General features: G+C 35.9%; 1 protein-coding gene across 1 annotated transcript; it reads right to left on the bottom strand.

Annotated features, from left to right (window-relative positions):
* Positions 1 to 16555: 16555 nt before the first annotated feature.
* Positions 16556 to 66814, bottom strand: EIF3E (eukaryotic translation initiation factor 3 subunit E). Its single transcript, XM_007188775.3, has 13 exons — positions 66671 to 66814; positions 62449 to 62563; positions 60709 to 60826; positions 56239 to 56281; positions 55064 to 55168; positions 49704 to 49829; positions 48904 to 49028; positions 35759 to 35885; positions 34828 to 34929; positions 33411 to 33520; positions 18271 to 18373; positions 17844 to 17978; positions 16556 to 16748 (listed from the first exon to the last, which is right to left on the bottom strand). Exons 1-13 carry the CDS (start codon positions 66758 to 66760, stop codon positions 16710 to 16712), a joined length of 1338 nt encoding a protein of 445 aa, XP_007188837.2. The 5' UTR covers positions 66761 to 66814; the 3' UTR covers positions 16556 to 16709.
* Between the last annotated feature and the right edge of the window lie 5275 nt (positions 66815 to 72089).

The raw sequence follows: 72089 nt of genomic DNA, 5'->3' as shown, positions 1-72089 counted from the left end.
AAGTGAAAGGCAAATATCTGTAAAATATATAACCAATAAAGGATCACATACAAATAAAATATAAAGAATATTATGCTTCAGTTTTAGAAAGATAATTTAATAGGAAAAAGGGAAAAAATAAATTTCACAGCAGAAACAAAATTACACATATAATAAAAGATATTTGATCTAATTGATAAATCAGGGAAATGCAAATGAAAACCACAGTGAGATGACATTTATACTAGATTGTATCCACAAATTTAAATGTCTGGCAATATCAAGTGCTAATGAGAATGCAGAACAAAAAGAACTTTCATCCACCGCTATTAGAATTAAAAACTGATACAATCACTTAGGAAAAATTTTGGTGTTATCCAGTAAATGAGAATACACACAAAGACTATAACCTACCAGATGCCCTACTAGGTATACCCTAAGGGTGTCTCTTGCACATGTGCACCAGAAGACATGTATAAAAATATTTATAGTGCCATTTTACATAATAGTAAAAACCTGAAAATAAAAGTCCATCAGTGATGGAATGGATAAATAAGTTATGGGATCACACAACAGATCACGACACAGAGTGATATGAGTAAGCTATAGCTATGTGCATCCATGTGGACAAATCTCAAAAATATTGTGTTGAGCAAAAGGAAACAGCCATAGAAAAATACATACAATATTGATTCATTTACATAAATTTCACAGACAGGCACAACCTCATAATGTATTCTTTAGTGGTGCATATGTTGGTGGTAAAAACTTTAAAGAAAAGCAAGGGGATGGTTGACACAAATGTCAGAATGGGGAGAGGTACAAACGGCAGGAACATGGAAAGACAATGGTCTAATACTTGACCTGAGTAATGAGTACATAGAAATCTGTTATTATTTTTAAACTGCACATATACACTTTTATATTCTTCTTCTTGCTTGGATATGTGCTATATTTTACAAACACACACCAAGAAACCCTTCTTTTTTCTAAAAAGCAAAAACCCTGAATAAACTAATGTATCCAGTAGGGCTCTTAGTTGCAAGCAAAAGAATCCACTTGAAAGAGCTCAAACAAAACATCAATTTTGTAAAGCATATTATGTGGCCACTGAATTTCTATTAAAATCAGCTATTCCAACATGGAAACCATACAGACATAAATGATGCCCAAGTTACTCTGCTGGATGGTCCCTGTGGAACTGCCACTTCAGTAGTTTCAAGGTACATACTGCAGCTGCACACACTGGGCAGTGGGCATTGTCGCTAGATTCTCTGTCTCTGGAAGTTTCATGGCCCTGCTCTCATCAGCACTGGAATTGATTTCTGAGATACCTGCTTCTTTGTGACAGTAGTTTCAAAATGTTGGAAAATAATGGGCCCAAGTCATATGATAAAGAAGTTGAACACAGCAAAACTGTGAAGAATCATTCTCAATGGAGTTTATGTGAATACCATCTCCTTAAGCTGTGCAGTATAATCATAGGAGTTTTCAGAAGCCCCAGCATCTGCTTGAAAAATGAGTTTCTGGATTCTAGCTTCTAAAGTGTAGACTACTGAAGTGGGAAACTCCCCAAATACAGTGAAGGTCTTAGAAATTGTTAGGTGGCTCTTATGGACTGAATTGTGCTTCCCCCAAAATTCTTATGTTGAAGACTTAGCCCCCAGCAGACTGTATTTAGAGATAAGGCCTTTAAATGTGATTAAGTTAAGATAAGGACCTTAGGATGGGCCCTAATCCAATCTGATTTATGTCCTCATAAGAGGAAATTTGGACATACCAAGAGACACCAGGGATGTGCACTCACAGAGGAAAGACCATGTGAAGACACAGTAAGAAGGAGAACATCTGCAAATCAAGGAGACAAATCTCAGCAGAAACCAAACATACTGACGCCTTGAATTTTCATGTCTAGCCTCCAGAACTGTGAGAAAATTAATTTCTGTTGGTTAAGCAACCTAGTCTGTGTTATTTTGTTAGAGCAGCTTTAGCAAACTAATACAGTGGTGAAGGAGGAGGGCATGTGTTCACTGAAACTACTCACATGAGAAAAAAATGGGAATAAAAAGTATTTTCAAGTCAGAATAGTAATTAGCTTTGTAGGAATTTTGACTAGGGTGTTGGAAATGATTTATATCTGGATTTAGGTGGTGGTTACAGAGGTGTGTGTCTGTGTGTGTGTGTGTGTGTATCTATCTGTATCTAAAATTTTATTAGGCTTGTGCACTCTACCATATGTATGTTTTACCTCAAATAAAAAGTTAATTTTTAAGAACTACCACAAAAATGCCTGGTACCAGTTTTACTGGCAAGGTCTTTCATATTTTCAAAAACCGAGCTGCCACACAGTTTGGAAGTAAAGCTACTGAGTTAATTTTATGAAATTAGCATAACTTGGAAACTGAGACCAGATAAAGAACTGAATCAATTTCACTTAGAAATACTGATTTTAGGGGCTTCCCTGGTGGCGCAGTGGTTGAGAATCTGCCTGCCAATGCAGGGGACACGGGCTCGAGCCCTGGTCTGGGAAGATCCCACATGCCACGGAGCAACTGGGCCCGTGAGCCACAATTACTGAGCTTGCGCGTCTGGAGCCTGTGCTCCGCAAGAAGAGAGGCCGCGATAGTGAGAGGCCCGCGCACCGCGATGAAGAGTGGCCCGCGCACCGCGATGAAGAGTGGCCCCCGCTTGCCGCAACTAGAGAAAGCCCTCGCACAGAAACGAAGACCCAACACAGCCATAAATTAATTAATTTAAAAAAAAATTAAAAAAAAAAAAGAAATACTGATTTTAAAAAATAAATTATTAGCAACACATTTCAAAAGTACATTAAAAAGTAAATCTTTCACCAGCACAATGCAGGATTTATTCCAGGGATGCAGATAGTCCACTTTTGAGAAATTTATTAATGTATTCTACCCCATATGCCAGTAGATGTCAAATGGCATTCCACAGAGATTCCTGATTTTAGAAATGAACAAACAAGCAAAAATAGAAGTAGCTGTTCAAGGTTTTTAAAATATCTGGTAAAATCAGGAAACTGAATGGATACCCACTATCATCACTATTGGTTAACACTGCACCTATTAGTAATTCCAGAACAATGAGATGATAGTTAGAAAGAAGGATTAATGCTATTGTTTGTAGATAATACAATTACATGCTTAGAAAACTAGTGAAAATCAACTTAACAAAGCTCTAAAATTAACAGGTTTTCAGCAAAGTAGCACAATAGAAAAGTAATAGCTAAAATAGCTTTCTTTTCAAGTAGCTAAAAGTAATTGGAAAGAATTCCATTTGCTCTTAAAACAAGAAACATAAAATAACTGTAACAGAAATTATGTAGGGTTCATATGACCAAATTATGGCACTTTCCTTAAATAGAATCATACCATGGTCCTGAATGGACAGGTTAATTGTGCAGATATCATTTCTTTCCAAGTTAATTTAATAAAACTAGAAAAAATGTAGGTGTGGGATGCTTTGTCATGTGTCAACTCTCTTTTGTTACCTTCTATTTCTCGTAAGAGTGAACGAGAGAGATTTTTATGGGAGATTTGGAGTGGGAACAAGGCAGCAGGTATTTTGTACCTTGTACACATTGTCACTGATCTGCAGTTTCATCTCTTGGTGTGATGTAGCAGCCAGGCCTACACACAATCCTCTGCCTTCCCCTAGATCCTCTTTCAGTTGCTCTAACTCCTGGACTAGGTGTGTATTTGGACCCATGACCAAAGGCAGATACCCATGCCATAACACCAAGGGCAGAGGCAACAAGAACAGGCACTGGTGTCACTCCATCCCTGTGGGGAACAGCTCATGCTTGTGGTTCCACCTTGTCCTTGCTCTTCCCACTTTACCTCCATCTTTCCTTCCCAATTGTTTGCCCTTTGAACTTCAAGCTACAGCATCAAAGACAAGCAACCTTGCAGAACTGCTTAACCAGTTCCTATAATTGTTTAAGAACAAACCTCTGTGTACAGTGTGTGTGTGTGTGTGTGTGTGTGTGTGTGTCTATATCCTAGTGGTTCTGCTTCTCTGAACTGTTACTGACACAAGGTGTCTAACTTGGAAGGACTGATGTAAAGGACTTTTAAAAGCATAATAGCAATGGAAGAAATCACAAATACTGAGAAGTATGATCACATACAAATTAAAACTTCTGAGTGTTAAAAAAACATAAATACATTCAAGACAAAACAAAAAACATGATAAAGTTTTAATGTCTTTGATATATAAAGTGTTCCTATGAATAAATTCTTAAAATACTTACAGCTGAAAAATGGGGGAAAATATGAATAATTATGCTAAAGAAAAATTGTAATTGGCCATTAGTCATATGAAATCAATATGGATTATTAATTTTATTTCAAGAAATACAAATTAATTAAAATTGCCTGAATAATCTACAACTGTAATTTAATAAAAGTTTATTTTAAAAAGTCTAATATAACTTACTGATAGTGAGAAAGTAAACTGATACATGGTTTTCAGAGGTCAGTTTGGTCAGAAATATCAAGAACCTTGGAGGAATTATTAATTCCTCTCCTAGAAATCTAACTTAAGAGCACAATTAGCATTTGGATAATTAATAATATACAAAGATGTTCATTGCAACATCACTATGCTAACAAACCACTGCATACATAATTATTTGTGATCGGAAACTGGTTAAATATATCACAGTACATTCATAAGATAGAGCCATAAGTCTCCATTAACAATTACGTACTTGAAATATTAAAAAAATGAGGCAATGTCCATAAGGCTATGTGAAAAGAATGTCCTACAAAACTTTGTAAAGCGTCTCATTAAAAATTATAATTTAAATTTAATATAAAAATAGCAAAATAAAGGACTAGAAGAAAAATAAATCAAAATATAAGTGGTGATTATGTAGATTATGGAATTGTTTTTACTATTTTCCTGTATTTGTATTTTTCTTTATTTTTTCTGTATTTAAATTTTCTACGATATTCATTTTACAATCACAAAAAAAGATGCTAATAATATACCAAATTATTATCCCTAGATGTGGGATTAGGGGCAGGTTTCTGGTTTTATGAAATTCCAATTTTTTAACTTAATTAACTTTAACTTTATAATTTGTTAATTAACTTGTTAATTTGTTTATAATTTGTTAACTTTACTATTAACTTTATAATTTGACTTTTTATGAAAATCATCTTTTTCACAATATTAGCCTCATCTCAAGAGGCCAAGTGAGCACACTTTAAGGTCTCTGAGGGTCCTTGCAAAAAATGAACTGCCTTTCCTTTTCCTGAAAGTGTGAGCTAGAAAATGAGTAGAAATAAACCGTGATTGGTAAAGGTCTTATCACTATATTTCAGAATTGGATTTTCAATGGTGCAATAGCTCTAATTGTTAGAAAGCTCTCATCTAATTGCTTCCAACAAATGGTTCTAATTCTATCCTCTTGGGCCACACAGAGTATGTCTAATCTTTCCTTCACATGCAAGCCCTTCAAATATTTGAAAAGTTTTCATCCCCCCTGGGTCTTCCCAAGGCTAAATATCTCCAGATTCTTCAACTATTTCTCATAGGTCATGATTTTGTCTCTTCAACACAGATGCCATCCTTCAGACATATTCCCTTTTTTCAGACAATTAGTGAATGAGAAAACCTTATTGACTAGCCATGAAAAATATGAAAAGTCAACAGTAAGGTTTATTTTCAGATTTCTCTTTCAGTTTTATTAGAAAATAATGTTTTTCCTTTTAAAAGTTAATTTCCAGGAAGTGTTCTTCATTATAACTCAAGTACTCAGAAAATACTAGGCTAAGGATGCACTTTATTAAATTATTTAATTATTTCTGGAAGCAGGGGGGCAGTATAGACTAATGTTTAGGGGCATAGGCTCTGGAATCAGAGCATCTGGGTTCAAATCCTTCTATACCATTTATAGCTGTATGACCCTGAGAATGACTCTGTGTTTATTTCCTTCCCTGTAAAATGGATGACAATAATACTAAACGTCTCACGGGTTACTGAGAATTAAATAGGATAATGTATGTAAAGCACTTAAATCACAGTGCTTGGCACATGGTAAAGTGTTTTTAAGTAAAACTTTATACATGTTCTCAAAGTAATTTAAAAATCCTCAGAATAAGTCTATATGAAGATAGCAATTGTATGGAGCATCTACATGAAGATAGAATACGATCAGAAAGCAAAAGCGTTAAGTTATTAACAGTGGATTTTGCAATATTTCATGGCCCTGATTTTATCTCACATGATTTTATTTAAAAACTGAATTTTAGAAGTTTAAATCAATGGATACAGAACTTTATTGTGAAGGACATAAATAAATAGGGCATGTAGACCAATTAACTAAATTCAGTGTTCCAGAAGAGAAATAATGAGGGCTTGATTCTTGGAGAGGAGAAGGTAGTTTCGTAACAATGAAAACTACCACTTCATTGAGTAGTTACCCTGTGCCAAGCATTCACTCAAATTGGAGGAGGAAGAGGACGAAGGGCAGGGAGGGAGAAGGATAAAGGAGGGTGAGGAGAGCAGGTGAGGGAAGCAAGGAGGGGGAGGGCAAACGGGGAAATAGTGAGTGCTTGCTAACAGCTACTGAGGGCAGGCATTGTGTTAACTGCTGTGCATGAATTGCTTCATTTAACCTCATAACCCTACAAAATAGGTATTGGAAAAAGTCTTTAGAGAAGTTAAGTAACTTGCCCAAGGCCAAGTTATAACAATTTATGTCTGGTAAAGAAGAACTCAAACCTAGTTCTTAGTCACTAAGTTATTAGGGGAAAACTGTTTCGATAGGAAGAGAAAAAGGACCTGGAAGAAAGGATGAAGGTCTGGTATCTAAACAACAGAATCAGTAGTGATAAGAAGTGTGGATTTGAGTGGGGTGGGAGGTGGAATAAAAAGAATAATTTTTTGGTTTTTGCATTTCTGACAGCACTATCCAAGACACTCTAACTAAAAAAAAAAACAACAGGATTACACTATATCAATTTTGCATTACAAAGGAATTGAACACTGAAGGTCAAGAGTTAAAAGACTAGGTAACATTCTCAATCCTCTTATTTAATTCTAATTTCTGGGAACTTAAAATGAAACATGGAAGATAAAAACACTTTTCTTTCTCTTTTCGGTAAAGGTGATTTTTAAATTTGGTAACTTTAGAAAGGTCCATGTTTGCCTCAATTTGGTAAAATAAAGCTTAGCAATGTTTTCTTAAATTCATACACCAAAGGAAACCTTTCAGGACCCAGCAGGCTGTTTTAGTCATGGCATGTTCACTTTCAGAGAGATGCAGTCTGGAGGGTGATATAGCCATGCCAGTGCTTTCTTCTTCTCGATACACACCTGATTAAAGGCTACAGGATCAAAGAGCAAACCACTTACAGCAAAGGGCTGCAGACCCAAAAGCTCATCTGTGAATGGAATCACTTGAAACTATTTTAAAGGGTCATCACAAAGAGGGTGCTTATTTTTAGAAATGAGTTTTCTTTTGATACAACGAAAAATGTTGGCCATTTCCCTTATGTTTATAACAACATTCCAATTTAATCTTCAGTTTAAAAATTCTTTAATTATTGCACAAGTGTTTTGTTGATTGCACAACACCCACATCGCTGTTCTACGTGTGTGTGTGTGTGTGTGTGTGTGTGTGTAGATTCCTTTCCTTTGTGGTGATAATATACGTTAAAGCTCATTTACAATTTTTATTCTGCTTGCTTGAGAAAGCTTTAAACATGAATGATAGGGAAAAAGAGCTTGATAGAAAAAAAAGTCTGCTATAAAAACATTATATTTTTACTAATTTCATTATTACTTACCCAAATCTTTTTCTGGTAACAACAGTGGAGCTGGAAAGGAGCATGGTATTGTTCAGGTATCTGTTCCAAAAGTTTATTCTTCTTAATTCCACATCCCTACTCTCCACCACTTAATGTCACTGATTCTATGCCATGTATATATATACTGAAGGACTTCAAGTAAAAGTAACCAATAGGTGTTGGAATTATTTTTAGGGTGATTATTAGACTCTTGTACAGAAAAAGGCCTTCCAATCTAAATTTCCTTTGTTGGTTATCATGACTATCACTGAAAAATCTGGAAGAACATATGCCAAAACATACAACCTCATGTTTTTTTGTCCAGTCATACATAAGAACCCAGCAAAATTATTCTTGAATTAAAAAGTTATGCTCTTTTAAATACTGAGGCCCCATCTAGTATTCAGTTGATAAATTCAGTGAAGTGTATTTACTTCACTTTTGTTTATAGTGAAATTAAAAGTTGAAAGACAAAAAAAATGTCTTACCAATGTAAATAAATTATGTGAAAAAACACTGCATACCACTTTATACCTTTATGTCTTTGGCATTTCTACTTTGAGCAAATAAATATATTGTTCTAATGTAGTACAACTTTTTAATTTTCCTTGTCTTACATTGTTTTATAAAATTTAAGAGTGAACTTTTAAAAACAAACAAGCAAACAAAAAACAAAAGAAGTTTGTCTGCTCCTAGAAGACAAAACCCAAAAAACATTGGGTAAATTAAAAAAACACACACACATTAGTTTTGCTTCTCTACAATTTAGTCATTATAGTAGAATATAAGTTTCAAACACACAAAACCTCGAGTCTCCTGGTGCATCTTGTGTTACCATCTCCTATTCCACTGGCATTCCTATGTCGGAGCAGAGTGTTCTTAGGATAATTTAGCTGAAAAAAAGAAAAGGAAAAAAAAAGCTACATTTCTTCCTTGTTGTCTATTCAAAGATCCAGAGATGCCGAAGGGAATTCTCTCATTTTTTCTTTAGATGCTCTAGAAGGGAGCAAACTGTTTTAGTATTGTTTTTAACTTTGATGAATGATGAACTTAAATTTCATTCTGTTTTCTAATAAGAGAATGTAATAGCATCTTATGAGAGAAATAATTTTGTCAGTATGGGACTTTTTTTTTTTTTTTTAACTATATAGTCAACTGTTCTTCCCAGAGTTCCTTAAGTCACTAATGGTCAGATAAGAAAAGGCTGCCAGGTGATCAAATGATAAACCTGAACAATCATGTCCAAGTTACAAGACTGTTTTGAGACTCATTTGAGACGATGTAAATCATTACAGGTGAATGTTAACAAAAAGTGAAAATGAAGCAAAGATGAGGCATTATTACTGACTGTTCAGTGAAACCGCATTTGAGTCCTACAAATCTTCAAAGAACAAGGCCCGAAGTCCCGTAACTGTGTCTAGTTATGGCTAGACAACCAAGAATGTTCTCTAATTATGTCATCTATTAAAACATACTGATCATGTAGAACTCTGGACAATTTCTGAATCAATGAAACCATCCACATTCTGCCCAGTATTTTCTAGGCCTGGTTATTCTAACTCACCAGCAGAAATTTAAAATTTTAAGTAAGAATGATAACAAAAGTTCCAATACCTGTCATAGCTTCTTAAGTTTTGTCCCTCTCAACGTAGTGTTTACAATGACAGCAGCACATATGACACCGATTTACTGACCTTTCAATATACAAAGATAAAGCTTCTGATTTGCCATTATGGGATTCATGCTTTATGCTTTGTTTGCTTTGTTTTTAAAAGTTGTGATGATTTTAAGGGGATCTACGTGCACTGTTCTCTGGTCTCCTGGCATCTAATGGCATGCACTTAGGAAACAGCTGGCAAAGTTTCAAGGTGCAAATCTGTGGCTAGGAGAGGAGAAACACTAACTGGCTTATGCACAGAAGGTCCAACAGCTCTGTCCTAATTAACCAACTGAACAAAGACACAACTAATCAGTGCTTCCTCTCTATGCAAACCGTTTGTCTTTAAAATAAAATGAAAAGCTGCATACTCCCCAAGTTGAGGAAACCAGAGGGAATCACAGCAATGCCCTCTCTGCTAGACTGCTGCTTTAGTATTTACAAACATCACCTGTGTACCTGAATAAACAAATAGGTAGTGGAGTAAATACCTAAGCATCTACTATTATGCCTACCGTTTAGGGAGTACAAAGATGAAGAAATTATGGTTATTATGCTTAAAGGGCAATGTAGAAGGCAAGAAAAAAAAAGGTCCACAAATAAAAGCAATCCAATATTATACTTTATTCCCTCAGAAGAGCACCAGATTTCAAGTCCTGATTAAATAAGAGTGTTTCTGCGATCCAATTGCTTTTTCCATGCCATTGTGCACATAAGCCATACCTGTGGGTCCTCAAAACAGCTGCTGTCTAGATCCACATGGAATCTTAGACATATACGTTTAAGCCATCAGACTTACACATAAGTATACTTCGTTTATTTACCTGGAATTGTGCCGAAGTACCCATGCTGTTTCCCAGTTCAAAATGTCAACTTCTCCTCACAATACTTAAAAACTAAATGAATCAATCTGGCCTTGTTCTCCCAATCTCAGTAGACTAAATGGAAGTCAGCACAAGAATCAGTTTTAGAACCAAAATAGGAGACGCCTTAGATTAATGTTATTTCTTACAGATTCTAACAGTCAAACAGTTTATTAAATACATGAGATGAAAAATTAACAAAACTTAACAGTGTTTGTCCTACCTCTCCAGCAAGTTAACCTTTTCCAGAGGATGGCTTGTTCTCTGAGAATTAAAATGCGTGGGAGTAAATTATGCATGGAAAACACATAAAACAATTTAACAGCAGGCCATTTTCTAAGAGTCTAATTAAAGACTCATTGGAAGTTTTAAACATTTCACTCTAGCAGATAGTTTGGACCTGACCTTGGTTACTTCTCTTACTGATGGTCGTTACTACGCAGTATTTTACTACTGCCATCTACTGCTGAGGTAAATCTGATTTAGGGCTTCAATTGCTCTAGTGTTAGCAGTGATACTAGAACCAAAAAGGTTTCTTCCCAAGTGACCTCTTCAAGATGCTTGAGGATTTTTTAGGATACCTGTACCTCTTCCTTTGTTCACACATCTACCAGCTGGAAAACAAAACAGTGGTTAGATGTGGGGATCAACAGTAGGCTGACAAACAGAATTCTGAGTTCAGAATATTGTGATTTTAGAAGTCAATAGTTTTATATGTTGTTCAGCTGTTTTCCTAACCACTGGGAAGTAGAGAGGAAGGAAAACATCTGAGATCATTAGAATATCTGCCTCTATTTTCCTTCTAACATTACCAAGAAAGAGCCAAGACCCAGAGAAAGACAAGTTTTGAAACTTTTCATAAATTGCAGTTATCATGTTGATTTTAACAACTTTTCAACTAACCTTAACCATAAGATAAAAATGTATCCTATAGCAACAATTCATCAGTCTAAGTGTTTCCACATACAATAGTACTTACCAAATTGTATTATGTTTGTGTCTGTCTCAGACATCAACTCTAAACTCATGGAAAGAAGGGCTGTGGAAGTCTTTTAAAAAAGTTTTTGAACAGGTACATTTATCAACCTGTCCGCCTCCAAGTCCATATTTTTTCCACTGTACCATTGTGAACAAGACTCATTCATTCATTCAATAATTTATCAAGGGCCTAATATAAGCCAGGCATTAGGGATTCAGCAATGAAAAAGACATGTATTATCCATAAACAAATGAAAATGACAGCCTAAGACAGAAATTAACCAATTAATTATAAAATATTAAATATAATTATAGTGGGGTAAATAATACAAATGAGACCGAGATTATGACAGAAGAATCTAGCCTAGTCTGCGGGTAAGGAAAATCTTCCTTGAGAAAGGAAATGTCAAGTTTTCTTTGATGTGAGTTGAGTCCTGGAGGAAAAATAAAATATAAACTAAAAGTACACGTGTGCGGGGACTTCCCTGGTGGTCCAGTGGCTAAAAATCCACCTTCCAATGCAGGGGACTCGGGTTCAATCCCTGGTCAGGGAACTAAGATCCCACATGCTGCAGGGCAACTGAGCCTGCGTGCCACAAGTAGAGAGAAGCCCGCGCACCATAACAAAGAGCCCGCGTGCTGCAACTAAGACCCGATGCAGCCAAATCAATAAATGAATGAATATTAAAAAAAAAAAAAAAGTACATGTGTGCTTCTGGGAAGTGGGAAGTGGAAGCAGAGAAAATTTATTCCCAAGTAGAGGGAACAGCATTACAAACATTAAAGCATAGGAAGGACTGTTGTTCTTTAGAGCAGTATTTTTCAAATGTGAATTAATACCAAATAGTAGATTATGAAACCAATAGAACAGAACAGAATAAAAAGAGATCACCACATATCAAAAAGGTGGGTATTGTTTTATAAAACTTTTGCACCAAATATGTTTATTTTTATAGTATTGGGTCATGATGTAAAATGTTTTCCTTACTCTGCAGCAGTCAAAATAGCTTGAAGCTACTGCTTTAAGGACTGAGAAGGTCAGTAGGGCTTGAGGTTGGCACATAATGAGGCTGATGCAGCAAGCGGATGCCAGATAATGAGAGCCAGGTTAAAGATTCAGTCTTTAGGCTAACAATAGGGAGCCACTGAAGAATTTTAACCAGGGAAGAAAAACAATCAGATTTAAATTTGAAAAAATTACTCTAACTCTATAATATGGAAAACAGGTGGGAATGGGGAGGTGTCAAGAATAGTTACAGGGAGAGTAATTCAGAAGCGATTGTGTTCATTAAGTGATGGATGCTAGCTTGGGCAAGAGTAGTGGCAGAGAAACAGATTCAAAACAAAATATAAAATAAATTTAAAGAATACAAGTGGGCACTGAAAGTACAATAAGAGACTACCAAAGATGAAGAAAATCACTGAAATAAGAAACTGAACGGATGTTTAACAGCAAATTAGACACAGTTGAAGAAGTTGTTAATGAATTAGAAAACAGATCTGAAGAAATTACCCAAAAAGCAATGCAGCACAGATGACAGAGGTAAAAAAATACGAAATGGAGGGAGGTTCTTCTGGAGTGAGAACTCAAAAACTTGAGGACCCAAGATAAGGAAATACCCAAAGAGATAATTTTCCAGAACTAATGCAACACAAAAGCTATTTTCAGAATCAAGAGGCCCAATGAAAACTTTTCAGTATAAATAAAAGAAAATTCACTTAGACACATCATTGTAAAACTGTAGAACACCAATGAAAAGGAAATGCTAAAAGCAACCTGAGGGAAAAAAGATCTAATTACTAAAAGAATGAACAAGAAAAAGGGTACTACTGTAGAAAATAATGTCTTATTTATAAGGTTACAATGAAAAGGACAGACTATGGACACAAATAACAAGCTGAGAGAAAGATGACTGCAGTAGAAGCTTTCTTCATATTGTTGGCAGGGGACAAATATTAATTTTAAGACATTAAGTTCAAAAATACATGTTAAAATTTCTAGGGTAACCACTATAAAAATAGAATGTTTAGCTACCCAACTAGTAGAAGACGAAAGAAAAATGGAACCATAAGAAGGCAAGAAATAGAGTGGAAAAAAGCCAAAGTGGAACATATAGAAAGCTTATAATAAGATGTTAGAAATAAACCCATATATGTTAGTAATCATAATAAAAGGAATGGATTTAACATTCCAGTTAAGAGACACATGACTGTCAGGCTGGTTCCAAAAACTCCAGATAAGAAGCTGGAAACACCCTGTGTTCAACAACCCTTGAATGAATTAATTATGGTATATTCAGACAATGGAATATTACAGAGCAGTGAAAAAGAACAGACTACAGCTGAATATAGCAACATGAATAAATCAATATGGATAAGTTTCAGTGTTTACAAAGCAAGCCACAGAATACAAAGTATGATTTCAATTAAATGCATGTCAAAAACATGCAAAACCAGGCATTTTTGCTAGGGATGTACATAAAAAGAAATTAACACAAAGGTCGTGGTAATGGTTACTTCTCAGGGGCAAAGAGGAAAATACAATTAGTGAGGGGCTCACAAGCTCTTAAAAGTTACTAGAACCATTCAATTTCTTAAGCTGAGTAGTAGGTAGGAGATACTGGTAAATGGATATTTTATTTTTCTTTAAACTGGAGATATTATTTATATATATTCTTTTGTATATTTCATATTTTAAAAAGTATAAACACACTGCTTGTGAATATATAGTAACTTTTAAAAAAGATACACAAGCAACTATTTAAGCTTCATGAACTCTTGTTCTTTGACGTGTTCCCAGTGCCTGTAAAAACTGCTGACACACAGAAGGGTCTATTATTGAATGGAAAAAAATAAAGAGCACAAAAAAATTAATCAGTACATAATTTGTGCTCAACATCTTACTGGGACAGTTTACCTGTTATCAAAACTTAAGGTTAAATCCAGAACCAAGTAATTTGTTTTTATGCAAACCTCAAATGTGCACTTCAACAATGAACAAATTTTGGTAATGTGTAAAAATGGCCATTAGTTGTATACAGTTTGATTATTTTTCTGATTGATACTGGTAATCCATAGTGGCATCATCTTTCTTCAAAGGGCAGAAATATTTGAAAAGCAAAAAGTGGTAGAAAATGTGAACATTAACTATTCATATAATGTGTAATCTTCAAGGAGCAGTACATAAATAGAAAAAAAAAATCAGAGATATTCATTAAAGTTTTGTATGTTCCAATAGGTTCTTTTGTGTGAGGCCAACAGCATCAGATGATTATACTGGCTTAAAAAACAAAACTAAACAAAACACCCTTTTGCTCTCATTTGAAGATAACGGTGCCAAGAGACTTAAAGGGTTTTGTGGATCAAGATTCTCACTTACAACCTACTAAACATACATCCCATAACCCTATGTAAACTTAGTCTGGAAGGATTTATAAAACAATAATGATGTAAGGAGAGACAGTGTGACATAACTGAAAAAGCCTGTTTCCAATTCCTTGCTTTAACATTTACTAGGTATGACCTTGAGTAACCATCTGTGTATATTTCCTCATCAACCATATATAAATATTTGCACAAAAATTTCAGTGTTTCCAGGCATAAATGAGGCACTCAAATGTTAGATTCCTTCTCTTTTCCTTAGGGTTATTTAGATATATAGGTGTAAAAATGCCTGACACATAGTAAATGCTTAATATTCACATCCTATCTTTCCTCCCTGCAGTTTTTACAGGTCCACTAAGACATATTAAATAACTGTCAGACTTGCTTTTAATTGTTAGTGATATAATCACCTAGAAACCTTTGCTATTAACATGGCTTGGTTGAGCTATCTTAAGATAAAAAGTGAATATTAATGATGCCTTTAAGAATGTTTTGCCCTTGGGTCACTGGTTAGGATGGAAACATAGGCATCTTAAACATTCTTCCCATTTCAACATAGCCTGAGTAATACATGCAACTTTATATAACTACTGCTCCATTTCTTTAGCTCTGTACTTTAGAGCCATGGAATTAGCTCCTACACATGAGGTAATGAGGGTCTGCTTCAATCTAGTTAGTGATATGCCACCTTTTGGTACTTTCTCTATGAACCTTGATCATTTTGCACTACAAGTGATCCTCTAAACTTGGCATTTTCACAACACTGGTTATAGATGAATCAAAAATTAGCATTTGGCTTACCTTGACCAGGAATCCTCCTCCTAGCTTCAACACCTTTGGATTACAGTTTAGAAGAACCAATACCACAAACCACAGCACAACGGCTAAATCTGGCCTGTATTCTCCAAATTTAACTGTATGTTGAGGGTGGCCTGACCAGGCGTCAAATAAAAGAACAGTATGCATGTATCTTTTATCTTTGTACCATTCGCTGAGAGCAGAAACAGAAACTTCTGTTGTGACTGGGTTTTAGTTCAACAATCAAAATGAAAAACCAAACCACTTCTAGGTAAAGGAGACCCAACCAGGGCTTTATATACTTCTTGAATATCTTAGGTGTCTATATAACTCTGTGTGTTTGTGTGTGTGCGTGCATGCACATGCACAAAATATTCAAGGAGGTATTTATAAAATTCAACTTATATTCCTATTTAAGTCTCTGTAGCTGCCTAGTGAGTGACTAAAGAGCCACTTTAAGGAATTAAGAAATAGCAGCCTTATTTGTTAATAGCCCCAAACTGGAAACCACCAAAATATCCTAAAATAGGTACATGGTTTAACAATCTGGTACATCAATGCCATGGAATACAACTTAGCAATAAAAAGAAACAAACTACTGATATATATGATAACTTGGATAAAGAGATCTCAAGGGCATTATGAGTAGAAAAAGCTAATCTCAAAAAAGTCACATATTGTATAATTCCATTGCTGTAACATTCTCATAATGACAAAATTATAGAGACAGAGAACAGACGAGTGGTTGCCAGGGGTTAGAGCTGGCTGGAGTAGGTGTGACTCCAAAGGGGTAGCATGAGGGAGATCTTCATGATGATGATAGCTCTGTATCTTGACTGAAGCGATGGTTACAAAAAAAGTGATAAAATGGTACAGAGCTATTCACACCATTGTACCAATGTCAATACCCTGGTTTTGATACTGTATTATAGTAACACACGAGGAAAAAATTGGGGGAAACTAGATTTAGGCTGCATAGGACCTCTCTGTACTATTTTTGCAACTTCCTGTGAATCTATATTTATTCCAAAATGAAAAGTTTAAAAAAAAATCACACACTTACATACACAAGGAAATATAATGACATAAATGAAACATAGCCAATTTTATTCAAATTCTCCAAAATTTATGCTAAATATGTTAATTTTTTATAAAATGTTTCACCTTTGTATAATGGTTTTATTATTTCACCTTTCTTTTACAGTTTTTTCATTTTTTCTGTACAGTTCTTCAGTAGAAGCCAGAGTCCTGAGTTGCCCAGTTAGGAGCCTAAAATACACAAAGAGAAATCAACAGGGAGAAAAGAAATACTTTCTGAAAAGTCAGTTTCAAAAAAAAAAGTGATACTAGAAAAGTGTTTTAGCAATACTCCTCCCAAACCATTCTCTAAGATTTTAACAACCTCTTCAATTACTAAATGCGAGGTGTCTCAGAACAACAACAAAACACAGCAAAATACCATCTGATACATTTTCTCACCAATTATAAAGTATGACAATGACAATATCACCAATATTATAACCAAAATCAATACAACTTGATCCTTAAGCATACAGAAACAACCATTACATAAAAGTTATTTTTCAGGCTCAGTTATTCTGGACTTGGATGGAAAAGGCAAGGACAATAATTTCCTAATTCTTCCTTCTCTTTTAAAACTGAAGGACTATGCTAAGGACACAAATCTGATGCTAAAACTTCAATCAAATGAGATCCTTGAATGTACCTCAACAGTTTCCTAAAAATGTCTTACCCTCCAGTTATATATAATCATAATGACTAAACAGCATTAGAGGTACTTTGGAATCCCAAAATTACAAGGCCATTCAAATTCCTTTAGTATCTAATATGCAGGATTTCTACCAAAAAGGGGGATATATTTTTCTGACAATTAAATATTACTTTCAGATAAAATCAAATTTTATAAAATCAATACTAATATATATAATAAGATCAACATTTTTACAGAAGTAGTTCTTTAGATTTACTGAATAAAAGGAACATGAATTTCAAACACTTGAAAGAGAGATAACACATGTAAGTTATCAACTGCCAGTATCAAAATGATGTGTTGAAAACACTGAGGAAATGAGATAATGAAGGCACACAGGAAGGGTAAAAGAAAAAAAACCCAATTATGGTAAAACTAGGAGCACTTAATTTTTTTTGCTGCCTTAACTAACGCATAATACATCTAAGAGAAACATTTTCCGTTTAGTAATTTCTTAAATAAAATGTTTATACCCCCAACAAATACAGAATCAGATACAACCAAAATTAATTTGTTCTCAAATGAAGTCCATGTAACAATTATATTACATTATTGCTAAATCCCAGACAGAAGAGAAGATGTGTGGTTCTTACCTCTGATCTACTATTCTGATTAAGTTTCTTCTCAATATTCATGGCCAACATCTGGCTTCTAAATGAAAGGCTTTTGGTCTTCTCAATCACTTGCTGATAGGGTGAGACTGCATTGTTACCCATAACCACATGACCCTACAATGAGACAGAGGGAAACTTATCCTGTAATGTTAACAACCAAGTTTCTCAGTTAAGTCATGAGGATGACATCACAACCTACATGTCTGTTGCAAATATTTTTATGCACAGAGATGACAATATTCATCCAACAACACAAAATAGGAGGTTGCTGTTGCCTTCAAAAAACTATTACACATTAAAACAAAAATTCTTAATAGAATAAACGTCCTAATAAAAACTTCTCCCCAAAGTATCAAATAATCAGCAACTGATATCTAGTATTTTGCACAGATAACATAATACTCACTAATTTAGAATCAATCTTGGCATCCAGTCTTGCATTTCTAATCAAATTTACAATCCATCTTTCAGCTTCTTCTGGAGTCATGTTCAGTTTATCTGCCAACATGCTAATGAAAAAAGAAAAAAATGACATTAACTGGGTCTAAAAACTTAGTTTTATATACATAGTCTTTGACCTACCCTCTGTATAGAAACTTTTAGGCACTTATGGGTCACCTTCTCTTAAATATTATGAGTCTTTTTTTTTTTTTAATAAGAGGCTCTTTTTTTAAAAATTAATTAATTAATTAATTAATTAATTTATGGCTGTGTTGGGTTTTTGTTTCTGTGCGAGGGCTTTCTCTAGTTGCGGCAAGCGGGGGCCACTCTTCATCACGGTGCGCGCGGGCCTCTCACTATCGCGGCCTCTCTTGTTGCGGGGCACAGGCTCCAGACGCGCAGGCTCAGTAGTTGTGGCTCACGGGCCCAGTTGCTCCGCGGCATGTGGGATCTTCCCAGACCAGGACTCGAACCCGTGTGCCCTGCATTGGCAGGCAGATTCTCAACCACTGCGCCACCAGGGAAGCCCGATATTATGAGTCTTAAAAGTGCACTATTGGGCTTCCCTGGTGGCGCAGTGGTTGAGAATCTGCCTGCCAATGCAGGGGACACGGGTTCGAGCCCTGGTCTGGGAAGATCCCACATGCCGCGGAGCAACTGGGCCCGTGAGCCACAACTACTGAGCCTGCGCGTCTGGAGCCTGTGCCCCGCAACAAGAGAGGCCGCGATAGTGAGAGGCCCGTGCGCACCGTGATGAAGAGTGGCCCCCGCTTGCCGCAACTAGAGAAAGCCCTCGCACAGAAATGAAGACCCAACACAGCCAAAAATAAATAAAATTAAAAAAAAAAGGTGCACTATTGATGTTTTTGTGCTATTATCTTGTACCGTTCACAATCTATCTCATTTCACCAACCAGACTGTAAGACCCTTGAAGGTAGGGCCCCATATTCTGTATTACAGAAATCCTATTACAAGGAACATCAGTATTAAGAATAATAAAATGTAACACATAACTAAAACTCAGGGCCTCTATGTAGGTTTGTTATAAATTCTAAGGACACTCCCTAGAAGTAGAACACTATATAACCTAAATGGCCACTGAATTTAAGAGAAAAGAGACAGACACACATACATAGAAAACACGAAAGGAGAGGGGGAGGGAAAAAGACAGACACCAAGACCCTGATCTAAAGCCTTTGATCATCAACCGATCTGCATTTTCTAATTTATGGTCAGGTTGAAAAAGAGGCCACCGCAGAGCTTAATTTATCAGAACTAACACAAACACAAGCCTTGGTAGTAGGTAAGCCAGTCAGTCACCTGATGAAAGAGTATCTACATATGCATGTATAGTATTTAGAAGGACGGTATACATATATGAATATACACAGGTGCTAGACACAAACATTAACTGTCCCCTTTTACTTGTCTTCACTGAAGATATTGCACACTTGCCAGGCCTTCTAATGCAATCACTGGTTTAATGAAAAAAAACCCTAGGATATCAGTAACAAAATAATTCCTTAGAATATTATAAACTAAAATTCCTGATCTGATAGCATTCCCAAATTTAAAACATAAATATTCAAGACATTGCCAATCATATAATTATGTAATTCCGGAGCTCCCAACCTAAAAGTAACCAATCAAGTTAATAAAAATACCTTTATGGGAATAATATAATCTGTGCTATCCCTATTTTATATGTTTATTGTCAAAGAGAAGAATTTCATTCAAAATGTAAAAATTAAGTTAGGCTATCAATAAAATCATTACACACTAAATTACAAACTAAAGCTATGAAGACAATCATTTAAAATTTATCCTTAAAATATGCTTGATGTTAAAAACATCATGATGAGTATGAGCCAACTCAACCATAAAACTCCCTGGATTTACATGTCAAATTCTGTTCTCTGTCGTTTTATGGTCAATTTTGCTGTAAGTACACATTCTCAGCAAACATAAAGAACAATTAGTCCATGACTACTACTTCAATTTCATGATCAGGTTTCATCTTATTCTCTTTGTTACTGCTCTCTAACCAAACCTCATTTTATTTAAGCTACTAGAAGTAGGGAAGCGTGTCACTTTACTGAAAGAACCAGGCATTTTTTTGACTAGGAAAAATTCCTGCAGCTGGTGTTTCCTGTGGCTTCTCAATAAACTCCTTGTGTTTCCTGCAGGTACTTGACTTATTTTAGAGATGTGTAAATTTCATTCTCTTGGGCTTCCCTGGTGGCGCAGTGGTTAAGAATCCGCCTGCCAATGCAGGGGACAAGGGTTCAAGCCCTGGTCCGGGAAGTTCCCACATGCCATGGAGCAACGAAGCCCGTGCGCCACAATTACTGAGCCTGCGCTCTAGAGCCCGCGAGCCACCAACTACGGACGCCCGCGTGCCTAGAGCCCGTGCTCCGCAACAAGAGAAGCCAACGCAATGAGAAGCCCACAAACCACAACGAAGAGTAGCCCCCACTCTCCACAACTAGAGAAAGCACGCATGCAGCAAGACCCAACACAGCCAAAAATAAATAAAATAAATAAATAAATTTAAAAAAAATTTCATTCTCTTCTGTGCTGCTAAAGTAAGCAACTGCCTAATACTTTTATCTGAAGCTGCTACTTTAAAGGTAAAGAACATATTTTCCAAAAGATATTATTTTATCAACTCCTGTAACAATTTCTCTTTTGTATGTCTCCTGCATTCCCCCAAAATACAACTCTTTAAAGTGAGGCCAAGACCATTTTACTCTGAAAAGCACAAATGAAAACAATTTATACTGAATATATTAAAACTCCAATCTTCAAGATCTCTATATACTGCTTTTCAAAATAGACATGTCATTCCTAGTAGCTACTGTGTATAGTTGGTTTTATACAGATTTTTAAAAATTATAACATAGAACCTGTTTATTTATGGAGGCTGTTTACATAATTAAAATTATAATGAAACATTCAGTCTCAAGCCTAAGTTATTGATCAGATTCCTCTCCTTGCTGCCTATATCAAACTGAGAAGTCCTATCAATTATCTCTTTAACCACTGCCTCTAATCTAAGTTCCCTACCAAACTACTCTCATCTTGAAAGACTCTCCTCTTCACCAACCAGACTAAACCTCTCTGTTCATTAAACATACCATGTTTTTAACGACTTCAGGACCTCTGCACATGCTGTGCCTTCTGCCTAAAACGCTAATCCACCTTTTTCTTCACTAAGCTATGTGTTACGTGGGTATCAGCTAAAACAGCACCCTCATCAGCCTTCCAAGACACCTCTGCCAATCATGACAGATGTTTGATGCTTTCATGGCCCCCTATTTTTTTCAGAGCATTCATAGAGCTGTAGTTGTTTTATTGAGTATCTGCTTTCATGATAGACTGTACATGTACCCCAAGAGCATGCATCATAGCTTCTTTGTTCAGTGCTATATATCCAGCAATTAGCACAATGCCCAGTATACAGGAGGCAATTAAATAAATATTTATTGTCTGATTCCTACCCTAGTCACTACCCTAGGGCTCCATTACTATTTCCTAATTTTCTAACTAATCTACCTCGAGTCTCTCCTTAATCTATTTTACATAGTTGTCAGCTTAGTCCTAAAATCCAACTACCAGTTTATTCCTAAATTCCTTTCAAAACTTTAATAGAGCCCTTCTACCAAAACAAAAAAATTCAAACTTCCAAGTTTCTCTTTCACGGTTCTCTACAATTTAGCTACAATTTAACTTTCCAGCCTTCTCTTATTCTTCCTCATGAATACCACACACCAACCAAATCATTCATTCAACAAAATATGAACTATGTTAGATGTTTGTGACAACATACAGTCTGCTCCCCACTTTCATAAAGTTTAAAGCTGTAGACTGGGAAGTAGGGGACAATCACCTAATACCCCAAATATATAAACTATTTTAAGTGGAAGGATGAAAAAGTGGAAGGAGCTATGTGAATGCAAAAGGGTTTAACCAGTTCCAGTCTGGAAGTCTGAGGACAGTTTAAGTAAACAAATATTTAAGGTCAAATTTTAAATAAAAGAAAGAAAATTCTATGCTGTATAACTCTACCTAGAATTTTCCATCCCTCTTCTTTCTTTACATACATATTCTAAGTCTCATATTCCATCATGGCTAGAGCAATCTGGCAACATGCATCAAGACCCACAAATGTCTGCATACTCTGACCCATAATCCCACTTTGGGGATTTACTGTTTTGCAATGTGCTTGTTGATCCTTTACTTTTAAATCAAGTCAAAGAAAAACTTGAAATAAGGTCCAAGAAGTATTAGTAAATTATTGATGGTATCTCAGGTTATCTAGGCTACCAATCACTCTGAGAATAAGTAAGAGAACGTGGCAATAATCCAGTTTCTTTCAAGTAACAGGAAAATATACACAGTAAAAGTAATTAAATAATAGAGAGAAATCCTCAAAAGTCCACAATTTTCTTACATTCTACTGATTTTATGAAAAAATTAGTAAAGGTTTAAAAATAAAAATTTAATATCCTATTAAAGCTTAAAAAAACAAAAACTTACCTTAAGCTATCCTACACCATGTTAATTTTGTTTTTAAAATAATTCAGTTTACCAATAAATTAAAAGACAAAATGTATCAAAAGGCAGAATTTCTGAGAAAAATACCTAATTCAATCTAGGTTTCAAACTCAAAAATAACTTCCAGATTACTTAGGTTACACTAAAAATCTCAACCCTGTCAGTAGGCAGCTTAAAGAAGATATTTTAGGCTTAAAGACTTATATTTAAGACATGATACCATAAAACTCCCAGAAGAGAACATAGGCAAAACATTCTCTGACATAAATCATACCAATGTTTTCTTAGGTCAGTCTCCCAAGGCAATAGCAATAAAAGCAAAAAACAAACAAACAAACAAAAAAAAACCAAATGGAACCTAATCAAACGTAAGCTTTTGCACAGCAAAGGAAACCATAAACAAAACAAAAAGACAACCTACTGACTGGGAGAAAATATTTGCAAATGATGCGAGCAACAAGGGATTAATTTCCAAAATATACAAACAGCTCATACAACTCAATAACAACAACAACAACAAACAACCTAGTCGAAAAAATGGGCAGAAGACCTAAACAGACATTTCTCCAAAGAAGACATGCAGAGATGGCCAATAGGCCTATGAAAAGATGCTCAACATTGCTAATTATTAGAGAAATGCAAATCAAAACTGCAAGGAGGTACCACCTCACATCAGTCAGAATGGCCATCACTAAAAAGTCTACAAATAACAAATGCTGGAGAGGGTGTGGAGAAAAGGGAACCCTCCTACACTGTTGGTGGGAATGTAAATTGGTGCAGCCACTAGAGAAAACAGTATGAAGGTTCCTCAAAAAACGAACAAGAGCTGCCATATGATCCAGCAATCCCACTCCTGGGTATATATACGGACAAGACCATAATTCAAAAAGATACATGCACCCCTATGTTCACAGCAGCAATACTATTCACAAGAGCCAAAACATGGAAACAACCCAAATGTCCAATGACAGATGAATGGATAAAGAATATGTGGTATATATACACAAAGGAATACTACTCAGCCATAAAAAAGAATGAAATAATGCCATCTGCAGCAACATGGATGGACCTGGAGATATCATACTAAGTGAAGTCAGTCAGACAGAGAAAGACAAATACCACACAATACCACTTATATGTGGAATCTAAAATATGACACAAATGAACTTATCTACGAAACAGAAACAGACTCAAGGACAGGGAACAGACTTGCGGTTGCTGAGGTAGAGGAGGGCTGGGGGAGGGATGGATTGGGAGTTTGGGGTTAGCAGATGCAAACTATTATATATAGAATGGATAAACAACAAGGTCCTACTGTATAGCACAGGGAACTATATCCAATATCCTGTAGTAAACCATAATGGAAAGAAATATAAAAAAGAATATAGGGCTTCCCTGGTGACGCAGTGGTTGAGAATCTGCCTGCCAATGCAGGGGACACGGGTTCGAGCCCTGGTCTGGGAAGATCCCACATGCCGCGGAGCAACTGGGCCCGTGAGCCACAACTACTGAGCCTGCGCGTCTGGAGCCTGTGCTCTGCAACGAGAGAGGCCGTGACAGTGAGAGGCCCGCGCACTGCGATGAAGAGTGGCCCCCGCTCGCCGCAACTAGAGAAAGCCCTCGCACAGAGACGAGGACTCAACACAGCCAAAAATAAATAAATAAATTTATAAAAAAAAAAAAAGAATATATATACATATAACTGAATCACTTTGCTATGCAGCAGAAATTAACACAACACTATAAATCAACTATACTTCAATAAGATAAATTAAAAAGACATTTTAAATATTTTGTGTAAATCCCTTATTCCCATCTTTTAGTTGAAGAGCTCTCCTGCTCAAGTGACACAACAACATGATATTGAATATGTTAAGTCAGTAATACATAAGACCCCGAGTAGCCCAAGCAATCTTGAGAAAGAAGAACAAAGCTGGAGGTGTCACACGCCTTGACTTCAAACTATATCACAAAGATACAGTCATCAAAACAGTATGCTACTGGCATAAAAACAAACACAGAGATCCATGGAACACAGTAGAGAGCTCAAACCCAAGCATTAATTTATTTATGACAAAGGAGGCAAGAATATACGATGGGAAAAGAACAGTCTCTTCAACAAAATGGTGTTGGGAAAACTGGACAGCTACATGCAAACAAATGAAACTGGACCACTATCTCACACCATATACAAAAATTAACTCAAAATGAATTAAAGACTTGAACATGAAGACCTGAAACCATAAAACTCCTTAAAAAACAAAAACAAAAAAAACACAGGTAGTAAGTTCCTCGACATAAGTCTTGGTGATGATTTTTTGGACCTGATACCAAAAACAAACCCCAAAACAAAGGCAACAAAAGCAAAAATAAACATCAAACTAAAAAACCCCTGCACAGTAAAGGAAACCATCAATGAGAAGAAAAGGCAACCTACCAAATGGGAGAAATATTGCAAAATATTGCAAACCATGTATTTAAGAGGTTAATACCCAAAATACAGAAGGAACACATATAACTCAATATCAAAACAACAAGTAATTTGATTTAAAAATAGGCAGAGGATCTGAATATTTTTCCAAGGAAGACATACAGATAGCCAAGAGGTACGTGAAAAGGTGCTCAGCATCACTAATCATCAGAGAAATGCAAATCAAAACTATAATGAGATCTCTCACACCTGTCAGAATGGCTATTACCAAAAAGATAAGAAATAAGTGTTAGCAAGAATGTGGAGAAAGGGGAACACTTGTGCACTGCTGGTGGTAAAGTAAATTGGTACAGCCACTATGGAAGACAGTACGCTAGTTCCTCAAACAATTAAAAATAGAACTATCATATGATCCAGCAATTCCACTTATGAATATTTATCCGAAGGAAATGAAAACACTAACTTGAAAAGATATACCTAAACCCATGTTCACTGCAGTATTACTTACAACAGCCAAGACACAAAAGCAACCTAAGTGACCATCAATGGATGAATGAATGAACAAAATGTGATACACACACACACACACACACACAGAGGAATATTATTCAACCATTAAAAGAATGAAACCTTGCCATTTGTGACAACATGGAAAGAACTTGAGGGCATTATGCCAAGTGAATTAAGTCAGATAGAAAAAGACAAATACCATATGATCTCATTTATATGTGGAATCTAAAACAAAAAATGCTCGTAGATACAGAGAAGAGATTGGGGAGGGGGCGGGGACTGGGTGAAGGGTCAAAAGGTACAAACTTCCAGTTACAAAATAAGTAAGTCATGGGATATAATATACAGCATGGTGACTATAGTTTAGAGTAAATCTCATCACAAGAAAAAAAAATTTGCAACTATGTGTGGCGATGAATGCTAACTACAGTTATTATGGTGATCATTTCACAATATATAAAAATATCAAATCATTATGTTATACACCTGAAACTAATGTAATGTTTTGTTATATGTTAATTATATCTCAATTAAAAAAAAAGAAAACTAAAACAAACAACAAAAGCTATCATTAATATCCTTAGCAAAATTAAAAACCACTGTAGTATTGCAGTCATAAAATAAGAACAGAATGCTATAAAGGAAAAATATTCAGAGAAAAAAGTGACAGAGGGCTCTTGGAAATTAAAGAATAACATTAGAGATTTGTTGTTTTTAATCTACAGAAGATTTGAAAGATGTTGAGAAAATATCCCAGAGTGTAGAACACAAAGACAAAGTGATGGAAAATAGAGAAATGATAAGAAAATTGGAAGCCTGGTCCAGCAGGTCTAATACCTGAACAATAGAAGTTCCAGAAAGAATAAACAGTGAACATAAAGAAGAAAGAAATAATTCAAGAAAATTTCCCAGAACTGGAGAGCATGAGCTTCCAAATTAAAAAGGTCCTATATGAAGAATTAAAACAGACCTAAACTAAGGCATATCATTGTAAAATTTCAGAGCAAAAAAAAAAAAAGCTTCTTCCCCCCACATTTCTAGACAGGAAAACAAAACACCTGTATAAAAGATGAGGAATAAAAATGGCTTCTGACTTCTACAACAAAAGCTAGAAAGCAAGAGAATCACGTCTTCAAAATTCTGAAGTAGTTTTCAAGTGAGAATACCATGCCTAGCAATACCACTACTCAAGTATGAGAGTCAAATACACAATTTTAGATGTGAAAAAATTTACCTCCAAAGTACCCTTCCTTATAAATCCACTGAAGAATATGATAATTACCAAATATGATAATAAACCAAGAAGAAGGAAGGCATAATGTCCAAGAAACTGGAGCGCTATCATAGTAGACAAGCTAAGGAAATCCCCAGAACAAATGACAAAGAGAGATAAATATGCGTCTGGCAGAAAGAGCAACAAGTCCAGATTTTTTTGAGGAAGATAAAACTAATAAAATAATCAATTTTCAGAAGAGATTTATAAATTGGCAAAGAATCTGAAGTAGAATTAATGAAAAAGACATTAAGAAGAACAATGAAGCAAATGAGGGAAAAGTGGCAATTATCAATTACATGGAAAATAAATACTGAATACTAAAACATACTATAGATCTACCTTATTTGAAAAAAGGTACTAAGTTAACTTAGCACGTATTTGGTGCTAAGTTCAGAAATCAACACACAATTTATAAAAGATTAAAGAGTTCAGAAAAAGTCCCATATATAAATGAGAATTTAAAATGTGATATGGGTGGCATTTCAAATAAGTGGGGGGAAGGACAGTTTTTCAATAAATCATGTTGACTAGCTATTGGGGGTTGGGGGGTGGGGGAGCTACTCTCTATTCCCAAATAAATCACTGATGGATTCAAACAGAAGAAATAAAGCCATAAAGGTCCTATAAGAAAACATATAAATAGCATATAAACCTATTATGAGAAAGAATTTTTAAATAAAATACAAAATCCAGTACCATAAAGGAAAAGCTTAGTAACTTTGACTAAATAAAAATATAAATCATTCCTTTGGGGGGAAAAAAATAGAATCCTAAGTGCTATTTCAAGGCATAGAAAAAATAAGTATTTCATTCTCTATTCAATTTCATTAATAAAACATATTCAAGACTCTTAGCACAAAACCAGATACTTATCTTTCTGGGAAGTAATTAAGACCAGTGGTCCTGCTTAAGCACATAAAATATATAAATCTAAATCTAGAGAACTAATTAGGCTTTCATTAACTCTAGGCTGATTGTCTATCAGGTTTTCAATGACTAATCTTTTAGACAGTCTCCCTTTTCTGAACCCTCCCATAGCCCCTGCCCTAATGTATCTTAACAAATAAGGATTTGGGGTCCAGCATTTCACAGGCATATGAATTACCTGTTTAAATAACCTGGCTTTCCAAATTTTACTTGATAAGCACAATTTATTTCAAATAGTATTGACTTTAGCATTAAGCTAAGGAAACCTCTGGCCCGCTTTTCCCTGAAGACTGTGGTTATTTAGCATATCCAAAGAGCACCAGACTTTTATAACTGTATGCTCTGACAACTAATTAAAGAATAAGTGTTAAGTGTAAATTGTGTTTAACTGTAAGATTAGGAGGAAACAGGGGAAAGAAACCAGGAGAAAACTGAGAAAATGCTAAATTCTGTGTGTGACAAATGTAAATTCTCACTGAATTTTGCAACATCGAATTAGTCAAAAATGACAGTATAGAGTTTCCCTGGTGGTGCAGTGGTTAAGAATCCGCCTGCCAATGCAGGAGACACGGGTTTGAGCCCTGGTCCAGGAAGATCCTACATGTCGCGGAGCAACTAAGCCCGTGCACAACTACTGAAGCCCGCGAGCCTAGAGCCCGTGCTCCCAACAAGAGAAGCCACCACAATGAGAAGCCTGCACACCACAACGAAGTGTAGCCCCTGTTCACTGCAACCAGAAAAAAGCCCGCGTTCAGCAATGAAGACCCAACGCAGCCCAAAATAAAAAAAAATAAAATAAATTAAAAAAAAAAGAAACTTCTGATAAAAAAAAGACAGTATATTACTTTATAGTTAACACAGAAGTGCAGTGATAATGGTTGTTAAAACTATTTAATCTCCATCTGGAAAGCACCTTTTTATTTCTAACATCAGGAAGTATAATTAAGAATACAAATTGCTACATGGTAATAAAAACTTTAAGAAAAATATTAAGATCTAAAATGTTACTTAGGGCTTCCCTGGTGGCGCAGTGGTTGAGAATCTGCCTGCTAATGCAGGGGACACGGGTTCGGGCCCTGGTCTGGGAGGATCCCACGTGCCGCGGAGCGGCTGGGCCCGTGAGCCACAACTACTGAGCCTGCGCGTCTGGAGCCTGTGCCCCGCAACGGGAGGGGCCGCGACAGTGAAAGGCCCGCGCATCGCGATGAAGAGCGGTCCCCGCACCGCGATGAAGAGTGGCCCCCGCTTGCCGTAACCAGAGAAAGCCCTCGCACGAACCGAAGACCCAACACAGTCAAAAATAAATATATAAATAAATAAAAAAAGTAGCTATAAAAAAAAAAAAAACTTTAAAATGTTACTTAATAAAATCAGCAAAGTAGAATGACTTCATAACTTAAATGCAAGAGCAGTTGGCAAATACATATTTTTGTGAAAAGCCAAAACTAACCCCCATAGGGAAATTATATTAATGTATGCTCCAAAATGTTTATCATACACATTCAAAATATTACTTCCATACTTTGCTTTTATCTACAATTGAAAACTGGTCCAAGAGTTATTCTAGAACAGCTTTTAAATTTCAGACACACACCATATCTGATAAACTATTCGGCTATACTAAATTAAATCCCACCACAGTAATCTTTTTTGACAGATGTTGCATACTTTATGGTAAACAGATTCGAAAGTTATCCTACAAATCTATAGGGTTGTATATAAACTGATAAAAACATTCTTAATATGCATTTTTACAAAGATAAGACTATCACATGTGCTTACAGCCACTTAGTGAAGAATCCTATTAACAGAGAATGTTCCAAATCACAAATGGAAAGAGTTATTTAATAAACAACCATGCGTTTTATAATACTGAATAGCATGTGATATGCGTCTGCTGGGGGACAGAAAGGAAGACAGAGACAAATCTTCCCCGCCCAACACTAAAAAAGATCGAATATCAAATAACTTTAAATTAATTAGCAGCAGAGATAGGCCAGCATAAACTAGTGAATGGAGTAATTTGTCATAATTAATATATGGTAGAAGAGTCTACTTAAATATATCCCATTTAGAGAATTATCAGAGTCCACTGAAACTTCAATCCAAATTACTTCTCTGATTTTTCAATATACAAATAATGTCCAAGTCATTCTAATTACTCTGTATTTTTTTTTTCAAAATGCCTATCATAACTTGTAATCTTATCTTTATTTAATATCTGTTTCTTCCTCTGGATTTTAAGCTCTAAGGCTATGCTCCAAGAGGCACTCATTCACATCTGTAATATTTTCTTCTTCAACAACTGTACTAGTTACACTGCTCTTAACTAATTACATCTTAATGTATATCATATGTATTTATCCTCTTTAGAAAGCTGAACACTGGGCTTCCCTGGTGGCGCAGTGGTTAAGAATCTGCCTGCCAATGCAGGGGACACAGGTTCGAGCCCTGGTCTGGGAAGATCCCACATGCCGTGGAGCAACAAAGCCCATGCGCCACAACTACTGAGCCTGCGCTCTAGAGCCCCGTGAGCCACAACTACTGAGCCCATGTGCCACAACTACTGAAGCCCGTGCGCCTAGAGCCCGTGCTCTGCAACAAGAGAAACCACCACAATGAGAAGCCTGCGCACCGCAACAAAGAGTAGCCCTCGCTTGCCACAACTAGAGAAAGCCCCCGTGCAGCAACGAAGACCCAACACAGCCAAAAATAAATAAAAATAAAAATAAATAAAAGCAAATCGTATTTAAAAAAAGAAAGCTGAACACTATCTTTTTAAAAATTTTGCACATTCTTGAAATGACAAAATTACAGAAATGAAGAACAGATGAGTGGTTGCCAGGGGTTAAAGAGAAGTGGGAGGGAAGTGGGTATGGCTATAAAAGAGCAATTTGAGGAATCCTTGTGGTGACAGAAATGTTCTGTATCTGAATATATCAACAACAATAATGATGGCTGTGATATTTTACTATGGCTTACAAAATGTTACCATTGAAGGAAACTGTGTAAAGGGCATAGGGGATCTCTTCATTATTTCTTACAACTGAAGGTGAATCTATTATCATCTCAAAATAAGAAGCGTAATTTAAAAAAAGAAGTTTTGCATCAGAGTTACTTAGAGGAGCTTTGAAAAATACAGATGCTGAGATCTCCCCCTCCCTACCCTGAGAATGTTTCAGTTTTTTAGGGGTTGGACCTGGGAAGTTTTAAACCAGATTCTCAAGCCTTGAATCCAGAGATTCTGATTCAGAAGGTCTGGGGTAAAGCCAGAAAATCTATTCTTCTTAAGTTTAAGTTGTTGGTGGTTTTTTAAGTTCTCCAGATGATTCTGATGTACAGCTAGGTTTAAAAACCTCTGGACTAGAGAACAATAATTTTTTCTATGGATTGTTTGAAGGTAAACATTAGCTATTTTGGTCATTATCATGGATTCCAAGTCCTCGGGGTCTGAATTAAGACATTTGTTGTACTTATAAAAGCCCAACTTAGATGCTTAAGATAATTTTCAGGCATATTCCTAACCCACTAAAGCAGCTCTAAAAACGTGAAGAAGCGTAGCTCCCTGGACTGAGCCTATTGGCCACATACTCTCCACTATCACCCCCTAAACCTTACAACCTGAGATCTCACTGTTATTCTAAAAAGAATTATTTCTTTGTTCACGTGAAGCTATACTTTATGCTCTGCCTCTACCTTCTTAATTCATTATATACTAAAAATATTAAATTACTGGTTTTTCATTTCATTACCCTAGCATGCTCTAATTATGTGCCTAAAAAAAACTGGTGACCTGATGCAATGGTTCTCAATCCTGATGTGCTTTGGAATTATCACCCTAAATGGAACAGCATAGTAGCCCTATTTATTACACAGCATAGCATAGCATACACAGAAAATGTGACTCAGAAAGTTCGCAGTTGCTTCAGGGAATCTCTTTGTAAAATAAAAATCAAAATTCTACAGATTTTGCACAAAAAAATTAAACACTGTCTTATGGTTTCCATCTTTATCCTCTGGTTCAAGTGATACACTAATGACAAATTAGTCTAAATCTGCTGTTTCTAAAAATATCAATTGCTCACAATGAAAAAGAAAGAATTTATAATGAGGGTGAAGACAATGAATGTCAGAGAGCTATTAGCTCAGGCTCTTTCATTAAATAAGCCCTAAGCTGCTTAATGTCTCTGAGCCTTCAGTTTCTCAGCTATAAACAGGGAGTTACAAAACAAAGGAGTTGTACTGAATCAGTGTTTTGTAAAATTGGGTTTACAGAGTCAGAGTCGTATGGTTCCCTAGAGTCAGGAGGAAAGCTGAATAGAGGTACAAGCTAAACAAGGTGAAGGGGCTCTTATTTTATCTGCATGTATGTATACATAAATATGTATACTCATATACATAATATTGCATTTCACAGCGAATGACATTTTAGGAATTTCCATGTATTCTTTAAGAGAATCAGATTTTTAAAATTATATGTCTGCTAGCTAAAGTACTACTAAAACAGGTCAAGGCTTCAACTCCCATAGAAAAAGCCTCACGCTCACACTGTAATTCTAACTCTCAGTAACCACTTCAGTGACAATCCACTAAAATTAGGCAAGCAACTATGGATGCCTTAGCAAAAACAAACGGCACTAAAGAAAAACTTTGGTCTACATACAATTCCTAAGAGGCAAACATAAAAGTAGTAAGTTTTTAAACATTAAGGAGCATTTACCGTTCGACTTCATCTGTGGCCAAAGAGCACTGTTATTTTTCAAATTCTAATATGTAAAATTAGTTTCTAATAGGTTATGTAAGTTTCACAATTTTTTCCTAATAATTTCCTCACACAAGAGAAAATTCCAACTGAAATCCACCATAATTTTTCCGTGTTTCAGCATTTTAGGATGTCACAAGAGTTTACTATATGAGAATTCAAATACATAATTAAATAAAACAAATTCAATTAACTGAAATGATTACCAAATGTGGTCTTTTCAACAGCATTTCCAATTTACTAAGGACTAACTCCTTATTTGAACCCCTGTTAAAAACCATTCTAAAACTGGTCACTGCTCTTTTCTCCCTACGTAATGGTATAATAGTATTATTTTAAAAGGTAACTCTTTAAAAAGGTAACTGACAATCATAATACTGCCTTGAAGTTATCATTTTCAAAAATCATGCTTTCCCACACACATGGAAACTAAAGAAGATAAAGAAGGACTGTAGCACCCCGGAATCCAAACAAAAGCTAGGATTTTTAATAAATTACTAGGACAATGTTTCCTTTTTCTTCTAAAGCAAAGAGAAATAAAATAAAAATCCAATTAACTGGAATCCTATTAAGTATAACTTTACAATAAATGAAAATTTACAGGAATTTAGAAGTAGAAAATACAAATCAGAGTGTTCTTACTTAATGCTGATACATTGATGGATGCGACAAAAAGTCTCAAATATGAAGAGACGGGCATTTTCAATGAAATCCTCAAGACAAGCCACCAAGAAGAAATCATTCACTAGCACCTATGCGTATAAAATATAAAAGAAAAAATTAACGGTGCTGACAAGCAATTTTGAAAAATTTGTCACAAATACTTTCTTTGTGCTTTACTCATTATTCCATTCGCTATAATTCTCTCATCTATCACAAGTTGTACACCACAGCACTTTCTAGAACACTATATTCAAGTCTCTAACAATTTAACCAAGAAGTAAACAAATGCTACAGGAAAAAGAGCTAAGAACTGCAATGTTTCCTTGTTCCATTGATGACTTGAGCAATCTTGTGACAAAGCAGCTTTGTCCTGTCTCTATCCTACATAAATGCTCTGTAGATAACATATTTCCAGCTATTTAAAATAGTTATGAATGGACTAAAGATATGCATATTTTTGTGATAGTAAGTAGACTTGAAAATCTACAAAAGAAAAAAATTCAAAGGGTGGCACCTATTCCACAGATGGTATCATACTTAGAAGAGAATATTCTAACTTCAAGAATAGCAACCAAGTGCCCCACTGCCTTGGCAAGACCTAGATACTTAGTATTACAATATACACCAATATTTAATAATGTCACGTTTGACTGCAAGTACACAAGTTATTAAACTGGATTCTAATTTTGTCCAATGTTTGAAAATCACCTCTAAAGCTATACTTACATAATTTCCTTTTCCTTAGACAAATAAGATCTTAAGTCCTTCAACAAACTCTTCCCATTTTTGTGCTAATATCTGGGTTCAAAAATGAAACTGACAGCTAGTAACTTGTAGATTTGGTAAATGCCTTTAACAGGTAAATTCTTAGTTTCTCAAAACTTGCAAACTAAGTTATTCAAAAAAACCATAAATCTAACTCTTTCAGTTGCTCTCACAGAACTTTAGTTTCTACCAACAGAAAACATTGTAGTTAAAAAATTCACACTCTTAGCTTGACTGATTTATAGCAAATGATAAATACAATCATGAGAAAAATTCTGAAGATAGGCCTGCTTATGTAACACACTGGAATTACAGTTGTGATGGAAAATTCCATATAATCTTGCCCATACATATAAAATATTTCACATATTTACTCATTCAGGATAAGACATGAAATTATGTGTGAATTTATAATGTCCCGATGTTTTAACAAACTGTCCTAACAAAAGGGATAGACTCAGGCAATAAGATTGAAAATGTCTTCAACCCAGCACATTTCTAAATAATCTGCATATTAAGATTAATAAACATTTCTGATGTAATTACTTTAATAAAACCCTGCAAGGTTAACTTTTATAATATACAAAATTTTAAGAATATTATTAATTTGTAAGTAAAAATTTGTACTTACTGATTCACATTCCCTTAGCTTTTTCTGAGCCCCATCAAAGTCAAAGTTAACATATAAGCATTCAACAAACTCTGTAATTGGGTCTTTATATGTGTAAGACTCCTGTAAAATTAAGACAAAGGTTAAGTTGGATCTGATTCAACATTGTTTAGTAGACTGTCCCCAGAATAGCCCAATCTTCCTATTTTCTCCTCCCTTACCATTAATTTCTAACAAATTACCCAGTATTATCTTCTCAAAGCAATTGCTCATATCCTGATTGCAGGCCACACCTTAACCTTATAATGCCTTCCAGACCAAGTTCTCTAAATTCTCATCCTAGAACCATTCCAAAAGCTTTCAAATTCCTCTACTGCCAAAAGTCTCCCTTACTTAATAAACAGTGATGAACTTCTCCAAGTAAAAGGGTATTCATATCCTGCAGAATAAAACTGTCTTTTTGTACTTAAATTATTCTTAGATCAAATAAATGTTTAAGTTCTTTTTTAACCCATAGTTATTACTGAGAAATTCACTAAAAATCAATCAGTAGGGCTATAGTTTTTGTACAACTTGGGGACTATTAAAATTATATTCTATGTAAAGATCACTACTCTGGAACTATGTAGGTAGTGACCTTCCAACAAAAAGTTCCAAGCTCCAGATCTCCTTCACCCTTTGCAATAAGAGCAACACTAATACACAATGCATATTAAGTATCTAACTAGCAGAGAGCAGTATTCATTCATACCACATCTACCATAAGTATATCATGAACTTAAAGTAGTATACGCCCATTTGGGGTTCTTGGGCTCTTTTCTCTTCATGTATACTTCCCTCCTATTTTTAAACATTTTTACCTTAAGAACTAAGAGTTCTACTTTTTCAGAAAAAGAGGTTAGACTTAAAGTTTAGGCACATTTTAAAAATCAATAAAGATTTTAGTTTTTACCTGTTGAATAACTTTGACCAGATCTTTTAGCACTTGCCGGCGTTTTCGGACATCTTTGTTTGTTATGACTGCTGTGGTCAAATAGCGGAGAATATGTGGACACATTGTCTGAATTGCATTAAGATACCTAAGGTAAAAATATAAAAATTACTTAATATTAATAACTTACCCAGTTTTTTTAGATCTATAATCACCTGTGATTAAAAAAAAACACTTGGGGCTTCCCTGGTGGTGCACTGGTTAAGAATCCGCCTGCCAATGCAGGGGACACAGGTTCGAGCCCTGGTCAGGGAAGATCCCACATACCGTGGAGCAACTAAGCCCGTGTGTCACAACTACTGAGCCTGCGCCCTAGAGCCTGCGAGCCACAACTAGTGAGCCCATGTGCCACAACTACTGGAGCCTGCGTGCCCAGAACCCATGCTCCACAAGAGAAGCCACCACAATGAGAAGCCCGCGCACCGCAACAAAGAGTAGCCCCCACTCGCCGCAACTAGAGAAAGCCTGTGCGCAACAAAGAAGACTCAACACAGCCAAATATTAAAAAAATAAAGTTATAAAAAAATAAAAATAAAACACTTGAGCAGCCCATTAGATTGCACTGTTTCAGAAGACTAGGATTGCAAAAACTTAAGCATGAATACTATAAAGCAGCGGTTCACAACCTTTTTGGCACCAGGGACCAGTTTTGTGGAAGACAATTTTTCCATGGGAGGGGGGCGGGGGGGAGTTGGTGTGGTTCAGGTAGTAATGTGCTCGATTGTGGGGAGGGTTCAGGCGGTAATGCGAGCGTGCGAGCGATCGGGAGTGATGGGGAGCGGCAGATGAAGCTTTGCTTGCTAGCCTGCCGCTCACCTCCTGCTGTGCAGCCCAGTTCCTAACAGGCTGAGGACGGGTACCAGTCTGCAGCCTGGGAGTTGGGGACCCCTGCTGTATGGGCCATCTCCTCCAAGAAAAAGTCTAAATGATGAGAATGCCAGCTGGTATTTCCCAATTTGGAGTGAGATGACAGACTCACTTAAGAGGTAAATAATCCTATCACCATTGTTGAGTAAGAGGATTTTGCAAGGCCCTTATACATACTGTCAGTCTGTTTTGAAAGATTTCATTTCCCTAGAAGAACAAATGTGTGAAAACCTACGTGCAAAAAAACACTACTCAATTAGAGAAATCAGGCACTCAACACAAATTAAAGAATTAAAAAAATAATTTCAGGGGATGAAAGACTGGAAACTATTTTGATGATCCCCAGCTGGCTACCCTCTGTCATTCAGTGTTTATCCTGTATTTCTCCTGCTCAATTTCCTGATATAGCTCCCCAGTTTTTATCCAGTAAGAACCTCTGAGCACCAGGTACTATGCCAAGCTTGGAAACATTTGTCAATAAAGTCCATTTCTCTTAGTTAAATCTTCAAGTCCCAAAGTACCCATCCAGATCCATCTCCCACCACACCACCACTGACTGCTTCTTGCTTCCCTCACTTCTTAAAACTCACTCCATATGGACTGCTCTCCCAAACACATCCCTCTGAAGGCCTAAATTCTAGCCATCCTTCAAGGTCCAGCGCAGATACCTTATCTTCCAAGTTCTCCCAGACTGTAATGTTAATAAATCTTTATACTTTGTCATGTTGCAGATTCCCCATAAAATGCTGTTTGAACTCTTTAGAGGACCCTAGAATCTGATAGCAACCTAACACTTAAATAAAATCTAGTCCCACTTAGCCCTCCCTAAATTTCCTCTAAAAAAGGTAAGGTATAAAAATAATCAACACTCACTTAAGAATAAAACAATTTCTAAGAAAAGATAACTACACAAATCAGCTAAAAGTGTCATTATCTGAAAAATTAAGACTGAGTTTTAGGCAGAAAATTTTAAATGCAATGTTCACTCAGTACAAGTGATTGCCTCAATACTCTTATCAGAGACATCATGTACAGCAGAGCATGATTGGTGTTCTTAATCAGTTTTGAAGTAGGTAATTTTAGTAGGCATTTATGAAACTCATTCATAGATTTATCCACACAAAATAAAAAACTGTAAGTTTATTTTATATGATGTTAAACATTTATTTTTACTTATCCTTTCTCTGTATCATTGCACCATGTGTAACTTCACTGTTTTTATTGGAGAATGACTTCCTTAGAAAATCATCTCTCTTATGTGAGTATATGACAGAGGTTAGCAAAATTTTTGTAAAGGGCCAGATAATGAATATTTTAGGTTTGCAGGTCAAGAGGCAAGATTGAGAATATTAATCAGGTACCTAAATAACCTAAATAACAAGAAAACAAATTTCCAAAATATTTTACTGACAAAACGCAAACTATAATAGTTGACTATAATTTTTTATAATTCAGGTCTACTAATGAGAAGAATAAAATTCCTTTAATAGGGTAACTTTGCTTAATTGTGTTCAAAGTTAGAGATCCCTAACACTAAAATTTATTGCAAATGTTTATCTGTTAATGCTGATCTGTAATGAGACTTTACATATTTGACCTCTGATATCAATTGATAAGATTTTAATTGAGCATATTTATCACTTGGAAGGCTTTTATGGAAGGCTTTTACAGAATTGTTACGTTCTTTTGATACTGCCTTTTAGCATATCATTACACTGCAGATAAATTGCTTCTGTTTCAATTGCACAGTTAAATGAATTTTCAAATACAGAAATTTCCTTTGTATTGGGTTGGCAAAAAGGTTCAGTTTTTCTGTAAGATCTTACAGAAAAACTCGAATGAACTTCTTGGCCAACCCAATACTTACAATGAGGTCTAAAACTTTCTGGAATTGTAACTTGAGCCCAAAAAACGTGTCCACTACCAATTTGTGTGGGAATGAGGGTCTCATTTCTTCTTTTAACTTTTGAAAGAATGGAAAATGTATAAAGCAGCTGGACATAAGATCCATGCTATGTTAGGCATTATCAAAGTGACTACTAGAGTATAAGTTTTGCATATAAGTACTGTTCTGATTTGTAATTTTAGTTTGAATTAAGAAACATTATCAAGTCTATAGCTTAACTTCCAGAGCCATTCATGGCTTGATAATAGTGGTTGAGGGCAATTTTTTGTTCAGGAAAATTTCAATCTTGCCCCAACCTCAAAAAAGTCACAATAAAACTCTGCCACTGCAAAGCCATCCTATCACTGTGGTAGCAGGAAAAATCAAGATTCTCTATTGATCTGACAAAAATTCATGGACTGAGAACAGTTAAGTCTACGATAGCAAATGAAGTTCACTGTTGACACTAATGGTTCAGTAATACACCATGGATTCAAGAATTTTCCACAAAGTACCTGGAAATGAATAAGGCAGTGGATAACTATAGGCTGTTGAACACCTCACATTTTCACAAGCTTTGTAAATCTGTCCAACTAATAAGCATTTTTCTCCTCCACACATATTTGCCACCAAAAGTTTTAACACATCTTAGCAGATTCCACTTCAGGCTGTACTAAATTAGTGTTTCCTCAACTTTGCAAACATTTTCACCTGTAGTTGTTCCACAGACTATTCATAGAGGCATGTTCTTCAGTCACTTCAAACCCATCCCTGACTCCTCAAGCCAACAATTAGCCATATCGGTAAACATCTCTCAACTCATCAAGAGCCCAGGAAAACCACTAAAAATCATATACTTTATTTTTTAATTGACTACTGATGTTGCTCCCAATATCTTCAATTCTGAGGAGCTGTTCTCACCAATAGGCTAGAAGTTTTTTGTTTTTTTGTTTTTTTGTTTTTTTAATAGGCTAGAAGTTTTAAACAAGTTCATTTTTTCTGGACATATCTCTTTGGCCACTGCAACTGAACAGAATTTAACAAAATCACCACTGGTAAATGGCTTTCCTTACCTGGTTAACAAAAGAGCCGCTCAGAAACTTACTTTGGTTGAAGCCTCATTTTCATTAATTTTTGTGAGGAAATTCTGCTGTGATGAGATATTCTGTTTTAAATTTCCTAATTTTTCTGACGGTTGCTTTGTAATCAGTTGGGAATATTGTAATGAGTGCTTACAGTCTGGTTATGTAGATGTATACTGTATCCTCTTAGCATATCTACATTGTCAGTTCAATGCTTTGCTTTCTAATTTGAAACAAAATAATTCCCACTGCACTGCGCCTTACAATTTAAGCACATTTGGTACTTCCCTGGTGGTGCAGTGGTTAAGAATCCGCCTGCCAACGCAGGGGACACAGGTTCGAGCCCTGGTCGGGGAAGATCCCACATGCCGTGGAGCAGCTAAGCCCGTGCACCACAACTACTGAGCCTGCGCTCTAGAGCCTGTGAGCTACAACTACTGAAGCCCGCGCACTTAGAGCCCGTACCATGCAACAAGAGAAGTCACCGCAATGAGAAGCCCGTGCACTGCAAGGGGAGCCCCCGCTTGCCACAACTAGAGAAAGCCTGCACACAGCAACAAAGACCCAACACAGCCAAAAATAAATAAATTAATACATTTATAAAAAAAAAAATTTAAGCACATTTGAGTCTACTTTTCTAAAAGAAGTAAACTGTTGCAGTATAGTTATACACATGGCACTTGAAACTTTGTCCAGGTACAAGGGCAGCATCACTGGGATTCAAAGAGCACTGAGTAGCAGAGTGAGGCAGGGAGAGTGCAATAATATATGATCTCTGTCACAACAATTCAACTCTGCCATTACAATCCAAAAGCAGCCAAAGATGTGTGTGTGTGCGTGTGTGTAGATATATACATATATAAATGTGTGTTCCAATAAAAATTTATGGACACTAAAACTGTAATGTCATATAATTTTCACATTGCAAAATATTATTCTTTTCATTTTTTTCCCAACCATTTAAAATGTAAAAGCCATTCTTAGATTGCAGGCCATAAGAAAAAAGGCAGTGGGCCACAAGACATTTTAGCCCATGGTCCATAGTTTGCAGACTCCTGGCATACAGCATTACCATGGCTGACTTCGAAACATGCTAGGGCAGAAGTGATCCTTCCTATGTATGTATGTATATATGCATGTTATGTATATAGATCAATATATAAAGGAAGGGAGTGGAGATTAAGGGTGATTCTGGGGACGTTACCTTAGTTCACACTCTTGTAGGATCAGTAATTATATATTTAGTTCGAACAAAAGCAAAATCATAGATATGGTTATTTAACAGCCTGTACATAACCACTGTGCTCTTTTGTTCTACTTCTCTTTTTTAGCATCCATCTCCTTTCCTCTCTATCAATCAAAATTCAAAAGTCAAATCAATTTTCATCTTCACTGGACTCTAACTTCTCCAGGTCTCACTGATAAGTGTTATATATTTACAGCGTGTTTAGCATGCACAATACATCTGTATTTAGTTAAGTAGGTTCTTAAACTACTTGCTATGTTATTTGTTTGGATTATAAATTAGGTAAGAAAGGAGGCTATACCTCCCCTATTTTTGAAATCTAACTTAAAATTAATTTTTCCTTTAAATAAGAGCTTCAGTATTTATTGTGTTTGGAAGTATAATTTCATGATGGTTAAGTAAAAATGTTTATTTTTCCTCCAGCACAGCCCTGCTCTAATTGTACAATTTTATGGAAGTTTTTTCTACAGTATTTTCTAATTGTAAGTCAGAACATTTAGAAATCAAAGGATAAGACAAAATATGCCACCAAATAAAAAATATTTAAGTATTATATGGGGGATACTATAAGGACATAAAGAATAAAAATTCTGCTCCCAAATATGCTTATAATCTAGTTAGGGAGATAAGGCAATTATAAGTTTTTTTAAAAAGACAGTAAATAATTAAATTCCAAATTATCAATATAAGGTAGGCACAATATACAGGACCTCATGTAGAAGTAAACCTGAGCTGGAGCTTGAAAAACAGGCAGGCTTTGAATTGGTACAAAAAAGAGAAAGGTACTTCCAGAAAGGCTAAAAAAATCAAAAAGGCAAGACTTAGTACAACTGCAGAGGATGGATTTTTAGAGATCATCCTGAGCTAAAGCAGGTGAAACACCTGCATGAAAAAGTTTTCTTATCAGGAACAATTAGAAAGTTTAGGAAAAATAAAGGCAGAGGGTATATCAGGACAAATTCTAGACATGATCTAGTTGACTGCTAACAGTAAAACTTGAAATTTCTTAGGATATTTATGATATCTTTATTTAGAAAACAAATTAAACATTCTTTTGCTAACTGAACTTTGAATCTTTCTTTTTACAACTGGAGAGTAACTAGGGCATTGTATTACAAATGCATTCTTCTCCCTAATAGCATCTACATTTGGTGGCAAAGCCTCATCTCTAATAGCCTACGAACACTGTTCCAGCTTACACTTGATACTTTATCTTACATATTATATTACATTTAAAAGTTCAACATTTTTCAAATGTGTAAATCATCTCCATTTTAGATTCAGAATAAATTATGGCAGAAATGATAATATATATGATGTAAGAGACTTAACCTGCACTGGCATCTAAACTTTCACTTCAAGGACAAAAGTATAAATTATCTCCACAGTACTTTCGTATTTTTAAAAAAGCCTGAAATCACAATCTATACAAACTATCAATTTAACATACACTCAATGAACCACATTAAATTGTATTCCTGTGCTACTGGAAATCAAAAACAGAAAAATGATACTTTCTCCATTAATACCTACTACCTATCAGAGACAATCGAAAAATACATACTGACTGTAGACATACAAATGCAAATTACACACTACTTACTAGAAGCTATTCTACTTAAAGAATATGCAACCTAGGAAAATGGCTGAAACAATGATCTGTCAAGCCAACTGGGTGTATTCTCACATGAAAAAAGTTAGAATCAAGCAAAAAATCAGAATAAGTCATTAAGACATTACTAATGAGGAAGAAAATATGATGGCAACCTGACCCTATGGCAAGTGAAAATGGTAAGCACCGTATTTTGGTGAAATTTTAAAACTGTAATACTACTGAGTTTTCTTTTTCACATTTTGCAAACAGGTTACTTCTGTTTAAAAAAAAAAATAGTCCAAATGGCATCAGGGTTCTTATTGGGAGGATGAAAATGTTCAAAAATTGATTTATGGTGATGGCTGCACCACTTGGTAAAGTAACTAAAAATCACTGAATTGTAAACAAAAAATGAAACCATCTGGTACCTTAGCACAAATCACGGTAGTGGCATCATACTATACTAGTCACTGTTATTAATAACCACACTCTTACAGTTAAAAAAAATGCCGATTTCAACTATATCTTTGATTAGGCAGTACAAATTATTAATTTTCAAAAATTTCAACCCGTGCATACTTATCTTTTTAATATTCTGTATGACTAAAATGGGAAGTGTGTAAAAGATCTTCTGCTGTACACTACAGTGTCATGGTTGTCTTAAGGAAAAGTACATGTTCAATGACTGAGTTGCAAGGTGAACCAGCTGCTTTTCTCACAGAACACTATTTTTACTTGAAAGAATGACAGTCAAACCAAAGCCATTCAGACTTGAGTATTTGGCAGACATTTTCCAGATAATAAAGTTGAGCCTATCCTTCAATAAAAACAAATGATAAAAATCATAGCTTGCAAAAAAAGGGTAAAATTTTGGAAAATTTGTATCTGTCATCAAGAGTTTGACTACTTTCCAATACTTGAAAAGCCTTTTCTAATGGGTTTAGTACTGAAATTAATGAATGTGATTTTTTTGGTGTTGTATAATGGTGCTGTATATGTTGGAATACCTGCATAACTCCCTGAACCAGTATTTCCCAATCAATCAATGCATACGGTCATAAAATCATGCATGGGTAAAAGATCCATTTAAATTGCAAAATCAACCAATATAGTTTAGAATTCTAGTATAGTTTAGAATCCAAAAAACTGAATGATACAGTTTCAAATCCCGCTTTTCAGTACTTTTTAAGAAATTACTACTTGTTTAGTTCTGGTGTATGATCAAAAAAGGATATTCACAATTATCTGAAAAGGCTATTAAAACACCTCTCTTTCCCAACTACATGTATGTGTGAGGCTTGGTTTTCTTCTTATCCTTCAAACAAAATGACATATCACAACAGACTGAATGAAAATCAGATATGAAAGCAAACATGAAAATCTAGCTGTCAATTAAGCCAGAAATGTAAAGGTCTGCAAAAATGTAAAACAATGCCACTCATCACTAAATTTGGTTTTTTAAAGTTATTTTTCATAAAAATATATATAACTATAATCAATTTACTATTTGTCAATTAATAAGTATATTTTAGAATTTCTTAGTTTTAATTTCTAATACAGTATATATCAATAAATTTAGCCAACGTGTATGAAACTACACTCAAAAACTCTTAATAGTGTAAAAGAGTTTCAAGACCAAGAAGTTTAAGAACCATTCACCAGTAACAATAATATTGCCAAAGATAATTCTGATGTCAGTATTTTTTTCTTCTCAACATACAATTTTTTTTCTCCTCAGTGTGTATATCTGATTTGGGTCTTGGAGGGGGTAAGAGGATCTTACTGAATGTTCTAATAGTGCTGGTCCTATTTGCCTCACAAAATTGGATGCAGAATATCTCCCCATGTACACCTAGTTCTTTTAATGCTCCAAAATTAGTAATTTCAACGTTTACTAATATATTGCTAATTTTATTTTCAGTGCCTTTGTTCCGTTTTTCTGTACTTTTACTCAAGGTTTTAAAAGTTGAACAAGTACTCAAAACTATGAATTAATTTCTGAGTGCTGCTTTGGCAGGTATTTCATAATTATCAACATTTAATCTCTTCTTTGATTCAGTTACTTATAAAACCTTTAATAATTCCTAGTTTTACTGTTTTGTGTCTGCAAAGTACATGCTATAAAATTTCTAGTTTTAAAAATTTATTCAGAGATTTTTAATGGCATACGGTATTGTCTTTTTTGTATATGAACCATGGAAATGCAAATGAAGGCATTAAGCCTACTTGTAGAATACAGCTTGATAATTAACTGTCTTAATTCTAAGTTGTTATTTTAATTATATTTCTATGACCATGAACCTTTACCTTACTTTAAAATTTAAAAAACAAATCTACTTTTTGCATTGTTTTCCTTTATAAAAGTTTGATATTTTATCTTTAACAAAATTTTCTGCAATCTCAACTGAACTACCTTTCTATTTCTAATATCTATAATAAATGATTCTACTAACGAATTAAATATATTGTTTTGATTTCATATAAGCCATAAGGTTGTCAGGGATTAATCCACACTGTTTCCCCTTATTTGTATTACAGAATTTTTACAGTGGGCTTGAATATTTTTACTTTCCTTGTTTGTATACTTCCTTTCATTACTTAAAAATATTTTTAAAAAATCAGTTGAATTTAATGTTCCTTTCTGGATACATATGTAACTGCAAAAACTACAGCAGAGGGCTTCCCTGGTGGCGCAGTGGTTAAGAATCTGCCTGCCAATGCAGGGGACACGGATTAGAGCCCTGGTGCGGGAAGATCCCACATGCTGTGGAACAGCTAAGCCCGTGCACCGCAACGAAGAATAGCCCCCACTCGCCGCGACTAGAGAAAGCCTGCGTGCAGCAACAAAGACCCAACGCAGCCAGAAATAAATAAATAAATTTATTAAAAAAAAATAATTCAGCAGAGTGAGTCTACCTATAAGCAGCAGCATGGAAAGTCAATGCCTAGGGATTCCTATAACTGAGTTCAAGAAGAGCTGTTCTTACCGATCCTTAACCCACCTACTAGGTATCAAGATTAGAGACAACTATTACAGTATCCAATGTTTGAGTCAAATCTGCTCATTCAGGGAAGGCTCTTACTCCCACCCGTGATTCTAGGGATATCAATCAACTCATAAGACAATCTTACAGGTTTTATTACTCAGGAGGGAGGCAAAATACTACATGATAATGTTACTTTTAATCTCTTCTCATTTGAATGCATGTTCGATTAATCTCCATAAATATTGAGAAATATATCCTTAATTCTTGAGTTTGAAATTCTCATCAAACATCTCTTTTTATAAGATGCACGGATAGTTAACATTAAAGATAGGTATGTAACTATTTTATATTCACCAACATCCCTAAATTTCTTGCAATGTTTTACCAATCATTTTTCTGGGTACTCCAGATTCATCCATTATTGGTATGTCTCAACTACTGCATAAGATTGCAACTGTCATTATCACAAATAAAAAAGCCTCTTATAAAATATAATGGTTGCCCAAAGGGTGCATGAAAAAGGTACTTCTCAAGAATCAGAGTATAACAGAAATAAGACAGCCCTCAGAGGATTAAATAAACAATGCACCAGGGCAGAGAGAGAGTCATCAATTTAGTAAGAGAAAACTACCAGATCAGGAAGACTTGAGAAGAACTTGATAAAAAATATTAACATATTTAAATCAACATAGGGGGACAGGGAAGGAATATAGGAGCAAAGTGAGAGATACTGATATGAAATGGAATCATAAAAAGAGAAGTAAAAAGCAAATCTTGGAAATGCCCATCCAAATGTTTAGGGTGACATGCCAAGAAATGTTCATGATCTGGTCCTAGTGACAAGGATATTCCTATTGTGGAAATGGATATGTTAACCCGATGCTTAACCTGCTGGTGCCATGAAACACTCCAGGCACATAAATTAATTTTCTATTCTGATTCCAAATATTCATAAAGGAATCTTCTGTATTCTATAGCTTCCTAGGTATTAAACCCATAGGGTCAGAACAATCTGGTCTTGTTTCACGTACTTAGTCCTCTTAGCACTTCTCATTGCAAATAATGATGGCATTTTGGTTTTACACATCAGTCTTTTTGAGGTTGGTTCAGCTTTGTTCTTCACAAATCAACCCCTAGGATACTGTAAAATAAAGTTGCACGCTTCCTATACCAAAAGCCAGAACAAAATAATACCACCCTTGTAGGATCTTACTTTAGTACACAGTGGCTTTTCTTTTTTAACCTTTCCCAAGAGCTTTTTACTTAATGCAACATATGGACTACAATTTATATATAACTTTCCAGATTACAATCTATCATAGCATTCAGCAAAGTGTAAAACTTTAAAATTTTTAGATTTCCCACAAAATAGGGTTTCTTTAATAAAGGAGGAACAACAGCTCAGACAGAATGAACCTTTTATGTTCACATTAGTGAATAATGTGAATCTAGAAGGCATACTTGAACATCTCTAATGAAAGAAGAAATAACTATAGTACCATGTAAATTACAAAATCTTATCTCTTGTAATTTACATTTAAAATTTAATGCTGGAATCACCATCTTCTACCTCACTTAATGCCATGTAGTTTTTGTTTTTTCAAGGGAAGACCAAAATGATTTCCTGTTACGAAAACTTCTTTGCCTGTGTTCAGTTTTAACAAATTGGACCAGTGAGTCATGCAAATACTGACTAAATACATTAATACTGAACTTAAGTTGTGACGTTAATACAAAAAATAAGCCAAGCATATTTCTGATAAAAGTGCTTCTATTTGACAGATTCAGGGGAACATTTAGCATTTAATGCAGAGAACACAATTTAAACCATTTAAAAATGGCTCCCTGGGACTTCCCTGGTGATCCAGTGGCTAAGACTTCGCCTTCCAATGTGGTGGTGTGGGTTCAATCCCTGGTTGGGGAGCTAAGATCGCACATGCCTCGTGGCCAAAAAACCAAAAAAACAAAAGCAGTACTGCAACAAATTCAATAAAGACTTTAAAAAATGGTCCACATCAAAAACAAAAACCAAAAAAATTCATTTCTACATTTAAAAGTTACTGGAAATTCTTGGTTGGCAAATATTTTTCATCTGTATCGCCACCAATAACTTCATTTCTCTTAAATTTAAAGTCCAGATGATTATGTTAACAACTTAATTGAAGAGGTCAAATATTTTATAGTCTCAAAAATCCTACTAAACTGAGTATTTAAAGAACATGTTTATTCACATGACTCAGTTTAGATGATTATATTTCATCAACTTATACAAAAATATCGCTAAAGTATTATTACCTTATTTTCAAGACTTAAAAAATTACAAAAAAATTTAAAAATACACTGTTCAGTGTTCATTGATTTTCTATTAAGTGGGTATTATACCATCTATTCCTAAACTATACTTCCGTAAATTAAATATGCATTTTAGGAAAAAACGTTAAAACCTTAATTTGACAGACAATAAGCAGAAATCAAGGGAAATGTATTAGGATCTCCATCTTAAATTGAGTTAAAAATAACAAAAATATGGCTCAAAGTGTTATGTGAGACTTAACCAACAATGCCATCAATAAGTCATACCAAGAATGCAACCTTGGGCTAAATTAATATACGTATATGTACTGGTCATAGGAGCTAGTAATGCCACTGTAATCTATAAAGCTTAGACAACAATCCTAGAATAAGCTTTCAATTTTAAAGATCCAGATTTTTAAAAAGCTGTGGATAAACCGGTGGATACCTAAGAACAGCAGCCAAAATACTACAGAATGTGACAAACTACATTACTTAATAAAACTAGAGATATTTAGCCTGAAGGAAAGAAAAATAAGGAAAATTATCTTCAAGTATCTGAAGTATTTTCATAAAGCAGTCTAGTTTCCTGTTGCTCCAACCAAACAAATAAGAAATAATAGAAGATTCAGAGGTACTGACCTCAAATGGAAGAATAAATTTTTAAAAATGATTTCTAGCTAACAGCAGAACAGTCTAGTTCATAAAGCAGTGAATTTCTTATCACCAAAAGCTGGATGATGGAACAAAGATGATATAAAAGGGATTCTCTTGGTATGTATATCTTCCTTCCAAATAATATGGCCTAGAGCCTTAATTCTAAAGCTTTAATGTATACATGAATTACCTGGGTTCTTCTTACGTTGAAGATTCTGATTTAGTTCTTCTAGGATAAGGCCTGAGACTCTGCATGATACTGATGCTGCTGGCCCAGGGACCAAACTTAAATAGCACTTTAAAGGGCTAGGAGTATACTTTTATCAATTTACTTAAGAGTTACATGTAAGCTTTTTCAATTAACAAGCAAATCTACCACATGAAGAGGGGAAAATATGTGACAACAAATTCAAATGTTAGAAGTACATTTTAAATTTTAAAAATTCTATTTGATTTCATATAATTAAAGTCAAAACTATACAGTGAAATAACTTACTGTGGCTGGTAAAGGAAGAGATCAATAATGTTATCGCGCCCTTTAGGGTGATTGAAGAAAACAAACAGAGACCAATGAATGAGCCATGTTCGCTGCTGAAGAGACTGAAGTGGAGAACTCACAGACTAAAGGATTAAAAAAGGTATACAAAGGAAATATTAATATATGAGAAAGAGGAAAGGGAATAAACATGGCTGATCTCAGAATTTTATTTTAAATGAGAACCTTCTAAAGCATGCACGGTGATCATTATGATCAAAGTCCAATCCCCCAGACCACTCTACTCTCTGCATGACCCTTGACATTCAAAATTTCCCTGTTCTCAGAGACAGATTCAACAATGTCCACTAAGCCATTTTTACAGAGGCTCTAAGTTATACTTACTTCAGACAACATTTTATAAGCAAGGACTAAATTAAACACTTCATAGTAAGTTTTATTAGACATTAATAGTAGATGAAAACTGTCATCTTCTGCATTAGACTTTCAATAACGGGTGGCACTAAGAGTATTATGTCATTTCCACTGGAACAGATCAAAGAAGCACCACAGCTCTAACAAAAATGAAAACTGAGTTATTTTCTCTAAGAGCCAAAAGAAGTTTGACAGCTTCCTTCAAGGAGATTCAGTAAAACTAATCAACCCACTAACCCACTGTGATTTTTATATCAGGTCAACATTTTAGTTTAGCCTCCCTCCCTTTCCTCCTTCCTTTTTAAAGTACACAGTGTTTTCCTTATCAGAAAGTATTAAGGATACATAGAAATTTCAGAAAATCACCCTGAAAAACTGTAACTCACATTATTATCTATGGTCTCTTTTAGCCGTGTAAGGTCTTCCATGGCTGCATCCCAATTCTGCATTAAGATTTCAGAAGCCAGTTTTCCCCAGAGTGAACTCAAAGCATTTCTATCTGTTGCTGGAACCTGTTTAAGCAATCATAATTAATTATATTCTGAATACTCCGGAGGAAAAGAAGATAATGTATATTTTATACCCTACATATCCCTCGGGCCTACTAAAAGATCTATAGCACTCTTCCCCAAACTCCAGTTATATAAGCCCTTATTTGGATCACACTGGTTAAGCTGATTCAAATAGATTTCATTTAACTTAATTTATTAAAAATACACAGGTCTTTGATATTCAGTCTAGATCAGAAGATAGAGAATAACTTAAAACTAGGATACAGCACCAGTGTTTTAGTGTAATCCATTTCAGATCATTTATACACAATTAATCAAATTTTAGGAACTCAAAACTTTGCAAACAAAGTTAGATTCAGAGGCAATTTGTTGCTAAAAATTCCTGGAGTGAAGATGTGGAAATCAAGACTTGTGAGTCTCAACTACAATTTAGAAAAATTATTTCCAGAACAAAAAAACTTCCAAATTATGATATAAATGGAAGAGGTCATAGAGAGAAAAAAAAAGCAGGTCTACTGGTTAATAACATTAATAATTATCAAAGGAATATGTACTGAGAAACAGAAGTTCATATTCTTATACAATCCTAAAACCCTGGAAGGTAAATAATAATTTTTATCCCTATTTTAAAGAGGCGAACTGATGCACGGAGAGCATAATTTGTTGAAAATTATACTTCTAATCATAAAAGCTATAAAATTTCATACTGCAATCTTAACCCTGCAAAAATGGAGGAATGAGGGTCACTCTATCTCTTCTTGCCATTGATGCAAGTGGGTCATAAACCCAAACACCTATAAGGACTAGGCTAATAACAAAAACAAGTAAAGCAGGACTCTCAACACAAGGCAAAGAAAGTGGATATAATGACTCTGAACTGTGCTAAAGCAGCAGAAGCAAGTGAGGGTACTGGAGGGAGAAAACATTTCTATACCCCAAGCTGAAATTTTGAATTTTTCACTGAAGCACTTACATGGTACTATTAACTGTAAAGTACTATTGGTACATATTATAATTACAAGTTAAATAAAATCATATGGGGAGGACTGGAAATCCAACCACCAATAATTCTGGCTCTACCACTTACTATAAGTAGCTGAACCATCTGTGCTTTAGCTCCCTCATCTATAAAATGGGGATAGTAACAGAAGCCACCTCAGTTGTTGTATGACTTAAATCACATAATACATGTAAAAAGATTACAACATCACCTGACACATAATAAAAACTTGGGAAATGTGAATCATTACCACAATGATAATGAGAATAGAAATGATGATATCAGAGTATTATAGGTTCCCTAAACTATGAGGATCAAAACCATACCTAATTCAGACTCTGTCTATACTGAAATTCTTCCTTTGATGTCAGTAATTAATTCAAATGTACGGGAAAACATTTAGCAAACTCTCAGAGCATGCAAATAGCAGAGACTAAATTTGCAAATTAAAATTCGTAACATAACCATGAAATCACTGGTTCTTATCATTATTACAATGTATGTCCACAAGAAACTTGTATATGAATATTCATGTCTTTATTTGAAACAGACAAAACCCAGAAGTAATCCAAATGTTTATCAACAGATGAATAAACTGCAGTATATTCATAGAACGGAATACTAGTCAGCAATGGAAAGAATCAAACTTCTGCTATATACAATAATATAAACGAATCTCAAAAAGTTGCTAGTCAAAATAAGCCAGGCACAAGCTTACATATATCATTCCACTTACATGAAATTCTAGAACAGACAAAACTAATATACAGGGATGGAAAGCAGATCAATGGATGAACCAGAGATGAGGTATGACTGCAAAGGGGAACAAGGGGTCTTTCTGGGGTAACAGAAATACTCTTTATCTTGATTTGGTGGTAGTTGCACAGGTACGTGCATTTGTCAAAACTCACTGAAATCAAAAAAACCTTATATAAAAATCTATAAAATTATTGTTCAAATTACAAAAGATAAAATGTTTGATCCTTACAAAGAAATCTAAGTACTAATATTTCACTGAATCTAAGAGATCATCAATTTTATGGTATATTATTTTAGGTCAATTCAGGACACATCCTAATTTTAGATGTTAAAATGGGATAAAAATATATCTGAGAATCGATATGAAATAGATGCCTTTTACAGTGACATTATCAGAGTACATCAGATCCAAATCTTCAGTCAAGAGCCTAAAACTTCACCAAATCATCATTACTCAAGCTTTCTTGAGTCAAGGAAAAGTACCTTTAAATTGAATGGCAAGTACTTACAGTAGATAAATTTTAAATTCTGAGTGAAACACACACACACACACACACACACACACACACACACACACAAATATGATCACCAACAGTCCTAGCATCTTAAAATCACTTTTATTTCAAATAGCTGCTGGATGAGGAGAGGGGTTATATTTTGGAGCCAGACCGAAGGCCACAGTGAGGGCAAATTTTAACAAAATAATTACAATACAGTTATTAATTAAAATACAGTTATAAATTAATAACTTTTAAAACAAAAATGTTCAAAAATTCCTAACAAATCTGCTCCACCATTTAAATTCAAATTAATGCATTTCTTAGAGCATGATTCAAAGAAGCTTCACAATCAAATAGGGTGCATTTAAGCACTCAGTGTATTCTAAAAGCCATGAAGTCTTTTAAAAATAAAAGTAGATTCTAGGGTCATACAGCTTTAATTTATACAACACTAACCTACAATAGGTCACTCAGAGAGTCAAATTCTAATCTCAGATCATAGTTACAATGGTTCTTTCATAGCTTATGTTTCCCTAACCATAGATTTAAAAGAATAATCAACCACCAGAAAAGAAATGAAAACAGGCCATTTGCAAAAAAGTAAAATTAAACAACTAATAAGCAAAAACATTGACATTATTTATCCCAAATCCAAAACAGGATTTTTATCTTTGCTACTAACAAGATTTCAAACAAATACATAGATTTTTTTAGTGGTGCCCATCTAAATCAAAAGAAAAAGTAAATAATCCATTTTTAAACTTAGCTTAGTTAGCCTTTATCAATATGCCGACATGAAGTAACCAACTCGCGCATAACTCAACTGTTCTGCGGCACAAGATGGGACAAAAACTAAAATGAACTGCACCTAATTTCTGAACACTATCCAATCACTATATTTTGACTGCTCTTAATGTAAAACATTAATTTTGTATCCAGACCATGGTATTCAATCACTTAAACATCATTTGAGTTCCATCATAAGATCTGCTAGGCAATGTAAAAGCTTAAGATCAACCCAGAATTTTTTAAGACAGGAAACTAATTAGATCTTCGTATTTTACAAAAGTAAATATAAAAACTCTGCAAACTTTTAAGTATATACCTATCACATGCAGAAATTTTCAGACTAATTATGAAACCATACTACATAAACATAATAATACTATTAAAACTAAAATATGTTATATGTGTTAGGATAAAAGCTTTTTGCAGCAGTGTAGCAAGTTTTTTAATCCCCAAAAGATTCATGCATACTACTCTGGCTCAAGTCCATGTCATTACAGTTGGCTCTTCATACCAATCTGCTTTCAAGGGTGGATATGCTAGAAGAGTTTCAATATCTGGATTTCCAGCAGTTACCTTAAGTTTCCATGTCTTAGCAAAATGGCACATTCACTCACTGACCAGCAACAATAAATTTACTGTGCTAGAACTCTAACATGACACTAAATCTTCATTCTCAAAATTCACTCCCAGCATTAACAAATGATATGAATAACCAACTCTTTTCATGTACCTGTAATCATATCAGGCTTCTGATTTTACAATCCTCGTCTAAGCTGTTTACATTTCCAAAGTAATCAACTTTTGCTCTCCTAAATCCTTCATAATATTCAAAGTAAAACTGATGGAATTTTCTGATAAGCTGCTACAAATTTAGCATCACCCATTACCTGCAATGCACTTGCAAGCTAACCACAGCTAAACTGTAAACTAAGAATTCATTTACAAATGGGATAATTTTTTTTTTCAAATCAAACTTGGAAATAAACTGAAATCTTTATTTCTTTGAAGGAAGGATGGTACTTTTTTTTTTTTTTTAAGGATGGTACTTTTAAAAAATGAAGTTGTCTAAGCACTTTTTTTAAGTGTAGGAGTTATTCGATTTAATAATACTGAACTCTTTCTTCACTTGCAAAAAAGAAAAATTTAATTTCCTAGAAAACAACCAAAGATAGCAGCCATTGAGTCTTTTCTTTGTGACTTGTGAGGCTAAAAGAAAAAAGACACCAGAAAATAGAGACAGAAAGAACGGACTCTTCCAAGGTTGGAAGACAAAAAGTCCCTGTCTTAAAGAGGTCATTTCCCAACTTCTAGGGTTAACTAGAGATATCAGAGATGTAGGTACTTGCTTACTAATCCAAAGTAACAAATTATAATTTCTCAAATGAGACGCTAGTTAAAATAAGAGAATTTTGGTAACTTTAGAAGGCATTTATTAATATAATTACCTAAACAGAAGGCAGAATAAGAAAGAAATCTGTCAATGTGAAATCCTGATTTTTCCTTTGGCTTCATGCAACTCTCCTTCCCTAACAAACACAATGCATCTAGGAACTTGTCAAGTAGACAAATGAAGAAAAACAGGTTAGGAATTTTTTCTAGCAGTACTATTTAAACTCATCTACTCCCTACATAATGAAAAAAAATTGAGCTTTGTAGTCTAATACCTGAGGGCAGAAGTAAATAAAAAAAGTTATTTTTTGAAATAAAAAGTTATTTTTTCAAATTTATTTGAAAATCTTTTCAAATATCATTAGAATTCCACAGCTGTTTAGAACAAATTCAAGGAATATATGAAGCACAAAATATTGAATTAAAATTAGGAATAATAGATTTATTCAGTAAATATTAAGCACCCACAATGTGCCACTCACTGTGCTGTACAGTAATATTATAACAAATTCACTACATGATAGAATTCTACTAATGCTAAAATCATACAATTATACATAATATGAAAAATTAGTGGTTCCTACTTTTGGATTTCAAGGACAAGTTAAATCTGCCTCCAAATTTTGAGGCCCTGAAATAAGGTTTCCTATTTCTATTTGGTTTTGTTGAAAGTTTATTTTTTTCTCCTTTTGCCAATGATTGTTGAAAACTTAATGGATAGATCAAATCTACAAACATGTTTTAAGGAACCAAGGCAACCTACAAAAGAGAAGAAAAAGAAAAAAAAAATTACTTACCAATACTCTAAAGAAGTAAAGATATTCTGCTGCTCCAGAGTAATTTCCACATTCATATTGGAATTTTGCATACCTGTAGAGTGTATCTAAATATTCCTGCCTAAACTAAAAAAAGGAAAAAAGCTTAAATTCTATTTTTTAATTTTGAGTTTTAAAACTCAAACCATTTACTCTTTCAAATATCCCCAGATATCAATTCTTTCAAAAGTTACTACCCTCCCCCCCACCCCCCAAAATCAGAAAAGCACATGACCACTAAGATACATATTAGGAATTGTTGGATTTAACATTCATAGTTCTGAATTGTAACAATACCTACTTTGTTGTGATACAAACTTGAATTACAGCTGAAGGTCTGATGTGTGAGTCCCTTAGCTGGTGAATGAGCTTAGACAACTACCAAGCATATGCATCCCTGTAAGGATTTTGTGATTCTGTACAAATAATGTGCATAGTAAACTTCAGTTCTCTGAAAAAAACTGGCCCCCAAATTACACCAACTTTTACAGTTAATGATGCAAGCAAAGTGAAAGACAAAAAAATCAAGAGAAGGGCTCCGAACCAGAACATTAACAAATACACCAAACATTCTATATGGAAACCAGAAAGAGTAATTTTGCAGTGGTCAGCATGTCTCTTGTTACAATAATTGTTAAATGAATGATAAAACTTGAATGCAAGTTAAAGAACTGATTATATAAGTAGCCTCACACTTTGAGTTAACGCAAGGGGAAGGAGACTAGGAGATGACTAGGAAAGCCTGTAACAACATTCCTTTATATGGGGGTTTATGAAGGTCTTGGTAATGTCAAGGGCTACTGTATTCCACAAGGCAGCTTAATGCTATTGCTCAAGGTATTCTAATTCAAATTTAGTTCTGTTTTTACCTACTTGTTTATCCATCAGAAATATAAAATGCTAACTATTACATGATCATTCTGGAACAAACAATTTGAGAATTTCTGTTATCTAAAAAGATAAGTATAAGGATATTATTTTCCAATCAAGACCAATTTTTAAAAACTAAAGTTTCAAAAACATACCAGGTATTATGTCTAATAACTTAATCTGGAAATTATACTCTTGCCAAGCCATGAATCTATCTATACAGCACTATTCTTTAATTACCCTTATTACAACATGACAACTAAACAGTTTTTTAAAAGACCACTTACACCATGCTTGTCTGCGAGGTAGTCAAACAGCATCCGACCATCCCTTAATAATAAAAAAACAAAAATTACTGTATTTTATAGGCCACAGAAAACAAAACAAGCGTATTCAACTTCTATCTTATTACTCACATTAAGCCATTTAATTATCTTAATACTTAAACACTAAAAATAAAATAAGACTTTCAGAATAAAATAAACAGAACATTACATGTTTTGAACATAAGGAATAGGAACTCAAGGAGAACTGCAAACTTAAAATTTCACTTTCAGATTTCTTTAGCCCTAACTGAAAATCATGTGTTCTGATTCACCACATGATCTAAGTTTTTTAGGTAATAAAACCAGAACATTGGGGCTTCCCTGGTGGCGCAGTGGTTGAGAATCTGCCTGCCAATGCAGGGGACACGGGTTCGAGCCCTGGTCTGGGAGGATCCCACATGCCGCGGAGCGACTAGGCCCGTGAGCCACAACTACTGAGCCTGCGCGTCTGGAGCCTGTGCTCCGCAACAACAGAGGCCGTGATAGTGAGAGGCCCGCGCACCGCGATGAAGAGTGGCCCCCACTTGCTGCAACTAGAGAAAGCCCTCGCACAGAAACGAAGACTCAACACAGCCATAAATAAAATAAATAAAAATAAAAAAAAAATAAACAGGAGCTGTTGTTTAAAAAAAAAAAAAAACCAGAACATTCTGACTATTCTTATAGTGAGGTCAGTGAGGTCTACTTAGGTGTTAACCTACTGAGAATGGAATCTGTTCTCTTGAGGATACTTTTCTAATAGGTAATATATTCTTAAAATAGGATAGAGATGGAAATAATGTACTATACAAATAAGCAGGAATTAATCCTGTATATAAATTTTGTCCCCCTCCACAATGTTAGTATTTCTCATAAGGACAGTGACTTGGCAAATTTACAAGACTAATAAATCATGCCTAACTCACATGCTATCTATGTTACATACTCTATATGATGATTATTCATACCAAAGTGTCAAATAACCCAATGTAACGTTTTTAAAATTAGCTTTGCACAACTTGAGACGTTGGCAGCCTTGTAAAAGACAAATTGATGACAAAGACACCAAGGAACAAGTGACAGGTGGCAGAGTTGCCCACCTTCTGGGCATTTGCAAAAATGAAACCATTTTCTTATGCTCATTGTAAGAATGAATACCGTGGCATGTCTTTTGGCAGCATAATTTTACTCGAAGGTTTAATGGGGAGGGGTATGTTACCACTAAAATTAACATGAACATATTATAATACTAAATAAAAACATGCATGAAATTTTAACATAAAGAGACCTCAAAAAAAGCCACTTAACACTTGCTGTAGATCATAGTGAATAACTTTGTGTTATACGCCTTATACCTCAGGTATATAATCACTGTCCTCTGGCTGATATGGTATTTCTGGGAAAGTATGAGAAGTACAATACTACATATTCAATGAAATTTTAAAATGGGGAATCGGCAGGGAGAGGTTATTACTTTGAAAATGAATAGGTTATAAATTTAATTAGATTACAAGTTTTTAACCCCAATTCCATCCTTTCATTTATCTCTAATTTATTGCCTATTAAGCTAAAAGGAGTTATCTTTTTCTAATATTTAGTGAACAAATCTATATTCATCTTATTCATACCTTAATCCAATTACTTCCCAGTGTTTAAGTGACTAGACTAAACTTAGAATTAAAATCCTAAATTTTCTGTTGTACCCTAACATCTGGATTATTTCAGCTGTCCCTTTGCGGGCACTTACATGTGACTTGAAGGGCTACAATTACTCATGATATTCTAAGTGCATACAAGTATACCCAGACACACAGAGATAGCTATATACAAGCTATATACATATATATGAAAATACATATATATAACAGCTTTGTAAGATATAGTTATCTCTGTATATACATACATACTATATAACATGGCACATTATAGTAAGGTATAGTAATCGTATAGTACTTGCTGCTTTTCTAAAACATACCTGGTAACACTTTCTCAAATCACAAATGAAAACTTAGAGCCAATCGCTCTAAAAATTTGGTTTGATGACATATCCTAAGAACTCAAGGTGCAACATGGTAAAATCCTAAACAATTCCTCAGGTGAATATATTGATAGAAAAGATTTACCATAATGGCAATATTCAATTTTCGTAGAAGACTATTTTTAAACATTTTTAATGACCCAAAGGGCTTCAATTAGTTAAGTCAGAGTAGGGTAACATGCTTCCTTTGGAAACTAAACAATAAGTCTATTTCTAGCTAAGAGGAAATCAGGAATAAAATATAACCGTATCAGCTCTATACTACCCTCCTTGGGCTGAGCATGGAAGGATATGAGACAATGTAGCAAAGTGATAAAGTGAGCTCAGTTTTCCCATACATTGAGCAACCCACATACTCTAGGTATTGCCCAGGCACAGCTTGTCAACTTCAGCACTAATGACATTTTGAGTTGGGTAATTCTTTTGGGGGAAGTGAGGGTACTGTCTGATGCACTGTAGGATGTATAGCAGCATCCCTGGCCTCTCCTCTTTACATGCCGGTAGCACCTCTCCAGCTGTGACAACCAAAAATGTCTCCAGACATTCCAAATGTCCCCTGGGAAGGGGGGAGGAGGGTGGAGCTGCTCAGCATTATCAGATTTGGATTAACTGATAAAGAAGTTCTAAAAAAATTTAGTTATTAACATTTATAATTAAGGACTTCCTCATCGCTACACAATAAAGACAAAGGAAAAAAAACAGATAAAGCAATCTCTTAAACTGTGAACTTTTAGACTGGGTTACTAAAGTATGAATTAACATTTGTATTAATCCAGAAAACAGAATTTTTAGAATTCAAATTAAGGAGAGGTTACCTGAAGGCAAGAGAAATAAAAGCAAAAAATAAACAAATGGGACCTAGTCAAACTTACAAGCTTTTGTACAGCAAAAGAAACCATAAACAAAAAGAAAAGACAACCTACTGACTGGGAGAAGGTATTTGCAAATGATGCAACCAACAAGGGCTTAGTTTCCAAAATATACAAACAGCTCATACAGGGAATTCCCTGGCAGTCCAGTGGTTAGGACTCTGCACTTCCACTGCAAGGGCAAGGGCTCAATCCCTGGTCAGGGAACTAAGATCCGGCATGCTGAGGCAAAAACAAACAAACAAAAACACAACAAACAGCTCATATAACTCAACGACAAAAAACCACCCAATCGAAAAATGGGCAGAAGAGCTAAATAAACATTTCTCCAAAGAAGGCATACAGATAGCCAACAGGCACATGAAAAGATGCTCAACATCGCTAATTATGAGAGAAATGCAAATCAAAACCACAACGGGGTACCACCTCACAGCAGTCAGAAAGGCCACCATTAAATGTCTACAAACAAATGCTGGAGAGGGTTTGGAGAAAAGGAAACCCTCCTACACTGTTGGTGGGAATGTAAATTGGTACAGCCACTGTAGAAAACAGTATGGAGGTTCCTTAAAAAACTAAAAATAGAACTACCATATGATCCAGTAATCCTACTCCTGGGCATATACCTGGACAAAACTATAATTCAAAAAGATGCATGAGGGCTTCCCTGGTGGCGCAGTGGTTGAGAATCTGCCTGCCAATGCAGGGGACACGGGTTCGAGCCCTGGTCTGGGAAGATCCCACGTGCCGCGGAGCGACTAGGCCCGTGAGCCACAATTGCTGAGCCTGTGTGTCTGGAGCCTGTGCTCCGCAACAAGAGAGGCCGCGATAGTGAGAGGCCCGCGCACCGCAATGAAGAGTGGCCCCCACTTTCCGCAACTAGAGAAAGCCCTCGCACAGAAACAAAGACCCAACACAGCCATAAATAAATAAATAAATAAATAAATAAAAAAAGATACATGAACCCCTATGTTCATAGCAGCACTATTCACAATAGCCGAGACATGGAAACAACCTAAATGTCCAACGACAGATGAATGGATAAAGAAGATGTGGTACATATAAACAATGGAATACTGCTCAGCCATAAAAAAGAAAGAAATAATGCCATTTGCAGCAACATAGACAGACCTAAAGATTATCATACAAAGTGAAGTAAGTCAGAAAGAGAAAGACAAATACCATATGATAACTTATATGTGGAATCTAAAATATGACACAAATGAACTACAAAACAGAAACAGACTCACAGACATAGAGAACAACAGACTTGAGGCTGCCAAGGGGGAGGGGGGTGGTGGAGGGATGGACTGGGAGTTTGGGATTAGCAGATGCAAACTATTATATAAAGAATGGATAACAAACAAGGTCTAGTGTATGGCACAAGGAACTATTTTCAATATCCTGTGATAAACCACATGGAAAAGAATACGAAAAATAATATGTATATATATGTATAACTGAATCACTTTGCTGTACAGCAGAAATTAATACAACACTGTAAATCAACTATACGTCAATAAAATAATTTTTTAAAAAAGAGGTTACCTGGTTGACTGCATTTGCCTTGTAGTTTCTGGATCTTCAAACATCTTCACAATAGGTTCAGTTTCTGCCTGAAGCTGTTTCAGTTGTGCAACAACGGTGGTTCTTTTTTCTCTCAAAGCTAATTAAAAATGCAAAGGAGTACTATAATGTTAAACTGTATTGCTCACTATGAGGATGTCTCTGGAAATTTTTCAATCTATCTAAATTGTGCATATATTTATCCCCAATATATTCATGTGCCAGGAGCCACCAACTCAGTAACTCCCCCAGATCCAATTTCTTCTTTCTAGCACTGCAAAGGCACATAAAGGAAGAGTGAATCCTCTTCTTACTCTTAGAAGAAACTGAGGAATATACAGATACAGCCTGGGAGAAGGAGCTGTTGAGGAAACAATTATTTAACTCTACATTTCAGAGACTTCATTCTCAGTGTTTTTATATTTGTTTTCATTGAATTCTCTCAGGAGATTATCCCACAGTTTCTGAAGAGGCTCAGAGGGGTTTACATATTATTACTACAGGTTTTCAACTAGGTTGAATGGAATTTAAATTCATCAATAATTTCTCTTTTCACTTTAAATCTAATTCTGTAATCTCTCAAAACCAATTCTATAGTTACTTTTTACTGCATCATGAAGTCAGAGAAAACTTGCACATAATTTATCCCGTTAGCATGTTTTAAAGTTTCACTAAGAAATAGTTTACTTTTTTACCACAAACTAAAATTTAAAGAGCTACTGTTCTTGCAGGGAACTATAATAGAAGTCAAAATAGTGATTATGTTTTATGTAATAATTTCTACATTATATATTAGAAAGTACTAATACTAGGAGAGTGTTTCTCAAACACAGAGGGGATCTGTGATCAAATTTTGAGAAATGTCAATTTAAACAAAGTAAATTGTATTTCTCTACTGAGAAGAGTTCTTATAATCTTTTAAAAAACTACGTGCATAGTGGGTTTTTTTGTCTGCTTGTTTGTTTTAAGAACATCTATTACTACAGAAAACAAGGATTTCGAAATATACCACAGTAGTTCTCTAATTTGAGTGCTGGTCTTCAGCCAACATTTTCTGGTTAAGTAGATCTGCGGTATGGCACAAGAATCTGCATTTCTAACAAGTTCTCCCAGGTGAGCTGAGGATGCTGGTTCTGGGGACCATGCTTTGGAGAACCCAGATGCTTCAAGACAAAAAAGAAATCTCTAAGGCACACAAGATGCCAACTGAAAAAACAAGTCAAAAAACTGCAAAATTCCCAGATAATTCTAAGGAAACAATCTGATTAATAAGTACAACTTTGATGCTGCATACTATGAACCGAAGACATTTGATGACCATGTTTTAAAGTAGTTTCACACCTTTTATAGGGTCTCCAACCCCCGGGCTGCAGACCGGTTGGTCAGGAATCGGGCCGCAGAGCAGGAGGTAAGCAGCGGGCAAGGGAGCAAAGCTTCGCCTGCAGCTCCCCATCGCTCGCACTGCCCCTGAACCATCCCCCTGCCACCCCCAGAACATGGAAAAATTGTCTTCCACAAAACCGGTCACTGGTGCCAAAAAAGGTTAGGGACCACTGCTTTAGAAGACCTGTAACCTCCATATTACCTTTCATCCAAAGAACTTTTAAATCATTCAAATAATTATTAAGACTTCCGGCTAAAGCACTTTTATAAATCACAAAACTTTTAATACACATGCCCTCAGTTCAGAAGTCAAGCTTCAGATGTAATGACAAAACTTACCATGAGGAATATCATCAGAATAAAGGTTTTTGTATACATCCATAGCAAAGTCTACCATGTTGGTATCACTAAGAAGATCCAATTTCCCTTGTAACAATTCTTTTTCATTATATATCTGCAAGAGAAAATTACTTTCTAATGAATAAACTGAAGTTCCCTCAAGTAAAGCAGTTAATATTAAGATAGTGTACCTGGAAACATATGTCCTGAACTATTTTTTAATAAAATATATACTATTAATTCACCCTCCTACAAGAAAGGCAAGCAATCAGCCTACAGAGACATAAAATATTTTGTTTACCTAGCAACTTTAAAATAAAGGCAATTACATACCACAAAGCCATTCCCACCAACTTCTGATTTATACTGATTTTTTAATGTGTCCCTACAAGTCATCCTTTAGCCTTTCTAGAACAAGGCTGTAAATAAACCACACCCACTCCACTGATAAGCACATAGTATTGTTGACTCCTTTCCATATTCAGGTAATTAGAAATCAACTCTTAAATGTTTTACCTTCTTAGTCTCTCTCACATCCGCATGATGCCTACCCATTTCTCATTGAGGTGGCCTCTCCTTTTTCCCCCACATACTTTTCCACTATATAGTTAAAATCCTTTATAATGCTTCCCATCCACACCCCTGAAACAAACTGGCACCCATTCTTTCAGTCAACCTTGTCACATCAGGTTTTAGCTTTTGCAAAGAGTTCAAGAAACTTAATTTAACTCACAGTTCAGGAACCAAATAGATACATAAGCAAACTCACATAAACATGAAGTGTACTGAGCAATATGTTAAGGATTCTACACAACAGCATTCAGGGAGAGAGACAGTAACATAATTCAAAACAATTTTTAATCAAATAGCCAAGATAAGGTTACAGCAAAAGAAAAGATTTTTGTACTAAATCTAGTTTTGTCAAGCAAAGAAAAATGAAGGAAGACTATACAACATTTTACTACCCGTGAAAAGAAAAGATAAAGGCAGTCAAACGGTACAGCCATGAGATCAAACCTGAACCTTCCAAACTACATAAAGAACTCCTACAAAACAGTAAGAAAAAACAGACAATCCAATTGAACATGGCTAAAAGATTTTAATAGGCACTCCACAAGAGCACAACCAAATGGCCAACAAACACCGGAAAAAGTCCTCAACCGCATCAGTCATAAAGGAAATGTAAATTAAAATCACACTGAAAACTAAAAAAACGGACAATACCAGTGTTGGTATAGTTGCAGAGTAACTGAACACCTTCTCTGCTGGCAGAACTACAACCACTTTGGAAAACTGTTTTTATCTTCTAAAGCTAAAATATTCTTTAACCCAGCAATTCTACTCCTAAGTACCCAAGAGAAATGGGTACATATATTCAAAGGACATTACCAAGAATGTTCCCAGCAGCACTATTTGTAACAGCCAAGTCCTATCAACGTTAGACTGGATAAATAAATTGCAGTTATTTAGGACGTTTGCAACATTTTATTTATTGATCTGGATGGTAGTCACACATAAATGTGTTTCCTTTGGGGAAAAAAAAGCATTTATGGGCTTCCCTGGTGGCGCAGTGGTTGAGAATCCGCCTGCCAATGCGGGGGACATGGGTTCGATCCCTGGTCCGGGATGATCACACATGCCGTGGAGCAACTGGGCCTGTGCACCACAACTACTGAGCCTGCGCTCTAGAGCCCACGAGCCACAACGACTGAGCCCTCGTGCTGCAAACTACTGAAGCCCGCGCACTTAGAGCCCGTGCTCCGCAACAAGAGAAATCACCGCAATGAGAAGCCAGCGCACCGCAAAGAAGAGTAGCCCTTGCTCACCGCAACTAGAGAAAAAGCTTGCACACAGCATCGAAGACCCAACGCAGCCAAAAACAAACAAAACTTAAAAAAACAAACAAACCCAACTGAATTCCTCACTTCCCCCTCACATAGGATGGCCTAGCCTCCTAATAGAACACTTAGGAGTACCTACTCTGTCCCAGAAGGCTAAATACTTTATATTTACTATTTCATGTAATTTTTCTAACAACCCTATGAGGCTGGTGGTAGTACCAACCTTTTGTGCATGAGAAAAGGCTTAGTTAAGATGGGAAAGAAACTGTTCTCAAGTGCACAAAGATATTAAGTGACAGAGCCAGGATCCTAATCCAGGTCCCAATTCAGTATCCAGGCTGTTAAACACTATCTGGCCTTCCACTTCACTTGAGAATAAAGAACACTAAGGTTCAAATATATATTCACTCATGTATTAAATAATCATAAGAAGCCCTTATGCCAGACTCTATTTGCTGAGAACACAGCAAGGAAATAAAACAAAGCTCCTGCTCCAATGGAGTTTATATTTTCCAACATACTGATACCATAAATATATTCAATTGATACCCTCATGTGTCATGATCATTGACTATCCTAACTATCTAGCCTTCAAAACTCAACTTCAAGCCTCTCTTCCTCAGAATCCTTTCTGTACCTCTTCAATTTTGATAGCACTCTGCCACTACTTCTGACATTTATTACTCTTAGCCTTATAATTACAGACATCTATCTCCACCAAAGGATAAGTTTTTTAGTGATGAGATGTCTGGATTTTATCTTGGATTTCTCACAATTCCATGGTAGTCCTGTACTTAGTAACTGATAAATAAATACTCCAGCACCTGTCTTCCCCTTGGTGTATCACAGCCATCTTACCAACATTCTCTCCAAGGAAACAGGTTTTGAGCAGTTATTTTCCACTGATTCTCAGCTGCCGTTCACAGTTTTGGTCTTGCCCTATGAAAAACTAATTTACACTTATGTATTCCTCCCTTTCATCTGTCTGCCTTGAAAAACAAAAGTGTAAAGACACATTACAAAAATATGAAGTTTGGCTAGTTTAGAAGCATAGAGGATATTTTTCTATTCCTTGATCTTTGGTAAATTATCCTAAATTATCCAAAAAAGAAACAGAAGGCAGACTGGGCTGTTTTATTCAAGTTATACAATACAGGTTAAGTACATCCTATAAAAGAAAAATCAAGACAAAAACATTTCAAGATAAAGCTTTATATAGCAAGACATTCTTGAATATTTATTGAAAATAAACTTTGCTGTTCCCTAATATCATTAACTTTAGAGTTGTGTGTAGGTGTTTAGAAAAGATTCATATGAATTTGAGGGTTATACCTATCCAATGAACCATGGGAAAATTTGAAAACTTATCAGAACAATTTAATGTTTATTTGTAGGGCTTTTTTGTTTTATTGCTGTTGGAACACACAAAATCTACTCCCCAAATCTAGAGTGCCTTAAATAGACTTGTGGTTTAATCTGCTTCTAGAAATAGAACGCATTTTTCTGGCCAATATTCTAATTCCTCCATCACAGTAATATCACTTTATTGTAACTATTAAAATGCATCAATTTCCCAATAAACTACGGTATAACTAAGCCTAATATTTCCAAACTTTTAGGACTGAGACATATTTTTAAATGAGGTACTAGGACCAAATACTTTTTCAAGATACCCGGAATAGCTCAATGAACATTGACAACCAATTCAAATCACTCGAAGTCTGTACATCTATACACTGAATAACAACTCTTAAGATAAGATTACTGTCGGGTTATTTTTTGGGTTCCCCTCCCCACTGGACAAAATATGCTACGCTTCTAGGAAGTGGCTGTTTACCGAAACACCAGTTAAACTCCTCGCAAAGAACTCACAACTTTACGGAAACCAAGGGGCTAGATATTTAAGTGTAAGAAAATCATTCCAAACGACCCGGCAAGCAAAAACACAAAGCCAAGGTCACCCTTCCTACTGTGCCCAAAAGAAAAATTTAAATCTCTAACAGTCCAATTTGCTTTTAGAAGCCAGCTTGAAGTTAAGCTCAAGCATTAATACAGGGAAGCCAGCCAGCCAATCGTCAACTTCCAAGAGGAACGACGCGGAAGTCCCTTCGGCACTGGCACCTCAAGAAGTGAAGCAGAGACCCCTCCCTTTCTCCCCTGAGTTTCATATTGTCACCTCACCCCTACTCACGGCCGAATTCCGCGGTGCTAATCAACAGGGACGACGTTTAACTACCAGCAGATCCTTATTGCCCGACTCGGGACCAAACTCAGGGCCGCCTCACACGTGTGTAAGGCCTAAGGCTATCGCCACCGCCTTTCGGCCTTGCCCCGCATCTCACGCGCTCCCACGCCTTCCTCGCGCTCAAAAACCCACTCACCTCCTTTACGGAGAGAAACTCAAGCAACGGAAAGACTAGATGCCGATCCAAAAAGTGCGCGATGCGAGTAGTCAAGTCGTACTCCGCCATCTTGCCAAGGAAAAGAGAAGTGTGCGCTCGCTAAAACTTTATTGATAGCACCGACAAACGAACGGACAAGACCCTTAACGCGCATGTGCAGTGGTTAAACCAGCCAAAGGAAAGGGGCGGGGTTCAGCCTCGAGCGCTCAGGGAACAATGGCGCATGCGCGAGGTCCTCCCTCCCTCCCTCCTTCCCGGCAAGTCTGGGACGGGGTGGATGGGCGGGCAAAATTCCTTTTGTTTGCAAGTTTGTTGGTGTCCTGCAATCCGTTCCGTTAACAAATACTGAAAACTCAGAACTGATTGCTGAGGCAATGTCATTTGTATTGGAGATGCGGCAAAGGACAAGATAATGAGGCCCCTGCTCTCCAGAAAATTACGTACAAGGAGGAATAGCTGAGCTTTTATTTGGTGTATAGTAATCGTTTTGTAAGCATTTGTTAAATTAAGATGGGATGGTCTTCTAGACAAAAAACAAGTGAAATAATTTCAGATTATAGTAAAAGCCATAACTTGGTGTCGGGGGGGCGGGCAGGGAGGTGAGGGACGCGGTGCCAGTTTGGGGCTTTTCAATTAGGGTGTTTAGATAAAACTCAGCGTTACAATTTAGCCGAGGTTGTGGTAAGAGAAGCAGGTGACCAAAATTAGAGCCTGGGTGGAAACATGCCTGGTGGAAGCACAGCAAAGACAAAGGCCATGAGACAGGAAAGGGCTTGGTGTCCTTCAAAAACTGAGTATCCTACCAGACTGGAGAGTGAGGTTACAAACATGGAGAAGGGCCAGGTTTCCATTAAGGTAGGGAATGTGAGTTTTTTATTCTAAGTACTCTTGTCTCCTTGTCGTCTTTCAGACTTCTTCATTTTGGAGTGCCTTTGGAGTGTCTTGGACCTTTTCACTGTCTAGGCCAATGCCCTAAGTGATGTCATTCAACCTAATGGCTTTAAATGCAACCCACACGTTGACAACTCCCAAATTAGAGCCCCAGCACAGACTATTAGTTAACAGCCAACTCCATATATCCAACATCTCAACATTAACGTGTCCAAAAGCAAATTCCCCATGTAGCTCGTCAAAACCTGCTCCTTTTACACTCTTCTCCACCTCAGTGAATGCCCACTCCATCTGTCCAGTTGTTCAGACCCAAAACCTTCGAGTCGTCCTTGACTTTTCTCTTTCTCTTATACTCTACATTGACTTCACCAACAAATCCTCTAGTTCTACCTTTAAAGCATGTCCTGGTCAATCAGTTCACACCACCTACAAAGTTAATCCCTACTCCAAAACACCATTATCGCTTGCTTTGATTTTTGAAATAGTCTCGTCACGAATCACCTTGCTTCCCCTCTTTTCCTCCTGTGGTTTATTCTCCATATATAAGCCAGAGTGACTTTTAAAAGTCAGATTATGCTCAAAACCCTCCAGGCCTTGTAATCTCACTCAGAGAAAAACATATGTCTCAAAGTAGCCTAAAAAGCCCTACATCATCTGGACCCGTTACCTCTCTTACCTCATCTTCTCCATCTCCTCCTCTTGCTCATTCTACCACAGCCCTAAGGAACCACTCTGTAGATTTTCCCATTCAGGACTTTCAAATGAATGGAATAACATGATATATGGCCTTTTGGGTCTGACTTTTTTCACTTAATGTTTTCAAGGTTCATCCAAGTTGTAGCATGTATCAGTACTTCATTCCTTTTTAGGTCTGATTAATATTCCATTATATGGATATACCACATATTATTTACCCATCCATCCACTGATGGACATTTGGGTTTTTTCTACTTTTTGGCTACTATGAATAATGCTGCTATAAACATTCGTGTACACATGTTTATGTGGACATATGTTTTCAGTTCTCTTACATATATATTCAGAGGTGGAATTGCTGTGTTATACGGTAACTCTATGTTTAATTATTTGAGGAACCAGCAGAGTATACTATAATTTTGTACGATGTTACCACTGGAAGAAACTGAGTAAAGGGTACACGGGATCTTTATATATTATTTCTTTCTTTCTTTCTTTCTTTATTTTTGACTGTGTTGGGTCTTCGTTTCTGTGCGCAGGCTTTCTCTAGTTGCGGTGAGCGGGGGCTGCTCTTCATTGCGGTGCGCGGGCTTCTCATTGTCGTGGCTTCTCTCGTTGTGGAGCACAGGCTCCAGACGCGCAGGCTCAGTAGTTGTGGCTCATGGGCCTAGTTGCTCCGTGGCATGTGGGATCTTCCCAGACCAGGGCTCGAACCCGTGTCCCCTGCATTGGCAGGCAGATTCTTAACCACTGCGCCACCAGGGAAGCCCATGTATTATTTCTTACAACTGCATGTGAATCCACAATCAGAATAAAAGTCTAATTTAAAAAAAGTGAGTCCTAGACTTTGGGCTTAAAAAACTGGCTACCTATTGGTGACAGTAAAAGGTGGGTGGGGGAATGGCAAAGGAATATGTATGAGTGCTAAAATCAGGAATTCTGTTTCAGACAGAATAACATTCCTATTAGCTACCCAAGTGATGCTGTCTAGTATGCAAATGGAGATACTATTCTGGATCAGTTGATATAGTTGTTAATCACTTACCATCCGTGTAACCTTGTACTAGCTGTTTTCAAGGATTTGGGAGTATGATATGATCTCTGCCATAGTGTCATTACAGTATTGTTGGGAAAGCAAGGCTGAATTTCCATGAAGCAAAGAATAAGTGGTGGTATAGGCTGCTGTATTGTAGGGGATAGTCTTTGTAGCCTCTAAGAGTTGAGAAGCGATAGCTGTAATATGAAGTTTCCTGTAAGCCCAGAGACCAAAGTTGTAATAGAATATAGACAGGAAAAGAGGAAGTTAAAGAGAGAAATAGCAGGAACTGAGGCTTCCGGCAGAAGTGAGCTGCAGCAGAGGAAGGAAGCAGGTGGAAGTACAGAAACTTGCCAAAAAGGAACAGAGAGCACCTTTGAGAAGCAGTGAGAAATAAGATGCAATTCAATTTGATTAACATTTTGAACTTTTACCATATGCAAGGTACTAAGCTAGGTGTTAATGGGAATATATAATCCGTAAGAGCTAGTCTCTGGCCACAGGAGTTTTCAATCTAATAGGTAGCAATTATTTGTTCATTCATTCAATATAAATTGAACACTTACAATATACTAAGCACTGGTCTAGGTCCTGGGAATACAGCAGTAAAGAAAACAAATTGCCTTCTCTAAAGAAGCTTATATTCAAGTTGGGGGAGACAGATAAAAACATATTAACAAATACATAATTTGTCCAGTGGTGATAAGTGCTATGAAGAACAATAGGCAGGGTGAGAATGATGGGAAAAAGTTGCTAACTTATATAAAGTGGTCAGAGAAGGCCTCTCTAATAAAGTAGAATTTGAAAAGGGATATGAAGGAAGTGAGGGTGCCTGTGGCTGCCTAGAGGAGAAAAAGCCAGGTGAAGGAACATTAAGTATCAAGGTATGGAAGCAAAAGTGTGCTTGGTATCCTTGAGGGATAGCAAGGAGACTTTAAATTCAATAACTGATTGAGCAAGGGGAAGTGTGGAAGAAGATGAGTTCAGAGAGGGAGTGGTGGGACAGATGACATAATGCTTTGTAGGCCACAGTAAAGACTTTGGGTTGCATTCTGAAGGAGGTGGGAAGGTATTGGAGGGTTTTGAGCAGAGAAGGCATATAATCAGTGTTTATGCTTTTTAAAAAGGCCACTTTGAGGGTTTGGAAGGGGATGGGGGAAGAAGCTCATTCACAGAGAAACCAGTTAAGGGACTATTGAAATAACTCAAGCAAGAGATGATGGTGGCTTAGATCAGAGTGGTAGCATTGAAAGAATTGTGGACAGTAGTGAAATTCTGAATATATCCCAAATGCATGGCTAGCAAAATTTGCCAATGCATTAGATGAGAAGGAGAAGGGTCCAAGATGACTTTAAGGTCTAGAAGAAATGAGAGGCCATTTGCTAAGATGAGGAAGGGTGTGATAGATGCATGATTAGAGGAGAGAAATCAAGAGTTAAGTTTTGGACATATTATGTTTGGGATGCCTATTAGACACCTAAGTTGAAATACTGATTAAGCAGTGGTACATATGAATCTGGAATTCAGGAGAAAGGTAAGAGCTGGAGACAGAAGACTAGATCTTGTCAACCTCTTGATGAAATTTAGAACCATGGCACTGGATGAGATCAGACTGTATGTTGGGAAAAGAGATGAGAAGGGCTAAATCTTAGGCACTTCAACTTGTAGCGGTTGGGATAATTCAAATCAAATAAAGACACCAGAGAAAGACTGGCCAGGAAGTGGAGGAGGGATGAGGAGGAACAAGAGAAAGTGGTGTTCCAGGCACCAAAGAAGGAGATTGGTCCAAGCACCAAGGAGCAATTAACTGTGTCAAATAGTATGGTTAGTTCAAGATGACAACTGAATACAGTAAGTCCCCTACATAGGAACGAGTTCCATTCTGAGAGCGCGTTCGTAAGTCCAATTTGTTTGTAAGTCCAACAAAGTTAGCCTAGGTACCCACCTAACACAATCAGCTATATAGCACTGTACTGTAATAGCTTTCACACAAATAATACATAAAAAGCAAACAGACACAAAAAATAAAACATTTTTAATCTTACAGTACAGTACCTTGAAAAGTACAGTAGTACCATACAACAGCTGGCACACAGGGGCTGGCATTGAGTGAACAGGCAAGAAGAGTTACCGACTGGAGGAGGGAGAGGAGGTGGGAGATGGTAGAGCTGAAGGATCATCAGCAATAGGAGACGGAGGGCAAGCTGCAATTTCACTCATGCCTGACGTTGATGGCACAGGTTCTGGTTTCTTGCTGGATTCAATTCTATCTACCCTCTTAAAAAAAGCGATCCAGTGACGTCTGAGTAATAGCTCTTTTTTTCTCATCATAGATGACACGGTAGCACTGGATTGCATTCTGAACAGCTGCTGCAACCTTCCTTCGTGTACCATTCTACACGGTCCTGTGCCTCAAAAACTAATAGTGCCTCCTCAAATAAAGAAAATCCCCTTGCCACTTCCTGCGTCATGAATTTCTTCAGTTCTTCAGTTACTTCTTCTTCCTCTTGTCTCTCTTTGTCCTTTCTCTGGGCCTCCAATTCCTGGCGCTTCTTAGCAGTACCAGCTACATCACCGCCGCTTTTACAGACATTCTGGGCTTGAAATAAAGATACTGTACTACTGTACTCTATATAGTACTGTACAGTAAAGTACACAAAAGCACAAGCACGTGTAGAGGATGCATGTGACAATGTACACCAGACATGTGAACTAACTTATGTAATTGGACATTTGAATGCACATTCACATCTTTGAAAGCTTGCAACTTGAAGG

This window comes from Balaenoptera acutorostrata, chromosome 17 (assembly GCF_949987535.1).
Source record: "Balaenoptera acutorostrata chromosome 17, mBalAcu1.1, whole genome shotgun sequence".
NCBI classification, from domain to species: Eukaryota; Metazoa; Chordata; class Mammalia; order Artiodactyla; family Balaenopteridae; genus Balaenoptera; species Balaenoptera acutorostrata.
The sequence above is the reverse complement of the archived record's forward strand: the minus strand, read 5'-3'. Positions and strand labels throughout refer to the sequence as shown.

What these genes read in the sequence shown, in the direction of transcription:
- EIF3E (XM_007188775.3), bottom strand. Translation starts at nt 66,760, where the DNA reads ATGGCGGAGTACGACTTGACTACTCGCATCGCGCACTTTTTGGATCGG. An exon ending in TTCTGATGATATTCCTCATG is followed by an intron (nt 60,827 to 62,448) that starts GTAAGTTTTGTC and finishes ATTTTTAATTAG; the next exon opens with CTTTGAGAGAAAAAAGAACC. An exon ending in AAGAGACCATAGATAATAAT is followed by an intron (nt 49,029 to 49,703) that starts GTGAGTTACAGT and finishes TTAATCCTTTAG; the next exon opens with TCTGTGAGTTCTCCACTTCA.